The 70,348-nt window shown below is 49.7% G+C and overlaps 2 protein-coding genes across 2 annotated transcripts in view; one reads left to right on the forward strand and one right to left on the reverse strand.

The window, feature by feature from the left end:
- The window catches only part of LOC309416357 (serine/threonine-protein kinase PAK 3-like), a gene marked incomplete at its 5' end in the record, with an annotated part of 20,813 nt that extends 1,591 nt beyond the window's left edge, over positions 1-19,222 (forward strand). The window contains 11 exons of the mRNA XM_082015918.1: positions 5,184-5,221; positions 5,902-6,079; positions 7,081-7,237; positions 9,952-10,015; positions 11,619-11,667; positions 13,900-14,012; positions 14,863-14,980; positions 15,832-15,931; positions 16,369-16,565; positions 16,908-17,045; positions 18,007-19,222. Coding sequence (XP_081872044.1) covers positions 5,184-5,221; positions 5,902-6,079; positions 7,081-7,237; positions 9,952-10,015; positions 11,619-11,667; positions 13,900-14,012; positions 14,863-14,980; positions 15,832-15,931; positions 16,369-16,565; positions 16,908-17,045; positions 18,007-18,096 — 1,242 coding nt within the window. The remainder of the gene's footprint in view (positions 1-5,183; positions 5,222-5,901; positions 6,080-7,080; positions 7,238-9,951; positions 10,016-11,618; positions 11,668-13,899; positions 14,013-14,862; positions 14,981-15,831; positions 15,932-16,368; positions 16,566-16,907; positions 17,046-18,006) is intronic.
- Positions 19,223-48,194: 28,972 nt separating this feature from the next.
- Positions 48,195-50,100, reverse strand: LOC309416356 (olfactory receptor 10AG1-like; the record flags this gene model as incomplete). Its single annotated transcript, XM_082015917.1, is given in 4 exon segments — positions 48,195-48,364; positions 48,368-49,015; positions 49,018-49,138; positions 50,063-50,100. Coding segments are annotated over 4 exon segments (972 nt in total). The 3' UTR covers positions 48,195-48,199.
- Positions 50,101-70,348: the final 20,248 nt, after the last annotated feature.

Below are 70,348 nucleotides of genomic sequence, written 5' to 3' on the forward strand. Positions count from 1 at the left end.
GGCCCTGAACACGTCTAGTTCTGAGTCCTTGCAGCACAGTAGATTCATTGTTTCAGTCATCTTTTAGAAAAGCAATGAAAATTTAAAATTTAAAATTTAAAATTAATTTTAATCATGGCCATGAACTTGTGTAAAACGAGCCTTTCCTTTTTGCCCATTCAGTTTCAGATGTGGACAACAAAACCCAACTTTTTAAGAGCCCTGGATGGGGCAGACAGCATCTTCTTAAGCGTTTGCATTTGCAATATGATCTCAGGGGCATCTCTGCAAGCCACCTTTCTGACACAAAGTCATTTCTTGTCACAGATCTACACACAGTCTGTAACTGAGCCTGCCCCTGCACTGGCACCAGCTAAAGAAGCCAGCAGTCTGCAATCTGAAAGCTCAAGCACTTCGTCCAGAAGCACAGACGGGCAGGAGACAAAATCCGAGAGGACAGATGAGGAGGTCCTAGAGAAACTGAGTACGTATTCTGTATTTCTTGTCTGATGAAGCAGTGTACTGTCTGCACCTCTCAGGATTGTATGTACCCAGTGTTCATCCTCAGTTGAGTGTCACCGAGTCACTTAGGACTCCCTACTCACCCTGTTGTGGTGCTTAGAGGCAGCGGGAGAGCACTCTGGCTATTCCTTCTGCCTCTGCGGGCAGCTATGACTGGGTTGGAGTTGCCTGAGCTTCCTTCCACGCTCAAGGCAAAAGCAGATGGTTTCTGCTTGAGCAGAAGGCTATGACCTAGTGAACGACCGAGTGAACTCCTTCTTGTGTGCTGATGGCCCAACTGAACAGAATATTTGGCTTGCTAAATTCTCTGCAGACTCCTGACTTCTCACCAGTCATCAGAGCCAAAATACTTTGCAGAAATCTGTTGGGCGGTTTGTGAGGGTTGTTTTTGTATGTTTGGTTTTGGTTTTGCTTTTGGTTTTGCTTTGTTTTTCCCCCAGTAGACAACTACAGTACTGAGCGGATTCCTTCAGCCTCAGGATTCCTCCTGCCCCAGATATTCAGCTGGTGTCAATTTTCTGATTGTTGTTACTACTACAAATTCTTCTAATATCAGAGTTTGTTTTTATAAGAATTGTACGTCTCTGTCAGAGAGAACTCCTTTGAAAGAACATCAGTTGACACCATGGAGAGACAGGAAGAGGTGTTTTCAATGTGTCCCAAGAGAGAAAAAAAACGCCAGCCTTCTATAACAATCCTTATTTTATTTCTTAGCTTTATGCTTGCAAAGATGTATCGGAGAGACACATCTATGTGGCATGATCAGGTAAAAGTGCACTGCAGGCATTTCTCAGGAGCCAGCTTCCAGCACCTCCACTGTATAGTCCTCAGATAGATGACACGTTGTCATAGCTAATTTCCAGCCAGCTAATGCTATTAGAATCCTAGCCGTTGGCCCCACGCCCCTGCGCAGGTCATACTCTAGGAAAACACATCAAGCCCTTTGTGATTCTGCAGTACAACCAGATGAATCTGCTTGTTGCACGCGGTAGCTGCCAGTGCTGTGTTCTCAGATAATGAGCTGCTGGGTGCGTAAGAGAGCCCAGTTTCCTCTGTGTCTGCCATTAACTGTGAGGACAAAGAGTGGATTGATCTACACCTGCTTGTGTTTGATCTCAAAGCCAATAACGTTCTGTCTTTTAATGGTGGCAGCTGCGTGTAAAGGGGTGCAGTCTGGCTGTGGCTTCTTCACGGTGGTCGTCACTGCTCGTTCTTGTGCTGTACCAAGCGTTTTGTCATACCTGCCCTGCCACTGATGGCTGGTGTGAGTGCAGAGGCTGAAGGCTTCCTTAGTGGAAGCTGCTTGTGTAGAGTTTTCTGCGCCCTTGGCAGGTTGTCAGGACTATAAAGACCTGAATCTCAGTGCCACTGGGGAGCACACAAGGGCTAAGTTCAGTAGCTTTAGCTGAGGGCACAATGAAATAAATTCCAGAGCCGATAGTTACGGGCAGGTGTGTCAGCTGATAAAGGGAGGAATTCTGGCTCCTTCAACTGAGGCTAAATGTTTGAGGCAGGCTTGCGCCAGGAGATCTGCAGGTACCCTGCACACGTGAACATAAGGATGCGTGTCGTTGATTCAAGCTTTGTATATGCCAGATTAGGACGGAGCCCTTGAGTTATCGTGGGTTATATCTTTGAAATGTTACACACTTTCGTGCTTTTGCGTTCTTAAGAATTTGCTGCCAAATGAGCAAGGTCTGGAAGATCTGCCTTGGGCAAATCGTGATGTGGGCAATGACAATCTTCTTATGCTTTCGTGAAGCTATCTGAAAACAGGGGTGGTCATTTTTTGTTACAGTCCTGAGCTAATTATATTTAAGCATGTGTGGTGGTTGGTTTTTGCTGTTTTGTTTTGTTTAATTTTGTTTTAACACTTACAAATTTTCCACCTTGGCTACTTTCCCCCACAACTGATTTTATGCTACTGTTAGGAAGGTGTCCCCTGCCCTCTTTTCTCTTAAATTGCTTTCATGATTCTTTTGAGCTTGAAATAACTGGAGGGGTTTTTTAGAGCCACTTTCAGGACAGGTTTTACTAAGGAGTAAAGCCTGTAATACTGAGATAAGATCAAACAAAATTGTGTCTATAAGGAAATCATGAGTATGTTCTGCTGTAATGGTTAAAGAGAAGTGTCCCAGTTCTGCTTTCTCACCCACTTAATTTAGGACTTAATGAAGGGAAGTGCTTGAAGACATCGGAAGAGCTGATATGCTTATCTTTTGTCCAGAGCAGGGAGTGCTTGTCTCAGCAGGAGCTGCGAACCAGTCACTTTGCTGATTTTCGTGCTGGCCTATTGATGGACATTGGCTTAAGCAGAGGAAACCAGCCACAAACAACTAACTTGTGAAAGCAGATACTCGAGTTTTGAGGAAAACCTCCAGAACTCTGAACTGCAAAATCAGTGGCAAATTTGGAGAATTCTTTTTGAAAATATTTGTTCTGCAGTCTTTTCCTTGATTCTTTTCTAAACAGGAACTTCCATGAAGTTCTGATAGCCGTTCGGATAGGTCCACAGTTCCACTAGCAAGCTGAAAATAGCCCCTAGCCAGACACCGACAACATGGTGTTTTTCCTGCTGCCCAGCCCAGCCCAGGGTTACGGCAGTGGTTGGTTTAGTACTGCAGAGTCCCCTGGGGATGGCTGTCTGGGGTCTGGTGAAGCTCGGCAGTGTGAGCGGGAGGTGCTTTCTCATCTCACATCCCTTCTTCCAGTCCCTTACAAGGGAGTCCCGGAGTCCTCTGGGCGTATTCTTCTGGACTGCAGGGTTCTTTTGTAGTGGAGACCCAGTATAGAGAAGCCGAAGGAAAGCTTTGTCTTAGGTTGTAGGTTTGAGTGAGATGAAACTACAAAAAGTTAACCAGGTCCTGAAAGCGTTCAGTCCTTGGCTCGGCTCTGGACAACCCGGTTCCTCTAACTCTTGCAGGCTGGCACAGCAGGGCAGGACCACGTCAGGCTACGTGAGACTGTGTCGGCATCCTGGGCCCCAGCCACGGGGTGCCGTCCTTCAGGAACAGGCTGCTCCGGCACGGGCCTCCCACGGGGTCACAGCCTCCTTCAGGCATCCCCCTGCCCCAGGGTGGGGTCCTCCTTCGGCCGCAGGTGGAGATCTGCTCCAGCATGGAGCTCTGTGGGCTGCAGGGGCACAGCCGGCCTCACTGTGGTCTTCACCAGGAGCTGCAGGGGAACCTCTGCTCCGGCGCCTGGAGCCCCTCCTGCCCCTCCTCCTTCTGCACTGACCTTGGTGTCTGCAGAGCTGTTTTCACGCGTTCTCACTCCTCTCTCCGGCTTCAAATGCCGTGTGCCGGCTTTCCCCTTCTGAAATACGTTATCCCAGAGGCGCTGCCCCCGTCGCTGACTGCCGGGGCCTTGGCCAGCGGCGGGTCCATCTTGGAGCCGGCGGGCACGGGCTCCATCGGACACAGGGGAAGCTTCTAGCAGCTTCTCAGAGAAGCCACCCCTGCAGCCCTGCCACCACAACCTTGCCACGCAAACCCCATGCAGAGGACGAGGTTGCTGTGCATAAACTCCCAAACCAACCCAGAACGGCTGCCATTGTGATGTAAGAGGCACGGTGTCACAGAGGACGAGAAGGCAGGCATAAGTGTCCCGAGCGATCTCCATAGCAGGCTCACTCCAGGAAGACCCCCATGGTGTAGGCATTCCCGCCCAAGAGCCTGCAGATGTGATGGGGATGTCCTTTTTCCTCCTGGTTGCCTAGAGCCTGCAAAGTTGTGGCGCTCTGTTGCAAAAATGAGAGAGCAAGTCTGTGCTGCAGTTCGTGGTTTCTTTTCTTTGGCTTTTTCTCTAGTTTATTTGCCAGACAGGCCCTGGCTGGTGACACATCTAGCAAGTAAGTGGAGGTTTTTACTCCCAGCTGGCTTCTCTTTCGATGTGTTCTTTGGCTGCTCCTTCATAACTGAGTTGGTGTTTAAACAAAAATGCCATTAAGACACCATTACCTTGGTAAAGCTCCTGTCAACAGCTTCAGCTAATAAGGGGGTGTCTGCATCCCACAGGGTGTGGACAGCATTTGGGGTTTAACCAGCAGTGGTTCAGTCCCCCACGCATGATAGTCTGTGGCAGTGGAGTCTGCAATCTCCTCAGTTTGCTGGTTCAACCAGTGCAACTTCTAAAGTGCAGACTGGGAGAGCTTCTCAGAAGTCCTAGAAGCTGTGAAGTTAATCTCCAGAATTTGCTAACGTTTCTTTTCTTTTGAGGGAAAGCGTCTCTTTTTCTTTTAACCTCCATAATGACTGTCTAACCTGACACTTAATGTTTGCTAAAAATGCAGTTACTTTTGTGCTGAAATGCAAAATTCAAAACAGTTCGTGTACGCTCCTGAACTCAGGAGCTGTAACTGTGCTATGTCAGACTGGCACTGCCATGGCTAAGGGGGGTTTGGGAAGTTTTATGGGGGGAACAGAACCTTTGGGCAACTTGCATTTTCTTGACCAAGTTTCTACTTGTTTCATTTACTGGGCAAACAGGGCAAAAAATAGACACAAGAAAGAGTAGACTAAGAGTCACCTCGTATATTGTGCTGTTATCCTGCTTGCTATGTAAAATAGCTGTTGCTGCTGGAGGGATGCTGTGTATCTCTTTGGGTTTCCTTGTTCCGTGGGTTTCCCCACAACAGGCAGTTTCATAACAGCATCTGATTAACTGTCCTTTGCACATTGCAGGTAAAATCGCCCGTGGATACGTCCAAGCCCGTCCTTCGGTGAGTGTGAACATAAGCTTTCGCTTTCATAGCATTTAGGAATGGTGGAGCAAGCTGTGAGGTTTGCCTTTTGTGACCAAGTGCCAGCCTTGTAGGCTGACAGAAAGTCAACTGTAGAGTCTTTGCAGCAGCAGCAAAGGGATCACTGGCTGTTTTCTAACTTTCTGTTTAAGCACTTTTAAACAGATGCTAGACAGGGAAGTTGAGCACGGTGGAAACAGGCAATATGATTAGCCCATGGGTAAAATAGGAAAGAAACAAATAGCCATCTCTCCAAAAGCGGATTCCCAGCAAGACAACGAAGCGGGCTTTGCCCTTTGAAGGGTGTTAATTAACGTAGCCAGTAGACACTTGTTAGCGTAATTAACTGTTACCATTTCTGTAGATAAAATGCCAAAGCAATTAACCAGCACCTGGATGTGACTTGCAGCGATATATCCAAGCATGGCATTTTGTGAGATTAGACTTTGGCTAAGCATGGCCATGGTTTAGTTGTTTTCAGCAAGAATGAAAAATGCCAAGACAGCTTAACAAAACAGCAGGGTCATTTGTAACCTTTCAATGGTGTTGTGCCACCTGTAACTTAGCACTGGGGCCTGTAGGACTACAGGCAGGTCCAGATTGGTTCCTGATGATGTCTGAGCAGGCCCAAGTTGTGTGTAATTATCAAAGCTCCCAAGTGCCAAAGTGGTGACTGTCGCTCATGCTCCTGTGTGTCCACAGAGCACAAAACCAGCATGTGAACCCCTGCCAGCTCCGCCTGTTTCTGAGGAAGAGGATGAAGGTGATGAAGAAGAGGAAGGTGGCAATGAACCTGCACCCTGGCTTATCGCACCCTGGCCTGAACGTACAACATCAGTAAGTCCCAGCTTTGGCTAGTGCTGTATTTGGGGGAATTCAGAGCTGCATGTTTCCGATCAGGCAGCACTTGCTGGTGAAGACTCTGCGGGCTGGAATCCTACCATGACAGTGCTCCACCCAGGCCACTGACACCAGGACAATCGGATTTGAACTTTCCCATTTAGTCATGAGTTTCCCGTGATTCTGATAGGGACCGTGAATTTATCTGAGTATCAGATACGAGGTAGCGTTGTGTCTTTTAATGCTCCTGCTGTAGCAGTGAGCAGCTTTGAGCAAAGTGTCCGTGTAGGCTCTCTGTCGTCAGTGGAGAGAGCGGTCATCAGACGCAGTTCACACCCTTGCAGGATACTTGCAGGAGAAACTGTCCCCTGGAGGTCCCTGTCCCTCTGCACAGCCTGTCCAAGTAGCTAAGTGAACAGCTTAGACCATCCCCTTCTCTTGTACATGCCTGAAGTTTGGTGAGAAGCGTCCTTTGCAGCTCGACATTGTGCAGAGAAGGTAGGTCTCTGAAGGAGTGGAACGCAGTTCCTAATGGCCACTCCCCAAAGCTTGAAATCCTCAGGAGAAGTCAGATCAAGGGTTAGGATGAGAAAAGAGAAATGCTCCCTGCTTCTCTTCAGCACTTACGTACCAACTAAAGCGTCCTTGTTTTACCTGTGAAAACACAGGAGCACCAAGGAGCAAGGCTCTGGGGCCCTGAACACGTCTAGTTCTGAGTCCTTGCAGCACAGTAGATTCATTGTTTCAGTCATCTTTTAGAAAAGCAATGAAAATTTAAAATTTAAAATTTAAAATTAATTTTAATCATGGCCATGAACTTGTGTAAAACGAGCCTTTCCTTTTTGCCCATTCAGTTTCAGATGTGGACAACAAAACCCAACTTTTTAAGAGCCCTGGATGGGGCAGACAGCATCTTCTTAAGCGTTTGCATTTGCAATATGATCTCAGGGGCATCTCTGCAAGCCACCTTTCTGACACAAAGTCATTTCTTGTCACAGATCTACACACAGTCTGTAACTGAGCCTGCCCCTGCACTGGCACCAGCTAAAGAAGCCAGCAGTCTGCAATCTGAAAGCTCAAGCACTTCGTCCAGAAGCACAGACGGGCAGGAGACAAAATCCGAGAGGACAGATGAGGAGGTCCTAGAGAAACTGAGTACGTATTCTGTATTTCTTGTCTGATGAAGCAGTGTACTGTCTGCACCTCTCAGGATTGTATGTACCCAGTGTTCATCCTCAGTTGAGTGTCACCGAGTCACTTAGGACTCCCTACTCACCCTGTTGTGGTGCTTAGAGGCAGCGGGAGAGCACTCTGGCTATTCCTTCTGCCTCTGCGGGCAGCTATGACTGGGTTGGAGTTGCCTGAGCTTCCTTCCACGCTCAAGGCAAAAGCAGATGGTTTCTGCTTGAGCAGAAGGCTATGACCTAGTGAACGACCGAGTGAACTCCTTCCTGTGTGCTGATGGCCCAACTGAACAGAATATTTGGCTTGCTAAATTCTCTGCAGACTCCCGACTTCTCACCAGAAATTGGAGCAAAAATACTTTGCAGAAATTTTGGGGGGGGGTTTGGTTTGGTGTTTTTTCGTTTTTGTGTTAATTTTTTTCCCCCAGTAAACAACTACAGCACTAAACGGATTCCTTCAGCCTCAGGGACCTCTCCTGCCCCAGATATTCAGCTGGTGTCATTTTTGTGATTGCTGTTAGTAGTATGACTTCTTCTAATATCAGAGTTTGTTTTTATAAGAATTCTACGTTTCTGTCAGGGAGCCTTCCTCTGAAAGAACATCAGCTGACCCCATGGAGAGTGAGGAAGAGGTGTTTCCAGTGTGCCCCAAAAGAAAAAACCCAGCCTTCTATAACAATCCTTATTTCTTAGCTTTATGCTTATAAAGACCGGAGAGACACATCTATGCGGCATGATCAGGTAAAAGTGCACTGCAAGGAAAAGGCACCCAGCCCTTTGTGATTCTGCAGTACAGCCAATTGAATCTGCTTCTTGCACGTAATAGCTGCCGGTGCTGCGTTCTCACATAATGAATTGTTGGGTTCATGAGAGAGCCCAGCTCCTAGGTAGATCCTCCGACTCTTGCAGGCCGGCACAGCAGGGCAGGACCACTTCAGACTACTCGAGACTGTGTCAGCATCCCCCGGCAGCAGGCAGGCGCTCCCGCTGCCATCAGCAGTGAGGCCTGGCTGGCGTTGCTGGAGTGCCGGGTGAGGGGAGCGAGTCCCGCGGGGCACGGGGAACCTCTTCTCCTGCAGCTCCCATTAGCCATTTTGCAAGGCCAGCAAAATAGTTTCAGCGGGGAGCGTACCAGATGGTGTTGATGCCCCGTCTTCTTGCTGTGCCGGCAGGTGGGATTCCTGGCTAGGCACGCAGGCAGATGCCCCTTTGGATGCTAAAGCCCTCTGCTGCAGAGAAATGGCCTGGGCAGGGGAGAGAGGTGTTTGTTGCTCCTTACAGCGGAGAGCACGTCACCTAGTTTTGTTTTGGATGCACAGGGGAACAAGTATGTGATTGTCGTTGTGATACAGGGGTATTGCCAGATCAGTCAACCAAAATCTGCTGTGAAACTTTGGAAGTCTTTCCTGCTGAACTGATCTTCTTGAAGTATTTCAGTGATGTACGTTCCAAGTGAAACCTTTAGGAGTCATTTGCTTTGAGCCGTCACTTCCGCTTCATTGTTGGCATTTTATCCAGGAAACTGCCGGACCAGAAAAACCTCTATATTGTTTTTTCAGTTGTTCCTTCAGATTTGTTTGAGTCCATCAGATTTTGGCTGTTTCATTTGAGACACCCAGAGTATCCAAATTACTGCTTGCTTTCCTTCCCGTTCCGAGTGCCCACACCTCTGAGTGGGCGAGAAGCCGTCGAGCAGTGCATGCCTTAATTTTAGCTGTCGGTGGCACATGAGCTGCACAGCGGCTGATGGACCCGGACTGTCCCACGCCCTGTGCCGGATGGGCCGGCCCTGCCTTCCCGCTGCTGCAGTGCAGAGCTGCCGGGAGGCGGCAGCACCCCATCTGGCCTGGCTTCTGAGCCTTTCTGCTGGAATGATCAGCATCTCGTTTGTGCAGCTGCCTGTGGAACGCTGCAGCCTGAGGAATATTGCTGTTCTTGCTCTCCAGCACGGCTGTGCTTGTTCGTGAAGATCAGCATGCGTGCAGTGTTGAGCGTGCGGGGCAAATGCGCGTCAGTGTGAGCCACATTGCTGCAAGCAGTGTGGTTCTTAGAGCGGCATAAGCAAGGTCTTCTTCAGAAAGTAGCCTGGTAAGAAATGATGAGGGTGAAGATAGTTCTTCAAGCCCCATCATTCCTGGTTATATCATGAGATGCTGTTCTTTAAAAACATTAAGGCATTCTTCCGGCAAACTGCTGAAGGGCTGAGAAGATCCCCTCCTGGAAACACTCTGCAAGAGTCTTCCTGTTTGGAAAGTGGCACCTGCTCATCAAAATTGCTTCCAGAACCCAAGGTGCATTTCACCTCTGGAAGTACTAAAACTTGTGTTGAAGGACACAGAGTGTTTATTCCTAAGGAAATCGAGGCTCTGTTGTTCCAGCTCTCGTTAGTGTTTCTAGACAACAAACACTTGCACTGGTGCTTGTTCTTTTCTGATACCTGTCTCCTGCAAATGTTTCTCCGTGTTCGTAGTTTCCTGTCAAGATAACTCTCCAAAGGACTGTAGGAAATCGGTCTTTGTGGAGGCCGTCTGTGCTACGGAGCTGCCTGTATGCCCTTGTTGTTGTTGTTGTTACCCAACTGGCTACAAATGACTCACAACCCTGGACAGTGGGGCTGCATTTCTGACCTGCTGGCAGGAGGTCTCTCCAGTTTGAATTGTGCATCTTCAATTTTGTTTCTTTCAGGGAGCATTGTGAGTGTGGGACACCCTAAGAAAAAATACACTCGACTGGAAAAACTTGGCCAAGGGTAAGTCCAGCCACAGTTACTGATACAAAAAGGTGGGCCAGGAATTTGCTGGTGAGGTGACCTTACTCTTTGTAACAAAAACCTGACTACTTGTGAGGTTTGCAGTCAGGGTAGCACGTTGCGGACCTAGAACTGATAGATGCTGCAGAGCGCCAGACGCACTCATGCTCTTTCTCTGGCAGGCTTTATCGTAGACACTTCTTGTTTGGTGGGGCACTTGTGGGAAGGTGTTTCTGCTCCATTCATTGTATAAAACCCCTTTCTGGGATTGCTGCTTGCGTTGTACCCGAAGCCTTGGTTCTCATTGTCATTTGTAAAATGTCAGTGGACACTTAGAGCTGTGCCAGGCTCTCAAAAGATACGTGTCGACTGAAGAAGGGAGAGCCAGGAGAAACATGCGTGTGAAGCAGCAGATTATTGCTGTCGCCGTGAGAATATGACATCGGCCTCACAGTCTTTTGTGTTGACAGTCCTAAGAGTGAGCTTGTACAAAGGTGCCTCAGCGACTGGTGGGAAGAGAAGTGGCTACTCTCTGGCCTAAAAGGGTCTCTCAGCTGATTTCCTCCAGCTTTTAGTGCAGCCTGAAGACAGCACGCCCTTCTTACAGAGCAGTGAGCGTGCTGCCGTCACCAGCTTGTGACTGTCGTGCCGCAGGTCACTTTGTAGCGATGGGAAAGATCCTCAGACAAAAGTCGTCCCCGGTGCCTGTTGGATTCCAATGCTTCCGACATGTTTCAGCCTGCAGGTATACAAGCAAGCCGGGGGATCAGGTGAAAAGGAGCAAAGTGATTTTGGCATTGTCAGTCAGTGGGACACTTGCCGGATGGGTGTTCCCCCTTCTCAGAATTCCCTCCCTGGCTCTCCCTTGCCTCACTGCCCATGCAGACGTGAGCTTCTGACATGATGGCCGTGTAAACCTGTGCTTAGCTCTGAAGGAAGCCCCATTAGGCTTTACAAGCCCACAGTTCCTTTAAACCCCAAGGGATTTCCTCTGATTGTGGCCTTTCTGGCCCTTCGCATCATTACAGGGGAAGAACCTCTTTTAAACGAGAGGCAGGTGGCAAACAAACCCCACATTGCCTAGTCTGCAGATGAGCGCGCCATTTGTTTCTGGTGGCTCTACAACACAGCCTGTGTCTGCCACAGGAGCAAAACACAGACTCCATGAAGAGTCCTTCACGTGTCTGTTGCACCTAACAGAAACGGCTGCTGACGGCTCTTGACACCTACAGAAGCTGTCTAGGGATCCCCTGTTTTGAGTAGTTCTCCATTTGTGTGTGAAACACGACATGCCTTAACCTGCTCTAGCTGTGACCTCGCAGGATGGCTGGAGAATAGTTTGCCTGCATGCTGGAGAAAGCTGTGTCTGGATCGTTTCCTCATGTTGGACATCCCCTTTTCTTCATGTTGGACATAAGTTTTCTCTTGGATACTCTGCGTGGCAGAGGGCTGGTGGGCTGCTGCGCTGTGCGCTGCTGGCTGAAGGAGTGGATGAACAAAAGGTGTTTTATAAACCCTACAGGCAGCAGAGATCTCCTGTCTGGGCTTGCTTTCACTCATGGGGACTAAAGCGCTCCTTTCTTTGCTGCTGTTTTGTTTCTAGGGCGTCTGGAACTGTTTACATGGCCATCGACATCGCCACAGGACAAGAGGTAAGTGTCAACAGTCCCAGCAGAGTTTGCAGGTCTTTAGTGCTCTCCCCTCTGGTGCGAAGGGTGGATGGGGCTTTTGGGTGGCCAGTAGATCTTTGCTGCCAAGGCGGTTCCTCTGAAGCACAGGCGAGTGTCAGCTGGCAAAATACATCCTCTGCTGTCTTCAGCCTTTCAGGGAAAGCTCTTTAAGGGCAACGTGGTTCTGTGCCTCCGTAACTGAACACTCACTGTGGCCATCCACTTTCCAGCAACTGTTGCACTGAGGTGTTGCTTAATGCTTGAAAAGGTGCCTGCGAATTCCTGGAGGGAGGTCCTGGTCCCCCTGGAATCAGGAAGAGCCTTGGTGCGCTCTGCGCTTGGGCCGATGCTTCCCCCATAGCTTTTCAGGCCAATTGCAAGGGAATTACTTTTCTACTTACTCTGTCTTCAGAGCAGGCTGCTGCTCTCCACAGCATTCTTGGTCCTAGCCTGGAACCATGTTACGTCAAGCCTGAGTGGGTATCGTAATGGAGAGAAACCTGCAAAGAAATCCCAGCAAGCTTTTGGGCCAGATGAAAACAATAGCATTTTTATTGCCAGCGTCACTGTGTTGGTTTAGAAATTGTCCTCGCTCTGTTCCCTAGTGTGCATGAAGTTGTGCTGCTACAGAGAGTGTTGGTCTGTCTCTACAGTTGCACTCTGTCCATTGACAGCATGAAATCTGCCTGTGCACCTGGCCATAGTTTGGTTAGCAATACACATAGTAAAATCAAAAGATCTGTCGTAATGAGAGGCATTGGGAGAACCCGAGGGGTGCTCACAGATCCCCCTAGTGCTGTGAGGAAGAGAGCGCTTCATTACGTCGCTTAATTTCGCACAGACTTTGTCCTTATTGACTACTCGAAAGAATGCCAGGAGGGAAGCGGTATCTTGCAGAGGCGGCCACACTCGCTCTGTCTTCCTTACGAAATACATGAATGCGTCAAGTAGCTGATGGAGGCTGCCGTCCTTCAGTCCCAGTTTATCCTCATCGCAGGTTCAGGCAGTAACACTCCTTAGCATTTGATCCAGCATGTGTTTCCTCTTCAAAGCATAATGCCAGACCTAATTAAAGAGAGATCACGCTTAGGCCGCGGCATTGGCTTAGTCAAACTGAAGCTGGTTCACACACACACACAGACAGATGAGAAGACGTATTTCAAGAGCAAAGATCTCTCCTAAACCAAACAGTCGTGTTTAGGTCTGGTGTCAGTGACAGCCCGTTACAGCCCATGAAGTGCTCGTGGGTAAGTGGGGGCCAGAGGGTGAGAAAGAAATCTTGAAGGAAAGCGGCATTAGCTTTGACAGTCCCTGTAGTGGACGATTTCAAGTGGCCTCTTCACATTCCTTCCCTTGTCCAAGGCAAGAGTTCTTGCATCTGTACAAACCCTGCCTGAAAATGTGGCTAGAAACCCAGGAATGAGAGCGGAGGGGTGGTCCCTTTCGTGCCATGTCAAGAGCAGGACTAGACAGCGGCACTTTATAACGGCTCTTAGGTTGAGGTCTATAAGGGATCTAAAAGCCCTAAGCCCTGCCTAGAACCCGGGCTGTATCCATAAAATGCCCTAGAATGGATTCTTTTATTTGATACCCACAAAATAATTGCCAATCTAAACTGCGTTAAGGAATGTGTCTTTCGAGTTGCAAAATCATAATTCAAGAAGTTAGGAAGTGCTAGGGATGTATTTTTTGTGTGTGTGTAACCTTAATGTTTTTTTGGTACGGCGTTTTATACGTAAAGTACGTCTCTTTTCTCTCCATTATGCAGTCAAGTCAAGAATAACAGCAGTTGCTGAAATAATGATCACAAATCCTAGAATTACTAAAGCATTAGCAGCTGTTTTTATGTATTTTCACAGTAACAAAATCACTTCCTGCTTGCAAAACGTGCATGAGCAGTAACAGTGGTCGTAAACGAAGACCATTTGAGAAGAATGTCACTCCAAAGAGTGCTGTTAGAGATGCGTGGTTGATAGTTTAAAGGCCATTTGTACAGATTTTACACGACCAAATGTATATGGCCGTGTGTCCTGTAACTAGCACCCAGGCTAGCAGAGAAAGCGGGCGTTGTAATGTAAGTTACTGAGCTCTTTGGGCTCAGAACAAGACAGTTGGGCACAGCTCTGCTATGTCGTTCCAAAAACGCTGGCTGCATGTACATTCTGATCTCGTGCAAGAGACTACTCAAGGTAATGGTTTTCCCTCTTGTTTCAGGTGGCCATAAAGCAAATTCATCTCCAACAAGAGCCCAAATTGGAACAAGTTGTTACTGAAATCCTCGTCATGAGGGAAAACAAGAACTCCAATATTGTTAACTATTTAGACAGGTGAGTAGTTCTGGTGTTATCACGTGAATGTTCATTTACATGCTGCGAGCCAAAGATTTAAAAAAACCTTTGGTCGCTGGCGGAAAATTGGCCCCTGTTTATCTACTCATAGCCAGCGTGTGGGAGGAGACTGCATTTTGTCTGCATTAATCTTTTCTGGCATATATTGTTTAAGACTGTTTTCAAAGAGCTGGACCAGCCATATCAGCCTACCTCCATGTTGCTTTGTTGTTGGCTTGATTGGTTTTGTGGTTTTTTAAGTTGATCATCTTTTCTGTGTCTTATCCTAAGTGCTGATAAATCCTCATCGAAACTATTTCCTTTCGGCTGTTCCCGCTATTTTCCGTTGCTGTGGATGTGAGGAAGGCGAGGTTCTCGTTTCCAGAAACACGTAATTTGCCACTTTTTAAATGGTTTTTCCTGTTCCGGGATGTATTTCATGTCAGGTTTTCCAAACCGTTGGCCAATTTCCGTCCTCAGTGGTACACGCCCTCCTACCATGGACAACTGTGGAAGTTGTGTTGCCTTGTTCCTGGAGCTGATCATGGAATGTACGTGTTAAGACGATGAACCAGAGGATGGGATATGTCCTGGTCCAGGATTTATCTTGGCCATTACTGAACTGCATTTTTCACTTGCTTGCCAGCTCAGACGTCTCGTTGTTCACTTATGGGCCTCTCTCACTTAGACCGCACAGATTCTACGTAGTCTATAGCCTAGAGGGAATGTCTGTTCATGTTGTCTTGTCCTCATGTAAGAACGACCTGGAGACAAAAATCAGCTGTAGCCTTTTTCCTGAGGTAATTTAGCTGTGCACATTCATCTCAGTGCCATTGCTTTCTTCTTTCAGCTACCTAGTCGGTGATGCACTCTGGGTGGTTATGGAATACCTGGCTGGCGGCTCTTTAAACCATGTTGTTGTGGAGAAATGTATGGATGAAGGACAGATAGCAGCTGTCTGTAGGGAGGTAAGGGATCCCGCCTGTGCTTCCGGTTACTGGGACAGGATGGTACTTCTAAACAGGTGGTAAGAGCACAAGAGATTTCATGATCAGAGCTTTGTTTCTGTGTTGCTTTGATGATACGGAGAAGAAAGAGCATCTTAAGTGCCAATATCGCTAATGAGTGCCTGCCAGTATCACTGCACTTATTACACTCTGTTGTTTTACTCTTCCGTGCTGTTATTGTACTCTCTCTTTTTTTTCAGTTTTACTGTTCTCAACTTTGCCTCTCTCAACGTTTGCCTTGAGCACGTCTGTACTGTATTCCATGCCTGTAAAAGCAAACATGTTGGTGGCAGAATTTCAAACTAACAGCAAAGAAAAATGGAGGCTCCTTTATCACAGGCCTCGGCTCAGAAGGACAGCATTCCACCCAAAGTGGTGTTTGCTTCTGAAAAATGACTGACACGCTATTTCCCAATCTGCTGTCAAGCCTAGCAATAAAATCTTTGTCATGCAACCTCCGACCCGAAAGTGATCCATTTGGTACCAAAGGAAGGCACTTTTTGGTTTTTCTCAAAAAGTAGTTTGTCATATGGGTGGAGATAGCGCACTCCCTGCAGCAGCAGTCATTCCGTGTGTGCTTTCAGGGGATAGTCTGTGACAAGAATTGACATTTCCCTTTCAAAAGCTAATATGCCTTCGAGTAGAAAGTTATTACTCCGTGTTGAAGCAGCAAGCTCTTCCTCTTGACAGCACAATATTCTGCCATTACTCCCACTTCAACTAGAAATTTAATCTTTTAGAGCCATTTCTTTTCGTGTGTGATGAAAGCCGGTCATTAAGTTTTACCCTCATGTTTCTTTTTTACCTATGAGTGCCTGCAAGCACTGGATTGCCTTCATTCCAACCAAGTGATCCACAGAGACATCAAAAGCGACAATATTCTCCTCGGCATGGATGGATCTGTCAAACTGAGTAGGTATTCTTGGTCAGGTGCAGCGTTCCCAGGATGTGGTGTGGGGCTGCTTTTGACTGACTGCCCGTTATCCAAAAGTGATGCCCGTGGTAGTGCAGTGACCACGGCTGCAAGTGAAGAGCACAGTGCCAATGTCCAGAGAGGTACAGAAAGGAAAAAGGTGTAGAGAGTGGGTTTGGTTTGTGCGTGTCCCTTCTAGAAGGGACAATAATAAAGCATAATCTAAAGCTTCAAGTAAATAGAAGCCAGTACATGAAACTCGAGGGGGATGTTAAGTGGCCAATTCAGTATTTCCCTGGCTAGAGCACTGACTAAACAGAGCACGGCCGCTTTTCCAGAGAGATTCAACAACGCCTTCTGAGGCATCTGGTAGGGTTTTCTTTTGCTTGGTTTCCTAAGTCAAGCTGTCTGTAACAATACTTGTTTTTCTCCTCAGCTGATTTTGGCTTGTGTGCTCAGATTACCCCTGAGCAGAGTCAACGGAGCTCGATGGTCGGGTCTCCCTACTGGGTGGCACCAGAAGTGGTGTCAGGAAACGCGTACGGCCCCAAAGTGGACATCTGGTCGCTTGGGATCACGGCAATCGAAATGGCAGAAGGAGAACCTCCTTACTATAACACAACTCCTGCCAGGGTAAGGTGCAAATAAAACCAGGTACTACCGTCTTTCTAGCACTGATACTTGTAGTAAACTAATGTATTTTGATGTTTTGAAGTTTGCAGTTTTGTCCCAATTCCTTACAATGAAATGACCAGTTCTTCCACCAAAGGAGCGTGTCATAGTGGAGGAATGTCTACCAAGATAACACCTCATGACTGAGAGCTGAAACAAAGCCCAATGCTGCACAGTTAATTCCTGATAGGATGCAGGAATTCAGGAGGAAATGAATGTTGCTCTATGCGTATACGTACGCATGTATACAGTACGGTGCAGGTGGAAGGAAACAGGTGGAGTCTTGTGTTCCCTTTTTTCTAGGCACTGCTTCAGATAGCTACGAACGGCACACCAGAGCTGCAGAACCCCGAGCGACTGTCCGCGGTGTTTCGTGACTTTCTGAGCTGCTGCCTGGAGGTCGACGTGGATAGGCGAGGGTCTGCGAAGGAACTTCTGCAGGTAAAATGGGAAGGGGCTGCAAGTGAAACAGCTGTACTGTGTAATGCTTTTCTCATCAGCTAAACTCGAAGGCATGAGATGGAACCCCCTCATATTGGTCTCCAGTCTTGGTGCTTTTCAAAGGAAAAATAAGTGAAATCATAGAAAGGTTTGAGTTGGAAGGGATCTTTAAAGGTTGTCTAGTCCAAGCCCCCTGCAGTGAGCAGGGACATCTTCAACTCGAGCAGGTTGATCAGAAGCCCGTCCAGCCTGACCTGGAATGTTCCCAGGGATGGGGCATCTACCACCTCTCTGGGCAACCTGGGCCAGTGTTTCACTACCTCACTGCAAAAAATGTCTTCCTTAGATCCAGCCTGAATCTGCCCTCTTGCAGTTTAGAACCGTTACGCCTTGTCCTGTTGCAAGAGGCCCTGCTAAAAAGTCTGTCCCCATCTTTCTTAGAAGCCCCCTTTAAGTACTCGAAGGCTGCAAAAAGGTCTCCGCGGAGCCTCCTCTTCTCCAGGCTGAACAAGCCCAACTCTCTGGGCCTGTCCTCTATAGGAGAGGGGTTCCATCCCTCTGATCGTTTTCGTGGCCCTGTTTTGAATTTTGGTGGTATATTCGGTTGTACATAGTGGCAAATGGGATGGTAGCCACTGCTTTCACTGCAACCCAGATCTGAGTCCTCTGTCACCTGTCTCCCTGCTCTTGTCTTGGTGCTGAAAACCTGTAGCTCTGTGGTTTCCCAGAGTGCTGGCAGGGCAAAAATCCCAGCGCGCTGATGACACCTTGATAAAGGGATTAATAGGATTTTGGGCCAAGTTTGCCTGTGATAGCAAGGTACTGGGCACGAAGACGCAGGTGCAGATGGTCCCCTCAGTCCTATTTCTGCATATTCCCCATAACCAGAGAAATACTGCTTGAGCCTGTGAGTACCTGAGTTTGGAAAGTCATGGTTCATTTCTTTTTTCCCTTTGGACAGCATCCATTTTTAAAGCTAGCCAAGCCTCTCTCCAGCCTGACGCCTCTGATTGCTGCAGCAAAGGAAGTGATTAAGAACAGCAGCCGCTAGCGCTTCAGGCTGGCTTTCACCCATGCCAGCTCAGAGCAGGACTGAGAACAAAATAAAACCTCAACGCTTGTGCTGCGGGACAGATGGATGGATGAAGAAACAGCGGTCACAGTCCTGGTGGTAGGAGGGAGAACAAGCCAGTCCCTCAAGGAGTAAAAAATTATCATTTCTCTACTTCCTGCTTTCTGGCTCCTGCATTTATTTTTAAGACGAAACGGGGCTTAAGACAGAGACCTACCAACCAAAAATGCTTGCCTGCCTCAGCCATTTCCAAGGTAAAGCAAATTCAGCTGGAAGGTTCCCTTCCTTCTCACCCAGTGAATAAGATGTACATTCACTTTTAAATTGTCAGTGGTTTCTGTGAAGGTGGAAGGTCCCTTTGATGATTCTTTTTTGTATGGTTTGGCATTGGAGAAGGGTCTCCTTCATTCACAAACTCCAGCCTGCACTGCCTTTTGACTACCGCCCAGGCGCGGGTATTTGCCCAGCCACGGTACTTTGAGATGAGGAAGACAGCGAAGTTGCACTTGCAACCCAGAACGAATCACGAGTGGGGCAGACAAAACCTCCTGTTGAGATACAGGCTTTCACCTGTGAACGTCTAGTGGTTTGGTTCTTGGCATTTTGGTTTGTATAAGTGATTGTAATGTGTGTGGCTGGATGAGAGTCTGACTAAAATGAAAAAGCAGAAAGATCAGTCGGTGCGCTCCGAAGGGGCTCGTCTGATGCAAAGCTGTCAGAGCAGCGTGAGGCGAGAGCGGGCCCAGCCTTGCCTGGTGCTGAGCCCCAGCAGAGCCCTTGCAGAGCACAGAGCAGCCTCAGCATCTGCAGGCGCGGGCTGGAAGAAGGCACTTGTAGCGGCGAGCGGCAGCAGACGGGCACTGGGTGCTTGCCTCTTCCTGGGACCGGACTCATCATCCCGTATCAGAGCCCAGCTGGCAGCGGGCTGCTCCCGAGGTGAATCGTAGCCATGCTGGGAAAGGCACAGACCGGTGGGATTAGCCACCTTGAGTCTGTGCAGTAGAGAAGGGCAAAACAGAGCTGAGTGTTGTCCCTTCGGAGGACGCCTACTCTCCTGCTCGTCTTGTAGCTGCTGGTTAAGGTCAGTAGCATCTGCGCCACTCTCGGCAGAGGGGGAGGGAGCGGGGCTGCTCCGCCGGCTCGTGGGCAGGTGAGTGTCCTTACGCACGCGAGTTCTGCCACGGAAACCGAGGCCGACACGAGTGAGTGACAACTCGCGCAGTTTAGCTATGCAGGAGCCGGTGCAGCAGACAGCTCTGGAGGAAAGCGCGTTAAAACCTGGAGTTCTGCACTGAGCGAGCACAAACGTGTGAAATGCAGAAGCATTTAGAGGCGTGAAGCCAGCCTGCTGACCGACCCTCGCTCGCCCTGTCCGTCCCAGTGTCTTTGGCTGAGGCAAGAGACGGAGGCAATGCTCATGGCCGGCAGCAGTGAGCACAGCTGCGGGAGGTGCGCCCAGGGAGAGGAAGTCCTCCGCGCAGTGACAGGGCTCCGGGAGGAGGTGACTAGGTTGAGGAGCATCAGGGAGGGTGAGCAAGAGAGAGACTCCTGGAAGCACGCCCTGCCTTCCCTGGGACAGGCCCACCAGGCAGACAGGACGCATCATACGGGGGATTCCCGGTCCTCTCTCCAACTGGCTGAACACGGTGACTCCAGTAGGCCCTCGGGAAGTCCAAAGGGGCACTTCTGCTGATGCCTCTCCTTACTTTTCCAAGAATCAAAAACTCTACCATTTTCCGATTGCTATGCCCAAGATGGCCTCCAACCGTCACATGACCCACAAGTCCTTCCCTGGTCACAAACAACAGGTCCAGCGGGGCGCCGTCCGAACTTGGCTCACTTGCTAACTGTGTCAGGATCTTCTGTTGCACACACTCCAGGAACATCCTGGACTGTCTTCTCTGTGCTCTATTATCTTTCCAGCAGACATCTGGTGAGTAAAGTCCCTCACGAGAACAGGGGCTAGCGATCGTGAGACTTCTCCCAGCTGCTTATAGAATATTTCGTCTGCCTCTTCATCCTGGTTGGGTGGTCTATAGCCCACTCCTTCCACACTATCTGCCTTGTTGGCCTTCATCCTGGTTGGGTGGTCTATAGCCCACTCCTTCCACACTATCTGCCTTGTTGGTCTTCCCCCTGATTTTTACCCATAAACACCCAACCTCAACGTCACCATCACTAATCTCTAGACCGTCAACACACTCCCTAACATACAGGGCTACTTCAGCTCCTCTCCTTCCTTGCCTATTCCTTGTGAGGAGCTTATAGCCATCCGTTGCAGCACCTCAGTTGTGTGAGTCATCCCACCATGATTCCATGATGGCAACTCTGCTGCACAATGGCTTCCAGCTCCTCCTGTTTGTTGCCCGTGCTGCATGCTTTGGTGCAGATGCACTTCAGCTGGCTATTGATCCCACCAGCTTTTTGGCGTCACCATTCTCAGGCGCTTCTGTGGTTCCTAACACATCAATAACCCTTGCGTCTTGGCTGTCACACAGCTCTCCATCCTCCCTACCTCCACCGAGCTGGCAGACTGCAGCACCTCGCTAGCACCATCCCTCAAACATGGGCATGCCGCCCCCAGGCTTATCTCTAGCCAGCCTGGTTTTATCCCTTTCCCCCTTCAAATCTAGTTTAAGGCTGTTTCACTGAGCCCTGCTAAGTCCTGTGCAAGGATCCTTTTCCCCCTTTCAGACACGTGTACCCCGTCTGTCACCAGCAGGTCTGGTGTCGTGTGGTCATGATCAGAAACCCCCAATTCTGCCGGTGGCACCAGGCTCAAACTGCTGGCTCTTCCTCTTTCTTCCCTCATCGTTCTGCAGCTGGAAGGACCGAGGAGAACACTACCTGTGCTCCCGGTCCCTTAACCAGTCGTCCCAAGGCCCTGAAGTCTCTCTCGATTGCCTGTGGACTTCTTCCTGCAACTTTGTCACCGCCTACGTGAAAAATCAATAATGGAGAATAATGTGAGGGCCGTACCAGGGTGGGAAGCTTATTCTTCACACCTTTAACTGGGGCCCCAGGGAGACAGCAGACTTCCCTCAGAAGGGGGTCCGGTCTGCATACGGGGCCTTCTGTGCCCTTCAGAAGGGAGTCTCCTCTGGCGATGGTCTGTCTTTTTCTTTTTGTGGAAGCGGTACCAGTTCAAGCAGATGGGTTTATGGCAATAACCATCAATGGCCGTTGGCTTCTTTGACGGAACTTCCCGAAAATGCAAGAAGAGACACTCAGACACCCTGAGCTGTCCCCTCCCTTCCCTGGGCCTGGGCACGGGCAGCCAAGCGCCGCACGGCAAAGCCCGCTGCGTCTTCCCCAGGCTGTCTTGGCCTGGCTGGTTGCTGCCAGGAGGGGACAGCGGGTGATGAGAGCCGGGGGGTGACAGGAGGGACACCGGGCGGTGACAGGCCCGGGGGGTGACAGGGGGGACACCGGGCAGTGACAGGCCCGGGGGGTGACAGGCGGGACACCGGGCAGTGACAGGTCCAGGGGGTGGCAGGACACCGGGCGGTAACAGGCCCAGGGGAGTGACAGGAGGGACACCGGGCGGTGACAGGCCCGGGAGGTGGCAGGACACCAGGCGGTGACAGGCCCGGGGGGTGACAGGACATGGCTTTTTGTCACAAGGCCAGGTGAGGCGCAGGGGGGTGCAGCGTTCCGCTGGGCACGCGCAGTGATGCGATCAGGGCAGCCCCGGCGCTTGGCGTCCGGTAAACCCCCCAAGGGAACGCTGAGGCAGAGGTGCCCGAGTGCCCACAGCGAGTGGCTGGGCCTGGGAGCGCTGCGTGAGAGAGGGAGCAGAGGCCGAGCCGGGGCCGCGGGGGCCTCTCCCCGTCGTCCACCCGCCCATCGCTGAGGGCCGCCGGCCAGAGTTGTCGCGGGGGTGAGCTCAGCCCGTGCTGCTTGCCCCGGCCCCCTCGGTCTGCCGTGGTAGACGCCGTCGTGGAGCAGGCCCCGACCATGTCGTGCGTCCACTACAAGTTCTCCTCCAAGCTGAGCTATGACACGGTCACCTTCACCGGCCTCCACATCTCCCTGTGCGACCTCAAGCGCCAGATCATGGGCTGGGAGAAGCTGAAGGCGGCCACCTGTGACCTGCAGGTCACCAATGCCCAGACCAAAGAAGGTGCGTGGGGGCGGCGGGCGCGGGGGCTTGGGGACTGCCCGGCTGGCAGTGTCGCAGACCACCCCGCAACGGCCACGGCCTGCGGGAGCCGCGCTCTGCTCTTTGTGGCCCAACCCCACGTAGCCCGAGTCAGCCTGGGGCCCATCCGGCCGGCATGCGGGGGCACTGGCGGGGCAAGCGGTGCGGGGGCTTACGCGGGGTGGGAAGCCATAATGTGATTCGGCCACGATCGGTACCTGTGGCTTGTGTTGGCGGCCTCACAGAGCTGTTCTTTTATAGATGCTCTTCTGACAGCTACCTCCAGATCTGTGCTTTGGACGTGGCGCAGGCATAGAGGAATGTGTGGTTTATGTGTGATGTACAGGGCTTACCAAAGTTTTGGTTTCCTGGAATTCTTCTAGGCCAAATGATAAGGAAATATGGGAGGATACCTTATAACAGTAACCTCTCCTGATGTCTTGGAAATCGGGTGGAGAAAGCAGAAGGGGGTGGAAATAGAGCAGGTGGCTACTTTGAAGAAATAACTTGTGTTTGGTGACTTAATTTTGCCTTCACCTTGGTTTACCCCACTGCACTGGAAAACTGGTTTGGTGGCTGTGGCAGAAACTGCTCACTAGCAACACTTTGGATCAGGAGCGTGTCTGTGAGTTACCATCTATGCAGACCCTTTAATGGCATCTCGCCCATGAGTGTTCTCGGTATCTAAATGGCACCTTGGAAGTTCTTGTTAATATCGCTTCTGTTCTACACCAAAGACATTGTCGTTCAGGTGCTATTGAGCATCATTTCACCATTTGTCTCCAAGTGTGGTTTTTTCCCTGGTACTAAGTGTTAACCGTATCGGGGCAGTACTGAGCTTTTACGGCAGAATATTTATGGTGACTATATGTAAGGAATGTTCTTAGAGAACTAATAAATTCTTTTCAACCTAAAAAATGGTGCTTGATTCTCAGAGGTGATCATGGTTTTGTGGTAAACAAGCATATCACGAGAGGTGCTGCCACTTGTAGCCTTCTGCAGAACTTCCACAGTCCCCAGTTCGGCACAGGCGTAGCAAACTCCTGCCTTTTTGTGCCTAACCCAGAGACCCCAGGTCTCTGAAACGTCAGTCCAGTGGTTTGTGATCTGGAGCAGAACAATACTCTGTATGACTCCGTCCCGCAGGCAGAATCCTTTGGGCTTCTAGAACTGCGGCTGCTGTGACCTGCCAGTTGTTTGTCTGGGCCTCCGTACGGTTTGAGCTCCTTCTCCACGAACAAGTGCAGCGCAGGCCTTTCTTGACAGGCGTCTGTGTACTGGTTGGATTTGCCTTTTGAGAAGAGCTCTAGGCGCTGGTTTCAGGATGTGACTTGTGTAAGAGCTTCTGGTTTTGTCATGAGCAGTCCTTTCTCCTACAGTTTGAAACTGCTCTCAAGTCCCGAGGAAGCTTGCTCTTTGCTTCCCGGTGCGGGGAAGGTCAGGAGCTAGTTTTGGCTAAATGGTTTCTGAGTTTTCTGAAGAAGCCTCCTGTCATCTGGAAATAGAAGGAAAATTTTCATTTCATGGTTGACATAATGTCTTGTGGTAGGCATGTTTTGGTCTATGAGAGGTTCCTGCCCGTAAGAATAATCTACCGAACAATGGAGCCTAAATCGTGAGAGAGCCCTGTTTTGTGTATGATCACTGGGCAAAACCACCCTGACAGAGCTTGACTAGGTAGACAGCATCTTTGGTTTTCAGACCATCGTTCTGATTCGGTCTGCAAAGGTCAGGGCTTTTAACATGTAAAAGTGTAGGCAGATTGCAGGGAATGGCTGCTGGTAGTGCTTTAGAGGATTTAGTCATAGCCAGCTTGTGGTAAGTCCAGTATCAAAACCATTCTCATGGAGACATCTTTGCGTGTTAAACTCACTCAGTCCAGGACTCTTCCAGTCCTCTACTGTCTGGCTACCTAGGGAATGCTATTCTACAGCTACCATGAAGCTCAAGTGCTAAACTTTCTAATGGTGCTTGTTGATGACATCCATACTCAGATGATGGGATCTGAGAAGGGAGAGGGCAGAGATGCTTTGCTGTTTTGTAAATCCAAGAATTTACCCATTAAGGAAGAAAAGAACCTTATGTTTACAACGTCAAACATTTGAAACTTAGAAAATACCAGAAATAAAGGTTGCTTGTGTCATCTAAGTTTGGCCCTTCTTTGCTATGAAGGATATGATCTTGAATTACATTACTGCACACAAACTTTTTACCACAGGGCCCCATTTTGTCCAGTGCCCAGAATGGACAATGCCTATGGAACAAGTATCTCTCTAACAGTTTCAATCTTCATCGTTCAATGTATGGTGAAAGACCTTATTTACTGAACATCACAGCCATTTTGAGATTAAAAGAAAAATAAAAAAGCCTTTTTGAAATTTGCTTATTCCTTTGTTATTCCTTATTTTCAGGTTGTGGAGCATTTGTCTACATGAACAAAATAGAGCTCCACACACCCATCCAAGATGACAGGGGATATTACCTACGCTAATGATGCAAGAAACATGCAGATTCAGATAAAAAGATATCACCTAATCTTAAATGTCCAATTTGTTATGATAAAGACCTATCTTTAAGAACATTTTTGCATTACAAATATATTTGCTAGTTATTCCCAGTTATTACAATTGTTAGGGCAATTGTAATACGGTAACAGTTCCGTAATTAGGCCTCAAAAGCTCAGCCAGCCACCTAGAAAGAGTGGAACATACATTTAATTATTACCTAAAGCACTAGTTCAAGCAGCGATTTTTGCATTTTCTAACACTGAAATGTTTGACTTCTCAACCTTACTCATAACCCTATTAATAGGAAGCAAAATGTGCATGCAAGTACAGTAAAACACACAAGTATGATTTTTACGGGTACAGTGAACTGCCTTGCTCACAGCTAGGCTATGCTGGGATAGGGCTCGAAAATACCTAACCAAAGATAGCTGACTAGAAGTTGCCGATACAGCTAAAATATCCTATGCCATGCTAAAAGGACAAATATAGCCGTCACAGGTTCTTTATATTGACCCTGCTCACTCTCTTTTAGCCATCTAATTCCTATTTTCAAGATAGGAAATGGATAGGGATGGAAACACAGAGATTCAGAAGACTTTGCTTTTTGCAACCTAAGCCAGACCAGAAGGCTTGTCATGGTACCTGTGCCATATTTAGCTGCAGTTTTCATGTCTTTGAGAGAAGAGGCATTTGGCTGCCAGTTTGTAGTACTGTTTTGATGATTAAACATCCTTTGTAAGTGTGGAAAATAACTGGGCATGGACAAGCAAATGCTTCAGGCAAGGGCAAAGTAGAGATGGGGGCAGTCCGTAATATTTCTGTCAGGATCAAAAGCTGAAGGACGTTTCCACTCAAAGAGCTGAGTCTGTTGGGAGCTCCAGTCTCCCAAATGCCAAAACCCCGTGTCATAAGCATCGGTCAGCCCTGACGTTTCTTTCTGCCACTCTCTAACACAGTTTATCTGGGCTTTTTCTTTGGCTGGTTTTTAATCTCTGGTAGGTGTACAAGTTCCATCAAACTGCTTGCAAAGCTGCTGCTTGCCCACCTTCTGCTGGGGGTCAAGCCAAAAGGATGAAGCCTTGTGCTTGTACCAAGCCCAAAGCAGAGTTAACACCCTTAGAAGGTCCCCCTGTCAGCCCTGAGCCAGTGCGCAGTTATCTAAGCTGCGATGAGATGGAAGAGCCTGGAAAACAATTCCTCGAGAGGAGGCGATGGAAGAAGGTACAGTGTGTGTGGCCCTGGGTGTTCACTGACGCCCTCAGTTGCGTACCTGGGTCACTGCTGTACTTGCCCGGGGACTAAGCCCCAGTTCAGAGCAGAAATTCTTGTTACTAATCCTGGGTGCCAGAGCGCTGCTCCTGCTCTCTCCTCCCTGGTGCGACCTGAGCACACAAGTGCCCTGCCTGCTCCTGCCTTGCTGCGAGGGGAACTCGGGCGTGAGAAGGACAGACAGACTCATATAGTTACAGGCTCTCTTGAGGGAGGAGTCCTGGTTTTGCTTTGCTAATCGCTTCTGTAGCATTTCCTGGACCATGACCAGAAGTGTGAATAGAGAGGCCAATTAGGCCATGAACTAAGTTTCCAATTAAGGGTTTCCTTCTTACCGTAAAACACCCTTCCATTTTCTCACAGGTAACAGCCTGAAAGATAGAAGCTGAAGCAGCGTGTGCCTCTTGTGAAAATAAGTAAGAAGCGGTGGTTGCATTCAGTTGATCCTTACTTGCTTCCTGTGTAGGAAAACGGTACATTAATTTTTGTGTGCATATGCAGGGCCTTGATAAATGTTACTGTGTGAGCACCATGTATGTGAATGGCAGGCTTTCTGTACATTTGTGACTGATCTTTCTTGTTTCTTTTAGCGAGGAAAATCGTGATATGAGTCCCCAGGAACTGAAGAAATGCAAAGAACTGATGAAGAAAGAGGTGCAGGTTAGTTCTGGTTTTATATTTCCTTGGCTGTGCTCTAGCCAATTGCCTTGTCTTAAGCAAATGAAATGAGCTGAGTACTGGGTATTTTCCATCCCTGCACAGTTCTGTCTTGCGACAGACTTTAGCAGCCGTAGGAATGGACTCTGGGCCTGTCCTGTGCTGAGGTCAGAACAGGTATTCAGAAAACAAATCTGTGCTTTTCCAAAGTGCTTACACGACGGAAGACAACGGATGGCTGTGGGTGGGTGGGCATAGAGAGGAATGAGGAACCGTGAGGTGGGTCCGGCCGTAGCATGAGAGTTTGCATGGCCTTGAGCAGCCCAGCAGGGATTTTCAGGCAGCACGGCCGGCTGCCAGGGTGTGTGAACGGCTCCTGCCGAGCGTGGAGATGGGCGTGGGAGAAGACAGTGCCGTTCTTATTGGTGTGTGGCAGGTGGCAGTCGGTGGAAACTGCTCTCAGGGCCTGTAATTAGGAGCTGTCGTCTTGGTACTTGGTGGGAAGTAGCAACAGGAAGGAGGCTAAGTCATGAAAGGCCATATTAACTGTATGTGTGAAGTGAGGGAAACAACTGGAGGGTGTTAAGGAGACTGTTAGTTGTGCCTAAAGCAGTGAGTGAGATGGTCCTTGTAGGAGCTCTCTGAGTGGGTCAGAAGCGGGCAAGACTGCACATAAGGACAGTGCAGGCTGTGGGCAGTAGCTGAGCCGATCAGAACTCAAATAGGAGATGACTTGGGCAATACCTGGCAAAGTCATCCTCTGGTACGTCTTGCGCAGGCTGTGTGAGGCCTGACTGCTGGCAAGGAAAGGAGTGTGCTAGGAGTCTTGCAGGAATGGGGATAGATGTGATCGCAGACTCATTTCTTCGTTTTCCATGGGCTGTCAGTACACCCCACATAACTCATCTTGCATTCCAAAAGAAGTGCCACCCTTTTGGTGAAAAGAGGGGGAAAAAAAAGGAACTTTGTGGCAGAGCTAGGACTTGGAGTGAGAACACCATGCTGAATCTTACCATTCTAGAGTATTAAAAACATTGCCTCGAAACACTTCCCCGAAGTAAGAAGGCATGACTCGCTGAAATAGCTCTTTTCCTAGGAGCTGCTTGTGACCTAAACCAGATTAGAGAGTCTTGCCTGCTGTTAGTCACTGAGGCTGATGACAAGTCACCCCACAGTTTCGACGAGGCCAGAACAAGATAGATATGTGCGCTCCTCTGTGCTGACTGTAGTTTCGGGAACATATTTTGCATAAGTTGGTTTCAGGTTTTGCTGATTGTGGGTTTGGCAGGATCTATTGTGCTGTTAACATGATGGCAATAACAAAATGCAGTGGCATGCAGGGGAGACTCAGAAGGGTAAAAGTGAGAAGGAAACTCGTGGGTTGAGATAAGAAGTTTAATAATTAAAAAGAAATTTAGAAAAAAAGGAAAAAAAAACAGGACAGAGGAAACTAAGCTCCCAGAAGAACAAGCGATGCAAAACAATTGCTTGCTACCAACCGTCTAATGCTCAGCCAGTCCCTGAGCAATGGCCCCCCCGCAAACCTACCCCCCCAGTTTTACTGCTGAGCACAATGTCATATGGTATGGAATATCCCTTCGGTCAGTTGAGGTCAGCTGTCTCAGCGGTGTCCCCTCCCAACTTTCTGTGCACCCCTAGCTTACTTGCTGGTGAGGCAGTGTGAGGAGCAGAAAAGGCCTTGATGCTGTGGAAGCACTGCTTAGCGAGTAACTAAAACCTCAGTGTGTTATCAACACTATTTTCAGCACAAATCCAAAACATAGCCCCATACAAGGTACTATGAAGAACTTTACCCCAGCCAAACACAGTAGAGTAGGGCATTTTGGATTTCATATAATTTGCAAGTTGGAGCTATGTGAGAAGTGAAGCTGACTAAACAGTACGAGACTATAAACAATACTCTCAGCTTCATTTCTTAACACAAGGTGCAACCTTGAGGGAAGGAACAAGATAGCCACAGAGGGAACACAACTGCTGAACTTTGCATGAACTATCCTAATTAACATCTAATTGGCATAGTAGAAACCCGCCCTCAGGTAGGGAAAGCCCCCTACCCACAGAAGCCCCTTCCTCACTGAGCATGTGCAGTAAAAAAGAAGGACGCTGTGACTTCAAGTGGAGACGAGGCTTGTGAGAACCAATGGGGACAAGGGTGACGGAGCCAACTGGCAAAAATATGGGTAACTGTTGCTCGAAATGTATAAATATTTCCTGTCTGTGAACTGAGGGGTGCGAGCTTTGTGGGCCCACCACCTAGCACCCAGCTCTGCGCAGATTTGGAATAAAAGCAACTATCTTGACTCTGTGTGTTTTTTGGCTCTCTGCACACGGGTTCTGGAAGAACCCGTATTTGGGACAACAGTTTTGGCACCCCAGATGGGACAGCCATAAGGCCTTGCCTGGATCATCTTGCTGACCCTGACAGCAGAGAATTGGACTGTCTGGACTGCAGCATGCACCATCCTGTTGATCGGGGACTCCTCCAGATCTCCTCTGAGGCTGGGGCAACGAATGACTCAAAAGGTGCAACACCTGAAAAGAGATCTTTGTATAAAGGTGAAAAGGGGGTGAATCCTTGGATTGGTGAGTATTAGAATTTAATTATTTTCACAGAAGCATATAAAGTCACATGCGCATAAAGTCGCCTGTGGACGCTGGCAAGGGGTGCCTTAATTGACCAGTGGGGTCAGAGGTGAAGGTGCGTAAGCATACATTCTTTACACACCGAAGCCTGGTACCAGGGGCGTGCCTTTGCTGAGTGTGAGAACAAGGTATAGGGAACAACTGGCAAAATGGGATCAAAGCAATCCACAATTCCTCCCTGTAGCCCTTAGCAGTGTATTTTGAAAAAACTGGAATTATTTGGAATAAGTTTGGAGGTGATCTGATGACTGAAGAAAAACCAAAAAGATATGGTAATCTATGGTGGCTAAATTACAAATTGGAAAATGGGTTTTCACAATTTAATATCATATTGCAGTTCATGTTGTTTTGTCGTCAGCTTGGGAAAATGACATGAAGTTTGTATGTATCAACATGTTTTTATGCCTCTGCACCAGAAATCCTGACATTCAGAAAAAATGTAAACTAACAACAGACCTAGCGATGTATACAGTTTCTGATTAAAAAAAAGCGCTGTTGTAGCATAGGCTGTGATAATAAAAAATTGCAGAGGGAGAAGAACAGGAGATTGTATAATGGTTAGTCCCAATGGCCCCACCTTTATACAAAAATAGTGTGGGACAATCACCAGTTGATTCTAACTCACAATTGGGCAATGAGAATTTCAGCCCCATTTCCAGTCGGAGTAGAGGGCACACTTAGCCAGTTATTCAGGCTCCCTTGGGACAAGCGGTGGGACTGGAAGGATTGCCAGTTTTTGTACATGTTCCGTTCACTATCTCCAACCGGTTAAATTGGACACAATCTGTTGGTTTGTACAGAGAAAATGGAGGAATGCACCAGCTTTTAGAGACTAAAATGCCGACTCACGGTCCTAGTTGGGGAAGATGTAGAAGCCTTATTGAATACTTTCTTTACAGCAGAGGGAAAAAGAATGATAATAAACAAGCCAGGGAAGAAGGTAAGAAAAGAAATAGACAGGAGGGCCCTGAGGATTATTTGCCTACTAGAAAAGATACACAGTGGGATCCTAAAGGGGAGGGGAGCGGGGGGGGAAGCCCAGCTGAAGCAATGCCAACAACTAATATTACATGGAGTCTGGCACGGAGTACCGAAACACATCTCCAAACTGTATGAGCTTGTTGTGGTTTAACCACTTTTTTTGCCTTTTTTAAGGCAACTCAATACCACACAGCTGTTTTCTCACCCCCCCTTCCCCGGTGGGATGCGGGAGAGATCGGGGGAAAAAAAAAAGATATAAAGATATACAGAACAAGTGATGCCCAGTGCAATTGTTCCCCACCCTCCAACTGATGCCCAGCCCCCTCCAGAGCAGCAGCCCTCCCTGGCCAACTCCCCCAGTTTGTGTACTGAGCATGGGGTTGTATGGAGGAATGTCCCTTTGGCCAGCCTGGGTCAGCTGTCCTGGCTGTGTCCCCTCCCAGCCCCCCATGCACCCCCAGCCTTCTCGCTGGCAGGCCAGCGTGAGAAGCTGGGCAGTCCTTGACTGCTTAAGCAACAACTAAAAACGTCAGTACTTTCTCAACATTGTTTTCATCCCAAACCCAAAACAGCACTATACCAGCTACTAGGAAGAAAATTAACTCTGTCCCAGCTGAAACCAGGACAGAGGTGAGAGAGGGCCCGGATGAAAACCCATCAGCCTTTTATGAGAGATTATGTGACGTAGCTAGAAAATGGACAGACTTGAATCCGGAAGATGAGACAAAGCAGAGGATGTTCAATTTGCTGTCCACTGGGCAGTTGACTCAGGATATAAGGAGAAAGTTACAGAAAGTTGAGGGAACTGGAGGAAATATTAAATATTAAATACCTCCAGCAGATCCCCTGGTTCCAGTTAAGCTGGTGAATGAGACCATAGATTTTTAATAGATAGTGGAGCCACTCATTCAGTAGTAACTAGTTTTAAAGGGCCCCTAGGCAAAACTGCAATACCAGTTGTTGGGACAATGGGAAAGAGGACATTCAGGCCAGTTTTACAACCTATGGAATGTGCAATTGGAAATACCAAACTAACTCATGAGTTTCTATATATGCCAGAATGCCCTCTTCCACTGCTAGGATGGGACTTGTTATGTAGATTGAATGCACAAGTAACTTTTTCTAAAAACTGTGTATAACTTCACGTCCCACCCAAAACAGCATGGAAAGCACAAGTCTACCTACTTGTAGATAGAAAAAATCCTGGAAAAGCCTGGAAACAACATCCCAGGCTGTTGTGTTAAGAGGCAGAGCAATTTGGCAGAAACTAAACCCCCCTGCTTTCCAGTCGATCCTCAGATATCAGAGGGACTGGAGGCGGCTGAGCTTAGGTTCTGAATGATGCCCAAAGTTAGCGTTAGTAGTCCAGTCGTGCCCAACACCGTCGTTGGACTATCACGGGTCCGGATGCACTACTAACATCACATTACCTACTCAACTGGGCCCCTCCTGAACTCACACGGCCGCACTCAGAGGTACGGTCGCATTCAGGGACAACACACGCGGCTGAGTCGATTAATAGTGCGATCTATTGAAGCAACAGATGCACAAGTTCTTTTGGATTGCCGGTGATAAATTCACTGTCTGCAAAGCACGTGTAATAAATTAAATACGGCTGGGTTACACACGTGTGGGGTAATAAAACAACTCTATATAGAGATTCCTAAAGTTCCCGGGGATTCACTCGGGATAGCCGAGTGTTTGAATCTTACCCAAAGGCGTCCCAATGGGGGGGAAAAGAGGCTCAGCCCATCGGCGGATCCTAAAAGTCAGGAGTGATGGTATCTTCCCTGACATCCAGCTCTTTTCACACTATTTTATAGTGTTTTACTTTGCAGGTGGAGCTTGAGTGACTCTAGTCATACATACCTTTATCAAGATTGGTTCAGAATTCTCTCGCTTCGTGTTTAAAGGTACAGACTAGGAAAAATTCAGTGCGCAAGCTCATTGAGGGGTGGTCGCACCTTGGGAGGTGGGTAACTTTTGAGAGGGGTGTGCGTTTTAGTAGTATAATGATACTATAATAAGCAAAGTTCGCTCCAAGTACAGCATTTCGTCAGAAACATGACAGACCGTTGGCTCAGGGTAGTAAATATGCAGCTTATCGGTTCCATTGTACCATCAGCTCACAGAGCCTGGCCGCGGTGTCTCCACTCCGCTCCACCCTCCGTACAGTTCCTCCTAGAGTCAACACACCAAGTTCCCCTGGTGTGGTAACATCTAAGGTTAGAGGCCTAGGGAACTTCCGTGGAATGGATCCCTTGCATACCAGCCGCACTACTCCCTGGATGCTTCTTCCGTGCTGTACCTTTCGTTAAAATATGGATATAAGTTAGATTTCTAGGTCACCTCCAGCAATTATTCCACACAGGCCCGATACTGAATGTGGTAATTCCTTTGGCATGGGCCTCAAAGAAACCAGGTAAAGCAAAAAACGAACTCTAAACGCTGAAGACAACCCAGAAGTACTCACTTGAGAAATGGAAGAGACCAGAAATGTAGGACACCTACTAAACAACAGGTTAGGGTAAGAGTTAGGGGTTAGGCTTAGGGGTTAGGGTGTTAGTGTTAGGGGTTAGGGTGTTAGTGTTAGGGGTTAGGGACTTACGGTTAGGATTAGGGGTTAGGGTTTAGGGTGGCCATCCTCTCAGTGGCGATCCCCAGGCCAGCTGAGCCACCTGTGGGGTGGGCAGGGCCTGCGTTAACCCCCCTTGCTACCCTCCTGATGCGCAAATGACCGCAGGCCAAGCAAAGTGAACACACGCTCTTTTAGGGTGAGAGGGTTAGGGTAAGGGTTAATGTTAGGACCATGGTTAAGTTAAGATTAGGGTGTAGGGCTAGGGCTAATGTTAGGGTTAGCGGTTAGGGTTAGGATTAGGTTTAGGGTTAGTGTTGGAGTTAGGTATTATGGTTTGGTTTTGGGTTAGCGTTAGGGCTAGTTTGGGTTAGGGTTAGGATTAGTGGTTAGGGGTAAAGAGTGTTATGGTTAGGGTTAGATTTAGGGTTAGGATTAGTCTTTAGGGTTTAGTGGTTAGAGTTAGGGTTAGTCATTAGGGTTAGTGTTAGTGCACCAGAAGGCTGCGCTGCCGGTCAATGGGATCTGGACAGACTGGAGAGTTGGGCAGAGGAGAACCTCATGAACTTTAACAAGGACAAGTATAGACTTCTGCACCTGGGGAGGAACAACTCCATGCACCAGTACAGGTTAGGGATTGACCTGCTGGGATGCAGCTCCAGGGAGAAGGACCTTGGAGTCCTGGTGAACAAAAAGTTATCCATGGGACAGCAGTGTTCCCTGGTGGCCAGAAGGGCCAATGGTATCCTGGGATGCATTAAGAAGAGTGGGACAAGCAGGTCAAGAGAGGTTATCCTCCCCCTCTGCTCTGCACTGGTGAGGCCTCATCTGGATTATTGTGTCCCATTTTGGGCTTCCCAGTTCAAGAGAGACAGGGAATTTTTGGAGAGAGTCCAACGGAGGGCTACGAGGATGATTAAGGGACTGGAACACCTCTCATATGAGGAAAGGTTGAGAGACCTGGGGCTGTCTAGTCTGGAGAAGAGAAGGCTGAGAGGGGACCTTATCAATGTCTATAAACATCTGCAGGGTGGCTGTCAGGAGGATGGAGCCAGTCTCTTTTCAGTAGTGGCCAGTGACAGGACGAGGGGCAGTAGGCACAAACTGCAGCACAGGAAGTTCCACCTCAACATGAGGAAAACCTTTACTGTGAGGGTGATGGAGCACTGGAACAGGTTGTCCAGAGAGGTTGTGGAGTCTCCTTCTCTGGAGACTTTCCAAACCCGACTGGATGCGTTCCTGTGCAACCTGCCCTAGGTGATCCTGCCTTGGCAGGGGGGTTGGACCAGATGATCTTCAGAGGTCCCTTCCAACCCCTACCATTCTGTGATTCTGTGATTCTGTGATTCTGTGATTCTGTGATTAGGTTTAGTGTTAGGGCTGGAGTTAGGTGTTACGGTTTGGTTTTGGGTTAGTGTTAGGGCTAGGGGTTAGTGTTAGGGTTAGGCCCATTAGGGTTGTGGATAGAGTTTTAGGATTAGGGTTATGGTTAAGTTTAGGGTTAAGGTTCAGGTTAGGATTTGCATTAGGGTTAGGGTTAGCATTAGGGTTAGGGTTTGGGTTAGGTTTAAGGTTAGTGTTAGGGGCTTATGACAAGGATTAGGGTTAGGGTTAGGGTTTTATGGTAAGAGCTAGGGTTGGGGTTTGCGTTTTGGAGTTAGGGTTGTGGTTAAGGTTAGGTTTAGGGTTATTGCTTATGGTTAGGTGTAGGTTTAATGCTAACTGTTATGGTTAGGGTTAAGGTATATGGTTAGTGTTAGTATTAGGTTTAGGTTTAGGTTTAAAGTGCATTAGGGTTAAGCTTAAAGTTAAGGTTAGGTTTTGGTTTAGCTTTTCAAGGTGAGTGTTAGGGATAGGGTTAGTCATTATGGTTAGGGGTAGGGTTTAGAGTCAGCGTTACGTATAGGGGTTAGAGGTAGGGTTAGTTGTTACAGTTAGTGTTAGAGTTAGGGTTAGGTTAGGGTTAGGATTAGGGATAGGGTTAGGGTTATTGTTAGGGGTTACGGTTTGGTTTTGGGTTAGTGTTAGGCGTTAGGGTATAGGTTAGGGTTTTAGCATTAGGGTTAAGATTAGGGTTTAGTTTTAGGGTTATGGTGTGGGTTAGGCTAAGAGTTACAGTTAATGCTAGGCTTAGGGGTTAGAGGTAGGGTTAGGAGTAAGGGCTTAGGATTTAGGGTTAGTGACATGCTTTGCGGATAGGGGTTAGTGTTAAAGTGTTATGGTTAGAGTTAGGTGTTCAGGTTAGTGTTATTTGTCACATTAGGGCCATTAGGGTCACGGTTAGGGTTGAGGTTAGGGTTGAGTATTAGGGTTAGGCTTTAGTGTTAAATTTAGGGTTAGGGTTATGGTCAGTGATACAGTTAGGGTTAGTATTAGGTTTTAGGTTTGGGGCTAAGGACAGTGTTAGGGGCTAGCGTTACGGTTTAGGATTAGGTTTAGGGTTAGTGTTTGGTTTAGATTCTAGTTAGGATTTGTTTCTAGATTTAGGGTTAGTGTTTCAATTGGTGTTAATCATTAGTCTTAGGGTTAGAGTTAGTTGTTACCATTATGGTTAGGGTTAGAGTTAGATGAATGGAATAGTGCACAAGCTCTCATGCACACACACGCACACACGACACAGCAGGCAGGAAACACAGGAAAAGTTGACCTCACCACTTTCTACCAGTAGCCTGTGGCCACCTGAGTCTGTAATGGAGCAGCGCTGGCAATGCTCCGTTCCCAGGCATTTTCTTCCCCCATTTCGTTAGAGATGCTCAGGAATTCAGGGCTACAAAAAGAAGTTTGTATTTCATTTGTTGCCTAATGAAATATGTTAGTCATCGCTTCGGTACCTAGAAGGCAGACCTCTCATCGGATCGTAGAATGGTTTGGGTTGGATAGGGCCTTGAAAGGTCATGTAGTCCAACCTCGCTCTGCCGTGGGCAGGGACGTCTTCCGCCACAGATCAGGTTGCCTAAAGCCCCATCCAACCCAAGCGATGGAGCAGCCACAACTGCTCTAGGCAACCTGTTCCAGCTGGACATAGAGCCGGTGACGGCAGCGCTTTGGATGCAGCCACCCGGCTAATTCCTTATCCATCAACTAGTCCGTCCATCAAATCCATACCTGTCTAACTGAAAGAGAAGGATGTTGGGTGGGACCGTGTCAAAGGCCTCACAGAAGTCGAGGGAGGTGACAACGACTGCCCCTCCCTTATCCACCAAGGGAGTCAGTCACTCCATCGTAGAAGGCCGTCAGGTCAGTCAGGCTCCATCTGCCCTTTGGCAAGCCATGGTGCCTGTCTCCAGTCACCTCCCTGTCATCCAGCTATGCCTCGGCAGAGCTCCCAGGAGGATCTGTTCCAAGCTCTTACCGGGCACAGAGGTGAGGCTGAGGGCTCCACCAGGGCGTATGGCTTAAGCAGGTCTCCAGCCCGCGCTGGGCTACAGCATCACTCACGCTCTTTGTGTGTCTTTTTCTGTGTGGCCGAATGCGTCCCTTATGCTTTACAAAACAGAATAGCTTCAACCAATGCCATATAAGTCAGGCACTTCCCTCAGGTAGTCTCCTAGGAGGTGGGTCTTGACCACTTTTCAGCATTCGCGCCTTCTCGGCCCTGTTTGGTAAAAGTAAAGACTGGAACAGCAAACGGAGCCTTGCAAGTATTCCTTCAGTGTGTTCTCCTAAGGGAAACGGCTAAGCTAAGCGCTTCACTTACAGGTGTGCCAGGTCCAGAAGGACAGTGTCACTGGCCACTACTGAAAAGAGACTGGCTCCATCCTCCTGACAGCTGTCCAGTGTGCCAGCCTTGTCCTCTCAGGCACACATCTCGCCACGCCAGGTCACCAGAGCGTGACTGCTGCCGAGAAAGATCGCCGCGCTTGGCTGCTCCTGTGGACCCTGTTCCTGCTCACATCCCCATTCCCAATGCCCCTCTCACTGGATTCGGTTTCTAGAGGGCACAGTAGTCCCAAGCGCTGCCATTCGGAGGTGAAAGCGTATGCCGACGGAGCAGCGCCGTCGCTCATTTTGCAGTGGGTCTCACGGTAGGCTTGGGAGCTGAGTGTTTTATACTTTCCGTGAGGAGAAAGGCCTACACGTTTCTGCCTCGCTTTTGCCTCCGAAACTGATCTCCTATATAGGACGCCTTGCGACAGGTTCAGAAACGAGCCAGAAGGCGTAGGAAGTGCAGCTCTGGCGGGACACTGCAGAAGCATCTTCCAGGCTACGCGTTGTCTTTCTCACTCCAACTCTACTACCCCAGTTTGCCGGGAAACCGGCTTCTTTGCCCAAACAAGGGAGAGAGGAAACCCGTTTTCTTAACACGATGGCCCCGTTGATGGGGACTGTCAGTGGCAATGTTTGTAACGCCTCGGTTTCCTCGTCTCTCTCGCACCGCAGGTGGCGCTGCGGAGAATAACACGCAGGCGACCTGAGCCTCTCATCGAGCAGCACTGCAGATGCTCTCTTCTCAGGCATTTTTCTCCCCTGAGGCCTCTACATCCTCATTGAATGTGCTCAGCACGTGTGGAAACCTTCCAGCCTTCGGGATCACAAGGGCGCTTTCATAAAGGCAGCCTCGAGTTAAAATCTCGAGAAAGCCCCAGACCGCTCTGTTCTTTCTTGCACGCTCCCATGTTCTGCAGAAATCAGAAGCACCGCTTAGGATTGGGTTGAGCAATTTTATTGTTTCCCACGTAAATTTCAAGTTTGATGGTTAGCATTCTTTTGACAATGCTTGTCTGCAGCCTTCGATGATAAATTGCAGGCTGTGATTGCAAGCTCAGTCACAAGCACTGAACGCCTCTGTCCGTCAGCCACGCACCTGAAACACCTGGCAAAGAGCTAGGAAACATTTCCCGGCGATGCCGCAAACGTTGCTTGCTCTTTAGTCCTGCTCTCCAGAGTTCTCCTTGGATGGCTTTGGCTTCTTGACTTTCTTGCATTTCTTTTTCAGCTTTGCATCACCAGAAAGCTTGTTTCTGTCTTTTGCTTTCGGGCGCACTTTCACCCCCCTCGGCACAGGAATGTTTCCTCTTTCTGGCCGTTGGTTTTTCATTTGCCTGGCCAGAGCCCGCAAACTCTGGGTGAACCGGCACTGGTGGGAGCGCACGGTGTCCGCTGCCATACCAGCTGGCGGTGACTGCCCTGCTGCGTTTCCGCACTGCAAGCGCACCTCCGCTTGGGAGGCGGACTGTCAGGTTGGCTTCTCTGCAGCTTCTCCCACCCCTCAGTGCCAGAGGCTGCTCTCTTCCTGCCGCAGTGCTGACGGGGACTTCCTGCAGAGTCACATGTGTTCCTCTTCCCTTGGATCCTCTGCACATTTTCTTCACCTTCTTGATTTCGCAGTCCCACGGTGCCTCCAGGAAACAGACCGTTCAGCACTTGCTCCGGCTCCGCCATGGCCATGCTCTTTGTATCCTGGCATTCAACGCCTGCTCGGGGGGTCAAATCAGGGCACCTGGAGAAACAACAGTGGTCTTAGTTTAGGGTTGTTCTTGCAACCTCCTTGTGGCTTCAGGCCCAGGCTGTTGTGTGCCGGCAGCACTTGATAGGACATGCAGAAGACTGAACCAGCACTAGACGCTGGAAATTACATCATGGTCTTCCAGCCGTGTCTGGCCCTTTCGGAGCAGTAACTCATCTTTACACCCTCTCGGACATCCATTTCGGCCCTTTTCACAGCTAGCCACTCTCAGACAGCAGACAGCTAGCAATTTACACAAGCGCAACAGTTTAGTACCAAGCAAGGAGGGAGAAGAAAGCACCTGGCGAACTGCAGAACAGACACAACTCGGTTGGACAGTCATTCTCTCCAAGGACAGCAAGCAAAACCCACCGGAGGAAGCAACAACAACAACAACAAGGCGACGACTAGCAGGAGGACAGGGCGTGTGTTCTGAACACCCCTTCATACTTGTTATTACCTGACATAGAACAGTAGATATGCACGCTGGCAGAGAACTGTCTCGATGTCACAAAGAGCTACAGAGTCATCATTCATCTTGTACCAACGTCCATCGCTGGCCTGCAAAGAAAGGCAACGCTATCCTTAGATGAACTGCAGGGTTTGGGAACAAAACCACAGACGGGACACCCCTGAAGGACACAATACACCAACATCAATCGGAGCAAGCACCTCCTGAGACGCTCTCCCCGAGAACAGTGCTTACCAGGAGCATTTGCATCCCAGTTTCTCTTCACCAGCACCGATTTTCACACTGATGGAAACAAAGTTAACTTTTACCTTCACGAAGCAGTAGTAGTGTCCTTCCTGACAGCTGAAACCTTCGTGTACCAGCACGGCGTACAAGGAATAGCGCAGGGGTTCTCCAGCTGCTTGAGACATGTACGCGCCGAGGTCCAAATGTTCTGGGTACTGCACAGCCTAAAGAGAGACCAAGAAGACTCCAAAATTATCTTGAGCATCTTTAGGGAAAAGCCTGAGACAACCGGGTCACCAAACACAGGCTAGAGGCTGTGTATATAAATATATGTGTGTATATATATATATATATATATGTATCTTCTTGGTTCATTGAAAATGGCTTTTGCCGTTTCATCATTTAAGTGGCAGAAAACTGTTCTTGGCCAAGCCAGCTCTTTACGAGCACAGTAGGTGCTTTTCTTCCCATTGGAGGTGCTTTCCTCATACCATGAGGGAAGGAGCAAGGCCCAGCTGTTGCACTGTTTTTTCTTAGACGTCTGCACTCGACAGCCATCGTGCGCAGACGCGAACAACCTCCAAACAAGGGAAGGTTCTCCTTCGGGAAATGTCTCCCTCCAAGCAGACAAAGTTGCAGTGCACTTGCGTACCTACCTTGGTAACCTTTCTGCCGGAGAAAGCATCAAATCTCTTCAAGCACACTGTCAGGACATTGGAGGAACGATGTATCGTGAGCCTCTTGGACGCAGCAGCCAGCCGTTCACACCTTGAAAACAAGCACGCACCCAAGAGTTGCAAGGCATCTTCTCTCCACTCCACACCCCATCCAACAAAAAAGCGTAACTCAAAGCAAGTTTTCATGGCTCACGCATGCCTACGCTACTCGAGTGATGTTTACTTGCGTGATACCAGTGGCCTTTTTGTGAACCCATGCACTGCTCATCAGGCTTGCTGGCACAGACACCATAGCGGGGCGTAAGAGGACAGCCCTACAGCACAACGAGGCAAGGACAGAGAATATAGCAATGCTGGAAGAGCTGGCAGAAGGCGGCTCAGTCCTCAGCACTAGAAGCTGCATCGGATGCCCATCAAAGTTCATTGATCAACGCTGAAAATCCCAAAGAAGCAAACAGCCCTTCTCCAGGACAAAGGCATTCCACAGCCCCCGTCTTCGTGGACGGAGGTATCCTGGACAGAGACGCAACCATCCAAAACCCTTGGAAATGAAACCCTTTGTTGCCGGTTTGTTATGTGGTCCCCAGAAAGGCAGCGCATACAGGGTGAGCAGGGCAATTCCGCTGCTGTCACAGGGAAAGACAGAGCAATACTGACGTACGTCGCTTTACATCGTCAAGACAAATACTGTTGATAGGTAGGAAGTGGAAAGAATTAAGCAGCCTCTTCTTCCAAGCCCGATGTCCAAGTGCCGGGCTGGGAATTCTATGGCCACAGTGAATGCCCAGGGACGCGTTAAAAGACAGGTGCTTTATAAAACTGCGTGAGCCTTAGGTACACTGCTCGGAGGTGGTGATCGCTGAGGAGAAAAATTCCTGGTCAAAGAGAGAAGGAAAACACCAACGAGGAAAGACTGGGAGCGACAGGATGGTTTACCCAAAGTGAAGAAGATGCCGTACATGTGCAGGGACTTTCTCTTCCAGCCCACTGGAAAGACAGAAACTTGCTCCTTCAGTATGACTCTGCTGGTCACACGCCACAGAGCACACTCAGGAGCAGGCATTTCAGCTGTGAGGTGCTTAGCACGCTTGTCTCCTTCTTCCGCAGCGACCACCTCTCTGCCATGCGCGTTTCAAAGGCAGGACATGTTCCTTGGGAGTCTCCATGGGCAAACAAGAACCTGGCATTCATTTTTTCTAATACCCCCCTGGACCTAGCAACTCCTCGTTAACGTTGACTTTCCCAGTGGTAACAAGCAGATATTCGGGCTTTATATATTCAGACGCATCAGACACGAGTGCTGGCTCCCAACCAAGGCTGGCAGCGTTTGCTTCTCTGAGCGTACGGCTGCGTTCAGGCTTGTTTTGCCCAACTGTCGTATGCAAATGTTTGCATTGCGGACCCCTTAAGTCCATTCACTCTCACTGCAGGCAGCTTTGGTCGAGAGTGGCTCACTTCGGAGAGCAGCAGCCTACAGTCTTTACAGCAGTATCAGTGGTATGGGGAAGAAGAAACCAAACCAAACCAAACCAGCCGTCTCAGGACTGTAGCTGTAAATTAAATGAAAACATAACTTTTTGTCCCAGACGTGCGATACCATAACGGTGTCGACAGTTAATAGTCTTACTTGCTACATTTATAGCCATTCTCGCCCTCCAGCATCTCAGGTTTGACAAAGTCGTCCAGAGCGCCAGTGACAGATGAGGCTGCCTGGATGAGGAAGAAAGGACAGTACTAAGCTCCTGGAAATTCCAAATGCCAAGAAATAGCTACCCGTGTGGTACCAGCATTATCCCAAGAAGCAGCTACGCCTGTGCGGTACCCGCGTTGCCTGTGGGACGCATGGCCAAAGCTAACAAAAGCAATCAACCCCATGCGTCGAGCAATCAGACGTGCATTGAGGCAGCCCAAAGCAGAGAGGTATGACAGCGTGGCTGTACATCTATCATGGCTGTAGATGCGGCCATTACCATTTGCCCAGCTGCAACCCAGCACCCTGCAGAGGGAGACCATTTTAGAGGGCTTGCACAGAAGGAGCACAGAAGTCCCCTTCCCTTCCCACCCACCACCAAGCTCTTGCGTGGTAACAGCCCTGAGTTTTCAGTCAACAGAGCTTACTGGAGACCAACCAGGCCCCCTGCAGGGGCCTTGAAACCTTTTGCACCACAAGTTCAAAACATCTTACCTTGATATCCAAAGGAATATCAAGGAATGCCTCGTAGGTGTCGGAAACGGCTTTGCAGCTGAAGCACGTTACTGGAAGGCAAAGAGGAACCCTCATCAGGATGGCAGGGAGACTAACTCTGCCCGTTCAAATGACCGACACACACGCTCCTTTAGCCACACTGCACATACTGTTGCATACTAGCAGCTCTTTGCCACAAACCGAAGATGAGCCACAGATCATTGCAAGGAGAGCAGTAGCTTTTGAAAGTACCTCTGGATCTTAGAAATCCTCCAAAGACCTGATGAATGACTGTGGTAGCTTGAGAAGATGTGTCCCAGCTGCAAACAGACGGTAATCGGAGCTCAGAAGATGGGAGGCAGAGTTAGCTCTTCAAAGAGTCTTCCTTGTTAGGGAAGCCCTGGGCCGAGGCTTTCACTGGCGGTCGTAAAGAAAGGAGTCAAAACGGCTAGAGGGCGGTTTCAGTGGCCATGTGCTTATGCTTACTTGCTGCTTCCACTCAAGCAAGCTCTCCGCATGGCATCCAGGGCGTAGCAGAAGAATTCATGCGCATCTTCCTGTGTGCCAAGCTGGAAATGTTCTCCTATTCCTAACAAAGAACCAGGTTTTCACATTGATCTCAGAGAAAAGGGAAAGAAATCTTACCCTCCGGAAAGGTCGCCTCCCGAACGTTAGCCTGGCATAAACAGTTACGCACAGGGTTCTTCAAGAAATCCCCAAATGCCTCAAAATCAAACTATCTGAAATGACTCACGTGGAAGCTCGCTGACGACAGGCACAGGTGTGATGGCACTGCCTGAGCAAGACAGGACCTCCTCCATGTGCACTTCCATTGTACACATCATGCAGAAGCCTTGCTCTGCACCTGGAGAGGGAAGGCAGCAAGCAAGCAAGCCTCTCAGTCAGGTAAAATGTACGCAGCTATGGAAAACGATCACGGAAAAAAGAACCAAACCACCCCACGTTTAAGTTACAGGTACAATCTCCACGCTCCGTTCTACATCCTCACCTCCTCCGATGCCAGGGGCTCAACAGCCCTGTGGCAGTTTATTGCACAGAATCGCACAGAAGAAGTGTATCTATCTGTCACGTCTGTATTAAGACAGACAGTCTGCGTGAAAACAGACCGACGTGCCAGACTGGGCAGCACAGAGGTGTCTTTGTCAGAATGAACACCTATGGATATGGCAAGAGGCTTCCAGGCTTATGAGAGCCAAGAATTAGAATCAAATCCAAAGAAGACAGCTTAGCGGCATTCCAGCAGCAGCAGGAAATCCAAATGCCAAAGGCTTTTGGCATTTGGCTAAAGGCATTCCTTTCAAATGCACTTCATTAGTCACAAGGAAGCAAGAAATGTGTGGCCGAATGTGTCCCTTATGCTTCAACCAATGCCATATAAGCCAGGAGAATCACTTGTTTTCTCCCCTGTTTAGGCAGCACACCAGGAAGGTGACAAGGTATTATTCCCAGCTCGGGGGGAATGCCTGCAGATGAGTGAATTTAGGTATTTCATCCTGGGTCTTTAGTCCTGGGCTAGAAAGACATGCAGCTCTCTTTTGGCTATGCCCATCTCTGCTCTCAAGCAAAGCCTTTGCACACACTGGGTCTTGGACACTTGGTACCAGGTTTCCTCATGGCAAGCCAGAGCTTGCCTGGTTCCACAGCTGGGATGCTTCAGCCCAAATGTGCAGCAATGCCCTCAGCCAGGATGAGCTGGAGCCATTACTGCTGGAGACAGAGCTGTGAATGTGATGGAATCAATTGCCAAGGCGTGTGGCAGAGCTCAGTACAGCCAGTGTTCGAGAACAGCATCCTCCAAGCACAGCAGTGGTCCAGGTCCAAGTTCAGTCTAAACCTGTAAGTCAATGCAAGGGCACCATAATCAATGTTTACTACTTCAGGAACACTTGAAGAAGAAACAAAGATGCTGTGTGGACACCGATGGATTTAGGAAGAGCAGTTGTTGATAGACCTGAGATTCCCCATGTTTTCTTCTCCTGCGTCTTCCCCAGCAAGGTCTCCCAGGCCTCTGTGACTCAGGGCAGGACTCTCAAGGAGGACAACCAGCAGTTGATGGGGATCACTTAGGGGTCACTTGAGCAAACGCAATCCTTACCAGCCTCTGGGACCAGAGGGGCGACATCCCAGGGAGCTGAGAGCGCAGGCTGATGTCACAGTGAGGCCACTCTACATCATCTTTAAAAGGCCATGGAGACTGGGAGAACTCTCTGATGGATGGCACCACCCACCCATTGCAGGCACTTTTCAAAAATGGCCAATAAATGAGCAGGGGAACTAAGAGGCTGTGGCCCCGAGCGTGTCCACTTGCATCCCATTGCTGTGTGTCTGGAACAGAAGGTGACGGGATTTACCCAGGGGGGATTGTGCCTGGCCATCCCCTTTGCTTTCTGTGATGACAGGGCAGGAGTGCTGGATGTAGGGAAAGCAGCGGTGGGCTTTTACCTGGAAGTCAGCAAGGCCTTCGACATCATCCTGCACAACATTCTTGTGCCCAAGTTAGGATATTATGGCCTGCATGGTGGATAAGTAGATGGGTAAATAACCAGGTGGTCTCAGAGGGACGTGGACAATCTGTGGTACTCTGCCTGGAGGCATCTAGCTAGTAGGGTCCTGCGGGGGTCTATATGGCAACTTGCCCTGTTTAATGTGTTTTTTTATGACCTGGAGGAGGTGAGAGGATGATTTCTCATAGCATTTGTAGATGACACCACACTGAGGAGAGCAGACACCAAAGTGGCGGGCAGGGCCAAAGGACGTAGACAGGCTGTGATATCCAATAAGGACAAATCCAAAGTCCTTCCCCCAAACTGAACTAAGCGCCTGCAATGACAGAGGCCAGGGGCTGTGTGGCTGGGTAGCAGCTCTGTGATGGTCCTTGGGCTTCATTAGGCAAAACATGAGCCATCAGCAAAGGCGGCCAGCAGCATCCTGGGCTGTATGAGAAAGAGCACAGAGGGTGGAAGTGATTATCCCCCTCTGCTCAGCACATTTGAGAACAGATCCACAATACTTCCCAGGTTTTGACACCCCACAACGCCAGGGAGACACTGGAAAACTGAAGCCAGTTCAGTGGAGGGCCACCACCGTGTTCAGGGCTGGAGCACTTGCAATGCGTGAAGGTTAAAGAGCTGGGCTTGTTCAGCCTGGACAAAGGAAGATCTTGGGGGAACACACAGCAGCACGGCACTGTTCCCGGGACAGACTGTGTCAGGGTCACGTTCATGGTACAAGGCACAAGGACAAGAGGCAATGGGCTGAAACAAGAGACGGTCAGGCTACATACAGGGAGAAACTTTTCCAACGTGACGATAACCAAGCGTTTCCCAGGGAGTATGTGCCGGTTCTATTCCAGAACACAGCCAGTTCTATCCCAGAATGTGACCACATGTGTTTGGATAAAGCCCTCATAGTCTTGTCTGTCCCTGCTTTGTGCAGGAGGTGAGCTGAGACACCTCCCAAGGTCCCTTCCAACCTGAATGATGCTGCACTTCCTTCCCCTTTCTGTTTCCAGATTAGGGAGAGCTCTCAGGTTCTCCCTGACCACAGCAGTAATTCACATCAGGTGCAGGGCTGCTTCACAGGTGCCCCCAAACAGCCTTGACCACTTTTCCATTTCCCCCTGCCCAGGCTGTTCTCTGTTACCCTGCAAAAGAAGAGCCTACCACGTTAATCCTTTCCCCACTGGCCCTGCCTTTCTTGGTTTGTACCCTCCTATGGTACTTCCGAGATGGTTGCTGTAGGGTTTTTCACCAGGGGTTGCATCTCAGTTAAACACATCATTCTCTTTCCTTACCTGCATGGCCTGCAATTCCCCCTATTGCTTCCTTGCTGGAGGCACTGGCCCACAAATCTTAAATGCGGACGTGTTGGTATTTCAGTCCAGATGGACTTTCACACCCTTGTGGCTTTGGCCAAGAGGAACCTCTTGAAGTTTTGCAAGGTGATGGAGCAAGGTCTTCACCGAGGGCAGGATAAATCCTATGCACAAGGACACGCTGTGACATGACCGGCTGAGGGGTGTCCTGAGGAGAAGGGCATGGGAGTTATGATGGATGCCACATGAGCCAGTGAGTTTCCCATTTTGAAAGGTGGACGGAGAAATTGGAGGAAGTCTAGAGGAAGTCTGTCATGATGGGCTTAGGGGCCTAAAGCAGATGAGCTGTGTGGAGAGGCGGAGGGAACTGGGCCTTTTCAGTCTGCTGAAGGGGAGGCACAGGGCAGCCGGAAAGCAGCTGAATCTTGGCAGAGGCAACAGCCACGGGCTTCCTGCTGGGACCTTCACGCTGGGCCTTCAGAAAAACTGAACAGAGGGTGGTGCCGCACTGCAGCAGGACACCCAGAGACTCTCTGTGACCTCCACCTTTAGAGGTTTTCAGCTTTCAGCCAACCTGACCCTGGGACTGGCGATACCCCACCCTTTGCTGAGAGGCTGGACCAGAGATCCCAGCACTCCCTTTCCCAACAGCCCTTATTATGTGAAGAGTAGCGCTACTCCCAAAACATCCTTGAGAGATGCTTTATTTTCCTCATTTCCAAAGCTCAGCCTCCTCAGATCGTCAAAGGGCTACCTCAAATCTCTGCAACCCAAATCTCTCCAACCTTCTCTCATCAAAAGTCTTTTACTCCAGGACACTTCTCACCTGCACTTCAATACACTGCCCAGTCTCTAGTTTTTCAGCTGGGAGAAGTCAGGGTGCTTCCTGGTAAAGCCTTCCCTACAAAAGTCTTTCCTATGTGCTGGTCCCCCTGCTATCACCTCATGCTGCGTACCGCTCCATCCTCCTTCCGCAAAGCTCCATTGGATGTTTACCTGCTTCTATCCTCCTCACTCACCTTCACAATCTTTTTGTACTCTATGCACATCAAATATTGTCTCGGGAAACACATTTATCCCCCACAGCATCAGCCATTTCCAACTGCAGGCTGAGGTGTTTCCCCTCTTGGAGCGGACACTGTGCAAAGCTGCTCCGTATGTGGAAACACGCTTCAGTGCTCCATATGCACTGGGGCTAAAAAACACCCACTGGCCTGGCTGTGCAAAGAGGCGCTTTCAGAGTGCAAAGCAGATTCAGTACCTAAAGGCTTGTGCTGATTTGGGCTGGGATAAAGTTAATTTTCTCCATAGTCGCTACTGCGGGGCTATATTTTGGATTTGTGCTGAAAGCAGTGTTGATAACAGAGGGATGTTTTAGCTACTGCTGAGCAGTGCTTGCACAGCGTCATGGCCTTTTCTGCTCCTCACACTGCCCCACCAGCGAGGAGCCTGGGGGTGCACACGAAGCTGGGAGGGGACACAGCTGGGACAGCTGAACCCAGCTGACCAAAGGGATATCCCAGACCATCTGACGTCATGCTCAGCAATAAAATCTGGCGGAAAAAAAAGGAAGGGGAGGACGTTGGGAGTGATGGCACTGGTCTTTCCAAGTAATGTTAGGCATGATGGAGCCTTGCTTCCCTGGCGATGGCTGAACACCTGCCTGCTGATGGGCAGTAGTGAATGAATTCCTTGTTTTGCTCTGCTTGCCTGCGTGGCTTTTGCTTTACCTATTAAACTGCCTTTATCTCAACCCACGGGTCTTCTCACATTTATTCTTCTGATATTCTCCCCCATCCCACTGTCAGAGAGTGAGAGAGCGGCTGTGTGGTGCTTACTTGCCAGCTGGGGTTAAACCATGGAAAACAGAAACCCCACAGGTCTCTGGGACCTTATTCCAGTGCTGGACTGTCCCCCTGGTGATTTTTTTTTTTTCTTTTAATTTTTATTATTGATGTCAAGTTACTCAAACATTACACAACTCGGTGCAAGATGTCATAGCAGGAGACAATGACCTTTGTGTCCTTTCACTTTTTAAGCTGATTCCACACAGAGACACTGTAGATAGTCCACGGGGTCTAGCAAGTGATTTCTCAAACCCGAGGGTAGTCATCTCTACATCAGTGGTGTCACCCTCTTGGCCTCCTTGACTCCTGACCACACTTTGACTATTTCCCTTTAACATGACGTTGGTCAGACACAGCTTGAAGTCGCTATTTGCATTAAACTACTCAGGAGCACTGAAGATGCTCTGGAGTACAAAGACGTCATGGTGGGGCGTGACATAACAGGAGCGCATCTGGACACCTCTTCCCTTCCTGAGGAGGATGAACGCCAGGCTGGACGTGTGGTTTTGTTTGAACAAATACGGGATGCCTTTGTTCAGGCAACCACGTACCCCAGTGGGACTGTTGGTACACTTGGGACTATTTTACATACCCTGTAGTATCACTTTGTCCATAGGAGTCTCTTCAAGGCAATTCTCACTTCCTTATTCCTCAGGCTATAGATGACAGGGTTAAACATGGGGGGCACAACTGTGTAAAACAGGGCAAGGTATTTGTCGGTGTCTACAGAATCCCTCAAGCGTTGCTTTAAGTAGACAACTGTGGCCTAGCCATAGAAGAGCATCACCACCCCGAGGTGTGAAGAGCAGGTGGAAAAGGCTTTGTGTCTTCCCAGAGCTGAAGGTATTTTCAGAATTGCCATGATAATTTTCATGTAAAAAATAACTATTAAGGAGAAGGGAAGGATTGCAAATACCGGGATGATTGTGGACAGCGTCACTTGGTTCCAGAAAGTGTCTGCACAGGCCACTTCCAGCAGAGGGGGCACATCACAGAAAAAGTGATGAATGTCATGGGATGCACAGAAGGGCAAAGTGAACACCTGGTAGGCCTGTCCTACTTGCACAGGTACGACAGCCGCCCACAACCCCAGCACCAGTCTGATGCAGAGACCCCTGCTCACGGTGAAGGTATGGTGCAGGGGGTTACATATGGCTATGTAGCGGTCGCAGGCCATGGCAGCCAGGAGAAGGCATTCCATGCTGCCCAGCAAAACCAGGAAATACAGCTGGGCAGCACAGCCAAGGAAGGAGATCCTGCCATCTTCTGTCAGGAAACCCACCAGCATTTCTGGCAGAGTGACTGATGTGTAGCAGATCTCCAGGAGGGACAAGTTCCCCAGGAAGAAATACATGCGGCTGTGGAGGCTTGAGTCCACCACCGTGATGAGTGCAATCAAGCTGTTCCCTGTGAGGACCGGACCACGAGGTAGATGACCAGGAACACTGTGAAGCACAAGCCCTGCAGGCTGGAGTGGTCAGAAAATCCCAGAAGAATGAATCCAGATGCAGCAGTGTGATTCTCCAATAGGGCACTGTCCCTATACAGAGCAATGCAAACAACAGGCTCTTAGACGCTGCTGATGGCCTGCCCACCATCACACACACTTCAAGCCTAGCAAAAGGCTACAAACACCAGCATACACGTGATTGCAGGAGTAGGTGAGCTTGACCAAGATATGCACGAATGCTTGGAAATCTCACATGGGTTCCTTGCTGCAGGGAGATTTATAAAGAGAAGAAAGGACAGACTCCTTGAGCTTGGGTGACTGGGGTTTGTCATGTGGATAAAGAAACTACCCGGTTTTAAACTGCAAGAGGGTAGATTCAGGCTGGATCTAAGGAAGACATTTTTTGCCATGAGGTGGTGAAACACTGGCACAGGTTGCCCAGAGAGGTGGTAAGATGCCCCATCCCTGGGAACATTCCAGGTCAGGATGGATGGGGCTCTGATCAACCTGCTTTAGTTGAAGAGGTCCCTGCTCACTGCAGGGGGTTTGGACTAGATGACCTTTAAAGATCCCATCCAACTCAAACCGTTCTATGATTCTATGATTCAAAGAGATGGAGATGGAAAAATCCACGCTGGCCTGCTGACAGAGAGAGACTGTAGGAGTAGGAAAGAGGGGCAAGAGGGAAAGTAAAGGGAGAGGTAGGATGACAGAGAATGAGAGAGACTTGGAGAAAAGAGAAAGGGGAGGCTGAGAGCAGAGCATGGTAACAGAGAAGGGAAAGGGAAGCGGGAAAAAAAAATTACGCAGAGGGGGCAGGGAGGGACTGGGACACAGAAGAGGGGTGATGTGACCCCAGGGACCCAGCACTCACCAGAGCTCCTGCTCTCTGCCCTGCCAGGCAAATTGTACAGAGTTCAGGCACCTCTCTCTGTCTGCCCCTTCCTCCCATCCTCTGCTGTAGCTCCACTCACTTGACTGTCCTCCACCAAAGAGAACACGTTGGTGCCTTACAGCTCGTACGACGTGAGGCTGCCTGCATGCACAGCCATGCACACACACCCACTACATGGCCGTACTGTGCTTTTCCTCACTTATGCAGACCCCGCGGTGCACGTTGGAGGTCTGGTCTGCTGAGGACTACTGAGAGGGACCCTTCCTCACCTGGAGAGGCCGGCTGGCTCTTGTCTGCATCTGGAGGCAGTAGCTGCTGGGATCCCCTTCATTTCATTCTCCAGCTGCTTCCCCTTCTGCTGGGCTCTTCAGCTTCAGCTGCGGTAGCTCCTCTCCAGAGGCAGGAAGTGGCACGTCGCCAGGAGAGCAAGGCCAGAGACAGCCCACGCAAACCCGAGCCAGATGCAGGCTGAGAGGCCCCGGCCCTCAGGGCAGCCCCACAGCCGCTGGAGCAGAGACTGTGCCTCCAAGGCCAAGATGGCCACCCAGCAGCCCTGGGCCCAGGACTACAGCTCCCGGCATGCCCTGGGGCACGCCCTCCTGCTGCCTGCCCCTGCACCCCGCCCCCCGGCCAGGCCCTGCCCCCTGCATCCCCATGGCTGCCTGCCCAGGGCTGTTCAGGCCCAGGCCCAGGCCCAGGCCTAGACCCAGACCCAGGCCCAGGGGGAGCTGGGCAGAGGAGGAGAGGGGCACAGAGCGGCAGAGAGGGCTGGGGCAGGGCAGTGGGGTGTCTGGAAAGGGACGGGAGACGGACTGAGGGACGAGGAGAATGGGGGGGAGCTGGGCAGGCAGTGGAGGAAGGAGAACCGGTGGTGAGGAGGAGGCGGCACAGGGATGGAGCGGGAAAGAGCTGGAGGGGAAGGGGACAGGGAGGTGTGGGAGGAAAAGAGTGGTAAGCAGCAGGACAGAGGGCCAGCGAGAGAAGAAGAAGGGCAGGAAGGAGGACAGAGGGACGGACTGACAGAGGCCGAGTGAGGCAGCGGGACAGGGGACAGAGAGAGCAAAGGCAGCAGGAGAGCGGAGTGCGAGAGAAATGGGCCAGGGAGCAGGAGAGAGGGACAGCGGGGGAAGGGTGAGAGGGAAAAGGAAGGGGAGAGAGAAAGGGGGAGGCCGGGACAGAGAGCAGGACAGAGAGCAAGGGGAGGACGGGAAAGAATGCAGAGAGACTGAGAAACAGAGGGATGTGGATGAGGACAAGGGGATGGAGAAGGGCAGAACAGCGGTGGCCTCCAGGATTTGTCCTCTTTTTACGCCTGCTGGTTAAAGACTCGTGCGTCGAGCGATGTGTCAGGACCACTTCATGGCCAGTGGCGCTGCTTTCTGGATGCCCTGGTGGCGATGGGCAGAGGGCCAGGTTGCCAAGTCCCGGGGCCGGGTACGTGTGTGGGAGTTCAGGGTCACCCCTGCCTGGTTTTTCCCAGTGAAGCCCCAGCTGGTGGCGTCGCCGTGCTGCAGCCCCGGGGCCGAGGCTGAAGGAGCCGGGCATTTCTGCGGGCGCTGCGCCCTGCCGGGCCCTGCTGCCGGCTGCCCTGGGCTTCGCCCCGTTGCCTCCAGCTCTGCTTTCAGCCAGCACCGGGGGCACCGCAGATTGGCTTGCCCGCTCCCCACAGCCGTCCTGACCCACGTCTACCACTCGTATGTGGTGTCCATGTCACATGGCTGATTTGGGGGTGGCAGGTCTCTCTCGTGGCACCCTGGGAATGAGGGCAAAGCAAACCCATCCCTCCCCTTCGATCTTTGCCCACAGGCTGAGCAAGTGGAGACGTACCCTGTGCTGGAGAGTGCCCTGCGGGGAGGAGACAGCTGATTGCAGGGCAATGCTGAGACCCGCCTGACAGCAAAGGTGCCTGGTGGGCACAGAGTGGCCCAGGTGAGCTGGTTCTCTTGGAGACCATGAAAGCAGCTTTCCTCCACCCCTGGTTTTGGTGAGGTATGGAGTGGCACAGAGATGTCTCTCAGGGATGCAAGAGGGCTTCCCAGTGCCCCTGTGAGAGATCCTGCTCCCAGAACGCGCCTCCCCATAGCGCAAAGGCCATATCCAGCCACCTGGCGCTCGGTACGTCTGCCCTGAGGAGTGTCTCAAGGAGGACGGAGTCATCTGCCTGGTGGCTCTGACACAGCAAAGATGAGCTGAAGCCCCGTGGCTGTGGCTGGCCGGTTCAACGTCTACGAGAGCCTCAGCCTTTCTCCCTGGGAGTGTTTAAGCCGGGTGCTTTATCAGGGTGTGAGGGATGATGTGAAGATGGAAGCTGGTGACATCCCTGGGGCTGTGGTCCTGCTCCCACTTCCAAGTTGTGATGTCTGAAATCCGGGGCCACCTGAAGGCCCTGGCAGAGATTTCCAGGGAGTTTGTGTTCAGGGTTTTGACATCCTAGAGCTACAATGTGCAAGGATTAGGGGATGCTAGGGCTACCGTTTGCTAGGGTTATGGGGTGGCAGGGTTTCGGGGTGCCAGAGTTTAAGCGAGGTGGGATTAAAGCATGTTACTGTTATGGACAGAATGTGCATTTGTTGCCCTGGGTTCCTGGGGTTAGGTTATTTCTACCTTGGTTGTGTTCTGTGTAGCCTTTTTTTGTGGAGAGTCCTTTTTTAGCTCGTGTGTCTTTATAGTGGTTAGACAGGCACCTGTGGTTTGCGTACGATGTTTCTTCTGGTTGATTTTTGGGTGCTCTGGTGGGTTGTGTTGTTTTCTGTCTTGTAAACATCTTTTCTGGTGTAATATGTCTACAGCAGGTTGGGCAGTTTCACTGCTGGTGTGGTCCGACTCATTTCTGGTGAGTCGTAGGTAGGCAGGCGTGGAGGAGTTGCAGTTCTTGGAGAATGACTTCCAGAGGACTAACGGGCACTTCTGGGGAGGGGTGAGAGGACTTCTGGCCCACAGGTAATGACGACCAGAGGATTAAGTGTGCTTCTGAATTTGTGTGGACTTCCACACTCACGGTCATTTCTCCTGCCTTGAGGAAGAGGCATGGGAAGGCACCAGCCACACGGAAGGACAAGGGTTTCCCCAAGGGTACCTGGCTTTTTGGCTTTTGCTTTTGAGTCAGAAACCTGCAAAGAGGTGACTATCGTTAAGTTTAGTGACAGTTTGTAAAATCCTGGCCTGAGTATCGCGTGACTTGAAACATTGCTGAAAAAATGGTGGAGGTTAACTGGCTGGATGGCCGAGCCCAGAGAGTTGTGGTGAACGGCGTTAAATCCGGCTGGCGGCCAGTCACAAGCGGTGTTCCCCAGGGCTCGGTTCTGGGGCCGGTCTTATTCAATATCTTTATTGATGATCTGGATGAGGGAATTGAGTGCTCCCTCAGTAAGTTTGCAGATGACACCAAGTTGAGTGGGAGTGTTGATCTGCTGGAGGGTAGGAGGGCTCTGCAGAGGGATCTGGACAGGCTGGATCTATGGGCAGAGGCCAACTGTGTGAGGTTTAATAAGGCCAAGTGCAGGGTCCTGCACTTTGGCCACAACAACCCCATGCAACGCTACAGGCTTGGGGAGGAGTGGCTGGAGAGCAGCCCGGCAGAAAGGGACCTGGGGGTGCTGGCTGACAGCCGGCTGCACATGAGCCAGCAGTGTGCCCAGGTGGCCAAGAAGGCCAACAGCGTCCTGGCCTGTATCAGGAATAGTGTGGCCAGCAGGAGTAGGGAAGTGATTGTGCCCCTGTACTCGGCACTGGTGAGGCCGCATCTTGAATCCTGTGTTCAGTTTTGGGCCCCTCACTACAAGAAGGATGTTGAGGTGCTGGAGCGTGCCAGAGAAGGGCAACGAAGCTGGTGAGGGGTCTGGAGCACAAGTCTTATGAGGAGCGGCTGAGGGAACTGGGGTTGTTTAGTCTGGAGAAGAGGAGGCTGAGAGGAGACCTTATCGCTCTCTACAACTACCTGAAAGGGGGTTGTGGCGACAAGGGTGTTGGTCTCTTCTCCCAAGTAACTAGTGATAGGACAAGAGGAAATGGCCTCAAGTTGTGCCAGGGGAGGTTTAGATTGGATATTAGGAAAAATTTCTTCACTGAGAGGGTGGTCAGGCATTGGAACAGGCTGCCCAGGGAGGTGGTGGAGTCGCCATCTCTGGAAGTGTTCAAAAAACGTGTGGATGTGGCGCTTCAGGACATGGTTTAGGGGACATGGTGGCGCTGGATTATTGGTTGGACTTGATGATCTTAAAGGTCCTTTCCAACCTAGTGATTCTGTGATTCTGTGATTCTGTTTGTCTGTGAGTTCTGGAGGTTTGGGGCTTGAACATCTGCTCGTGGTGGTGACCTAATGCAGTCCTTAGGTCCTAATTCAAGGCACAGCGTGTGCTTAGGGCACGGTTCATCGTTCATGACAGTGGTTGTGAATCCCTATTTCAAAGAGATTTCTTGATCATTTTGGCTTTGGGGGGGGCAGTTGCTTTTCAGATCTGATTCGATCATCCTTGATTTTGCATCTTCACATGGCTGGCAAAGAGCTCGTAGGAGGAGCAGCAGAAAGGTCCGTGCTGCCATTTCCACGTTGGTGGCTTGTACTTGAGGTGTCATGGTTCTCTTCCATCTGCAGTTTCTTTGCAGGCATCTGTTTAAGCCACTTGTCTGTTTTGTGAGGGGCAGTGGGCTTATCAGAAGACCTTTTCATCCTCAGTAGTGCCTCAGAGGTTTACCCGTCATCTTTGGTGGGTTTGTTTGCTTTTTATTGTCTGTGCTTGATTTAAAAAGCTTATTGTAGCTCTTTGGATTTCTGTCATTAAAGGAAGTCTCTGGGCTTTCTGCCCAGGATTGAGGTGTCCAGAAAGGACTGTCCTTGTTCTGGGGAGGCAGGGTAAAAACCGTGTGGCCATCACAGGAAATGTGGAGCGGCCCAGGTACAAGGCACAGGGAGGTGGTGTTCACTACCACATGGGCTCAGCTTTGCTACCAATTACTTTTCTGCAGGTCATGCCAGGAGCCTGCTCCAGCGTGGGCCTCCCACGGGGTCACAGCCTCCTTCAGGCATCCCCCTGCCCCAGGGTGGGGTCTTCCTTCGGCCGCAGGTGGAGATCTGCTCCAGCATGGAGCTCCGTGGGCTGCAGGGGCACAGCCGGCCTCACTGTGGTCTTCACCAGGAGCTGCAGGGGAACCTCTGCTCCGGCGCCTGGAGCCCCTCCTGCCCCTCCTCCTTCTGCACTGACCTTGGTGTCTGCAGAGCTGTTTTCACACGTTCTCACTCCTCTCTCCGGCTTCAAATGCCGTGTGCCGGCTTTCCCCTTCTGAAATACGTTATCCCAGAGGCGCTGCCCCCGTCGCTGACTGCCGGGGCCTTGGCCAGCAGCGGGTCCGTCTTGGAGCCAGCGGGCACGGGCTCCATCGGACACAGGGGAAGCTTCTAGCAGCTTCTCAGAGAAGCCACCCCTGCACACCACAACCTTGCCACGCAAACCCCATGCAGAGGACGAGGTTGCTGTGCATAAACTCCCAAACCAACCCAGAACGGCTGCCATTGTGATGTAAGAGGCACGGTGTCACAGAGGACGAGAAGGCAGGCATAAGTGTCCCGAGCGATCTCCATAGCAGGCTCACTCCAGGAAGACCCCCATGGTGTAGGCATTCCCGCCCAAGAGCCTGCAGATGTGATGGGGATGTCCTTTTTCCTCCTGGTTGCCTAGAGCCTGCAAAGTTGTGGCGCTCTGTTGCAAAAATGAGAGAGCAAGTCTGTGCTGCAGTTCGTGGTTTCTTTTCTTTGGCTTTTTCTCTAGTTTATTTGCCAGACAGGCCCTGGCTGGTGACACATCTAGCAAGTAAGTGGAGGTTTTTACTCCCAGCTGGCTTCTCTTTCGATGTGTTCTTTGGCTGCTCCTTCATAACTGAGTTGGTGTTTAAACAAAAATGCCATTAAGACACCATTACCTTGGTAAAGCTCCTGTCAACAGCTTCAGCTAATAAGGGGGTGTCTGCATCCCACAGGGTGTGGACAGCATTTGGGGTTTAACCAGCAGTGGTTCAGTCCCCCACGCATGATAGTCTGTGGCAGTGGAGTCTGCAATCTCCTCAGTTTGCTGGTTCAACCAGTGCAACTTCTAAAGTGCAGACTGGGAGAGCTTCTCAGAAGTCCTAGAAGCTGTGAAGTTAATCTCCAGAATTTGCTAACGTTTCTTTTCTTTTGAGGGAAAGCGTCTCTTTTTCTTTTAACCTCCATAATGACTGTCTAACCTGACACTTAATGTTTGCTAAAAATGCAGTTACTTTTGTGCTGAAATGCAAAATTCAAAACAGTTCGTGTACGCTCCTGAACTCAGGAGCTGTAACTGTGCTATGTCAGACTGGCACTGCCATGGCTAAGGGGGGTTTTGGGAAGTTTTATGGGGGGAACAGAACCTTTGGGCAACTTGCATTTTCTTGACCAAGTTTCTACTTGTTTCATTTACTGGGCAAACAGGGCAAAAAATAGACACAAGAAAGAGTAGACTAAGAGTCACCTCGTATATTGTGCTGTTATCCTGCTTGCTATGTAAAATAGCTGTTGCTGCTGGAGGGATGCTGTGTATCTCTTTGGGTTTCCTTGTTCCGTGGGTTTCCCCACAACAGGCAGTTTCATAACAGCATCTGATTAACTGTCCTTTGCACATTGCAGGTAAAATCGCCCGTGGATACGTCCAAGCCCGTCCTTCGGTGAGTGTGAACGTAAGCTTTCGCTTTCATAGCATTTAGGAATGGTGGAGCAAGCTGTGAGGTTTGCCTTTTGTGACCAAGTGCCAGCCTTGTAGGCTGACAGAAAGTCAACTGTAGAGTCTTTGCAGCAGCAGCAAAGGGATCACTGGCTGTTTTCTAACTTTCTGTTTAAGCACTTTTAAACAGATGCTAGACAGGGAAGTTGAGCACGGTGGAAACAGGCAATATGATTAGCCCATGGGTAAAATAGGAAAGAAACAAATAGCCATCTCTCCAAAAGCGGATTCCCAGCAAGACAACGAAGCGGGCTTTGCCCTTTGAAGGGTGTTAATTAACGTAGCCAGTAGACACTTGTTAGCGTAATTAACTGTTACCATTTCTGTAGATAAAATGCCAAAGCAATTAACCAGCACCTGGATGTGACTTGTAGCGATATATCCAAGCATGGCATTTTGTGAGATTAGACTTTGGCTAAGCATGGCCATGGTTTAGTTGTTTTCAGCAAGAATGAAAAATGCCAAGACAGCTTAACAAAACAGCAGGGTCATTTGTAACCTTTCAATGGTGTTGTGCCACCTGTAACTTAGCACTGGGGCCTGTAGGACTACAGGCAGGTCCAGATTGGTTCCTGATGATGTCTGAGCAGGCCCAAGTTGTGTGTAATTATCAAAGCTCCCAAGTGCCAAAGTGGTGACTGTCGCTCATGCTCCTGTGTGTCCACAGAGCACAAAACCAGCATGTGAACCCCTGCCAGCTCCGCCTGTTTCTGAGGAAGAGGATGAAGGTGATGAAGAAGAGGAAGGTGGCAATGAACCTGCACCCTGGCTTATCGCACCCTGGCCTGAACGTACAACATCAGTAAGTCCCAGCTTTGGCTAGTGCTGTATTTGGGGGAATTCAGAGCTGCATGTTTCCGATCAGGCAGCACTTGCTGGTGAAGACTCTGCGGGCTGGGATCCTACCATGACAGTGCTCCACCCAGGCCACTGACACCAGGACAATAGGATTTGAACTTTCCCATTTAGTCATGAGTTTCCCGTGATTCTGATAGGGACCGTGAATTTATCTGAGTATCAGATACGAGGTAGTGTTGTGTCTTTTAATGCTCCTGCTGTAGCAGTGAGCAGCTTTGAGCAAAGTGTCTGTGTAGGCTCTCTGTCGTCAGTGGAGAGAGCGGTCATCAGACGCAGTTCACACCCTTGCAGGATACTTGCAGGAGAAACTGTCCCCTGGAGGTCCCTGTCCCTCTGCACAGCCTGTCCAAGTAGCTAAGTGAACAGCTTAGACCATCCCCTTCTCTTGTACATGCCTGAAGTTTGGTGAGAAGCGTCCTTTGCAGCTCGACATTGTGCAGAGAAGGTAGGTCTCTGAAGGAGTGGAACGCAGTTCCTAATGGCCACTCCCCAAAGCTTGAAATCCTCAGGAGAAGTCAGATCAAGGGTTAGGATGAGAAAAGAGAAATGCTCCCTGCTTCTCTTCAGCACTTACGTACCAACTAAAGCGTCCTTGTTTTACCTGTGAAAACACAGGAGCACCAAGGAGCAAGGCTCTGGGGCCCTGAACACGTCTAGTTCTGAGTCCTTGCAGCACAGTAGATTCATTGTTTCAGTCATCTTTTAGAAAAGCAATGAAAATTTAAAATTTAAAATTTAAAATTAATTTTAATCATGGCCATGAACTTGTGTAAAACGAGCCTTTCCTTTTTGCCCATTCAGTTTCAGATGTGGACAACAAAACCCAACTTTTTAAGAGCCCTGGATGGGGCAGACAGCATCTTCTTAAGCGTTTGCATTTGCAATATGATCTCAGGGGCATCTCTGCAAGCCACCTTTCTGACACAAAGTCATTTCTTGTCACAGATCTACACACAGTCTGTAACTGAGCCTGCCCCTGCACTGGCACCAGCTAAAGAAGCCAGCAGTCTGCAATCTGAAAGCTCAAGCACTTCGTCCAGAAGCACAGACGGGCAGGAGACAAAATCCGAGAGGACAGATGAGGAGGTCCTAGAGAAACTGAGTACGTATTCTGTATTTCTTGTCTGATGAAGCAGTGTACTGTCTGCACCTCTCAGGATTGTATGTACCCAGTGTTCATCCTCAGTTGAGTGTCACCGAGTCACTTAGGACTCCCTACTCACCCTGTTGTGGTGCTTAGAGGCAGCGGGAGAGCACTCTGGCTATTCCTTCTGCCTCTGCGGGCAGCTATGACTGGGTTGGAGTTGCCTGAGCTTCCTTCCACGCTCAAGGCAAAAGCAGATGGTTTCTGCTTGAGCAGAAGGCTATGACCTAGTGAACGACCGAGTGAACTCCTTCTTGTGTGCTGATGGCCCAACTGAACAGAATATTTGGCTTGCTAAATTCTCTGCAGACTCCTGACTTCTCACCAGTCATCAGAGCCAAAATACTTTGCAGAAATCTGTTGGGCGGTTTGTGAGGGTTGTTTTTGTATGTTTGGTTTTGGTTTTGCTTTTGGTTTTGCTTTGTTTTTCCCCCAGTAGACAACTACAGTACTGAGCGGATTCCTTCAGCCTCAGGATTCCTCCTGCCCCAGATATTCAGCTGGTGTCAATTTTCTGATTGTTGTTACTACTACAAATTCTTCTAATATCAGAGTTTGTTTTTATAAGAATTGTACGTCTCTGTCAGAGAGAACTCCTTTGAAAGAACATCAGTTGACACCATGGAGAGACAGGAAGAGGTGTTTTCAATGTGTCCCAAGAGAGAAAAAAAACGCCAGCCTTCTATAACAATCCTTATTTTATTTCTTAGCTTTATGCTTGCAAAGATGTATCGGAGAGACACATCTATGTGGCATGATCAGGTAAAAGTGCACTGCAGGCATTTCTCAGGAGCCAGCTTCCAGCACCTCCACTGTATAGTCCTCAGATAGATGACACGTTGTCATAGCTAATTTCCAGCCAGCTAATGCTATTAGAATCCTAGCCGTTGGCCCCACGCCCCTGCGCAGGTCATACTCTAGGAAAACACATCAAGCCCTTTGTGATTCTGCAGTACAACCAGATGAATCTGCTTGTTGCACGCGGTAGCTGCCAGTGCTGTGTTCTCAGATAATGAGCTGCTGGGTGCGTAAGAGAGCCCAGTTTCCTCTGTGTCTGCCATTAACTGTGAGGACAAAGAGTGGATTGATCTACACCTGCTTGTGTTTGATCTCAAAGCCAATAACGTTCTGTCTTTTAATGGTGGCAGCTGCGTGTAAAGGGGTGCAGTCTGGCTGTGGCTTCTTCACGGTGGTCGTCACTGCTCGTTCTTGTGCTGTACCAAGCGTTTTGTCATACCTGCCCTGCCACTGATGGCTGGTGTGAGTGCAGAGGCTGAAGGCTTCCTTAGTGGAAGCTGCTTGTGTAGAGTTTTCTGCGCCCTTGGCAGGTTGTCAGGACTATAAAGACCTGAATCTCAGTGCCACTGGGGAGCACACAAGGGCTAAGTTCAGTAGCTTTAGCTGAGGGCACAATGAAATAAATTCCAGAGCCGATAGTTACGGGCAGGTGTGTCAGCTGATAAAGGGAGGAATTCTGGCTCCTTCAACTGAGGCTAAATGTTTGAGGCAGGCTTGCGCCAGGAGATCTGCAGGTACCCTGCACACGTGAACATAAGGATGCGTGTCGTTGATTCAAGCTTTGTATATGCCAGATTAGGACGGAGCCCTTGAGTTATCGTGGGTTATATCTTTGAAATGTTACACACTTTCGTGCTTTTGCGTTCTTAAGAATTTGCTGCCAAATGAGCAAGGTCTGGAAGATCTGCCTTGGGCAAATCGTGATGTGGGCAATGACAATCTTCTTATGCTTTCATGAAGCTATCTGAAAACAGGGGTGGTCATTTTTTGTTACAGTCCTGAGCTAATTATATTTAAGCATGTGTGGTGGTTGGTTTTTGCTGTTTTGTTTTGTTTAATTTTGTTTTAACACTTACAAATTTTCCACCTTGGCTACTTTCCCCCACAACTGATTTTATGCTACTGTTAGGAAGGTGTCCCCTGCCCTCTTTTCTCTTAAATTGCTTTCATGATTCTTTTGAGCTTGAAATAACTGGAGGGGTTTTTTAGAGCCACTTTCAGGACAGGTTTTACTAAGGAGTAAAGCCTGTAATACTGAGATAAGATCAAACAAAATTGTGTCTATAAGGAAATCATGAGTATGTTCTGCTGTAATGGTTAAAGAGAAGTGTCCCAGTTCTGCTTTCTCACCCACTTAATTTAGGACTTAATGAAGGGAAGTGCTTGAAGACATCGGAAGAGCTGATATGCTTATCTTTTGTCCAGAGCAGGGAGTGCTTGTCTCAGCAGGAGCTGCGAACCAGTCACTTTGCTGATTTTCGTGCTGGCCTATTGATGGACATTGGCTTAAGCAGAGGAAACCAGCCACAAACAACTAACTTGTGAAAGCAGATACTCGAGTTTTGAGGAAAACCTCCAGAACTCTGAACTGCAAAATCAGTGGCAAATTTGGAGAATTCTTTTTGAAAATATTTGTTCTGCAGTCTTTTCCTTCATTCTTTTCTAAACAGGAACTTCCATGAAGTTCTGATAGCCGTTCGGATAGGTCCACAGTTCCACTAGCAAGCTGAAAATAGCCCCTAGCCAGACACCGACAACATGGTGTTTTTCCTGCTGCCCAGCCCAGCCCAGGGTTACGGCAGTGGTTGGTTTAGTACTGCAGAGTCCCCTGGGGATGGCTGTCTGGGGTCTGGTGAAGCTCGGCAGTGTGAGCGGGAGGTGCTTTCTCATCTCACATCCCTTCTTCCAGTCCCTTACAAGGGAGTCCCGGAGTCCTCTGGGCGTATTCTTCTGGACTGCAGGGTTCTTTTGTAGTGGAGACCCAGTATAGAGAAGCCGAAGGAAAGCTTTGTCTTAGGTTGTAGGTTTGAGTGAGATGAAACTACAAAAAGTTAACCAGGTCCTGAAAGCGTTCAGTCCTTGGCTCGGCTCTGGACAACCCGGTTCCTCTAACTCTTGCAGGCTGGCACAGCAGGGCAGGACCACGTCAGGCTACGTGAGACTGTGTCGGCATCCTGGGCCCCAGCCACGGGGTGCCGTCCTTCAGGAACAGGCTGCTCCGGCACGGGCCTCCCACGGGGTCACAGCCTCCTTCAGGCATCCCCCTGCCCCAGGGTGGGGTCCTCCTTCGGCCGCAGGTGGAGATCTGCTCCAGCATGGAGCTCTGTGGGCTGCAGGGGCACAGCCGGCCTCACTGTGGTCTTCACCAGGAGCTGCAGGGGAACCTCTGCTCCGGCGCCTGGAGCCCCTCCTGCCCCTCCTCCTTCTGCACTGACCTTGGTGTCTGCAGAGCTGTTTTCACGCGTTCTCACTCCTCTCTCCGGCTTCAAATGCCGTGTGCCGGCTTTCCCCTTCTGAAATACGTTATCCCAGAGGCGCTGCCCCCGTCGCTGACTGCCGGGGCCTTGGCCAGCGGCGGGTCCATCTTGGAGCCGGCGGGCACGGGCTCCATCGGACACAGGGGAAGCTTCTAGCAGCTTCTCAGAGAAGCCACCCCTGCAGCCCTGCCACCACAACCTTGCCACGCAAACCCCATGCAGAGGACGAGGTTGCTGTGCATAAACTCCCAAACCAACCCAGAACGGCTGCCATTGTGATGTAAGAGGCACGGTGTCACAGAGGACGAGAAGGCAGGCATAAGTGTCCCGAGCGATCTCCATAGCAGGCTCACTCCAGGAAGACCCCCATGGTGTAGGCATTCCCGCCCAAGAGCCTGCAGATGTGATGGGGATGTCCTTTTTCCTCCTGGTTGCCTAGAGCCTGCAAAGTTGTGGCGCTCTGTTGCAAAAATGAGAGAGCAAGTCTGTGCTGCAGTTCGTGGTTTCTTTTCTTTGGCTTTTTCTCTAGTTTATTTGCCAGACAGGCCCTGGCTGGTGACACATCTAGCAAGTAAGTGGAGGTTTTTACTCCCAGCTGGCTTCTCTTTCGATGTGTTCTTTGGCTGCTCCTTCATAACTGAGTTGGTGTTTAAACAAAAATGCCATTAAGACACCATTACCTTGGTAAAGCTCCTGTCAACAGCTTCAGCTAATAAGGGGGTGTCTGCATCCCACAGGGTGTGGACAGCATTTGGGGTTTAACCAGCAGTGGTTCAGTCCCCCACGCATGATAGTCTGTGGCAGTGGAGTCTGCAATCTCCTCAGTTTGCTGGTTCAACCAGTGCAACTTCTAAAGTGCAGACTGGGAGAGCTTCTCAGAAGTCCTAGAAGCTGTGAAGTTAATCTCCAGAATTTGCTAACGTTTCTTTTCTTTTGAGGGAAAGCGTCTCTTTTTCTTTTAACCTCCATAATGACTGTCTAACCTGACACTTAATGTTTGCTAAAAATGCAGTTACTTTTGTGCTGAAATGCAAAATTCAAAACAGTTCGTGTACGCTCCTGAACTCAGGAGCTGTAACTGTGCTATGTCAGACTGGCACTGCCATGGCTAAGGGGGGTTTGGGAAGTTTTATGGGGGGAACAGAACCTTTGGGCAACTTGCATTTTCTTGACCAAGTTTCTACTTGTTTCATTTACTGGGCAAACAGGGCAAAAAATAGACACAAGAAAGAGTAGACTAAGAGTCACCTCGTATATTGTGCTGTTATCCTGCTTGCTATGTAAAATAGCTGTTGCTGCTGGAGGGATGCTGTGTATCTCTTTGGGTTTCCTTGTTCCGTGGGTTTCCCCACAACAGGCAGTTGCATAACAGCATCTGATTAACTGTCCTTTGCACATTGCAGGTAAAATCGCCCGTGGATACGTCCAAGCCCGTCCTTCGGTGAGTGTGAACGTAAGCTTTCGCTTTCATAGCATTTAGGAATGGTGGAGCAAGCTGTGAGGTTTGCCTTTTGTGACCAAGTGCCAGCCTTGTAGGCTGACAGAAAGTCAACTGTAGAGTCTTTGCAGCAGCAGCAAAGGGATCACTGGCTGTTTTCTAACTTTCTGTTTAAGCACTTTTAAACAGATGCTAGACAGGGAAGTTGAGCACGGTGGAAACAGGCAATATGATTAGCCCATGGGTAAAATAGGAAAGAAACAAATAGCCATCTCTCCAAAAGCGGATTCCCAGCAAGACAACGAAGCGGGCTTTGCCCTTTGAAGGGTGTTAATTAACGTAGCCAGTAGACACTTGTTAGCGTAATTAACTGTTACCATTTCTGTAGATAAAATGCCAAAGCAATTAACCAGCACCTGGATGTGACTTGCAGCGATATATCCAAGCATGGCATTTTGTGAGATTAGACTTTGGCTAAGCATGGCCATGGTTTAGTTGTTTTCAGCAAGAATGAAAAATGCCAAGACAGCTTAACAAAACAGCAGGGTCATTTGTAACCTTTCAATGGTGTTGTGCCACCTGTAACTTAGCACTGGGGCCTGTAGGACTACAGGCAGGTCCAGATTGGTTCCTGATGATGTCTGAGCAGGCCCAAGTTGTGTGTAATTATCAAAGCTCCCAAGTGCCAAAGTGGTGACTGTCGCTCATGCTCCTGTGTGTCCACAGAGCACAAAACCAGCATGTGAACCCCTGCCAGCTCCGCCTGTTTCTGAGGAAGAGGATGAAGGTGATGAAGAAGAGGAAGGTGGCAATGAACCTGCACCCTGGCTTATCGCACCCTGGCCTGAACGTACAACATCAGTAAGTCCCAGCTTTGGCTAGTGCTGTATTTGGGGGAATTCAGAGCTGCATGTTTCCGATCAGGCAGCACTTGCTGGTGAAGACTCTGCGGGCTGGAATCCTACCATGACAGTGCTCCACCCAGGCCACTGACACCAGGACAATCGGATTTGAACTTTCCCATTTAGTCATGAGTTTCCCGTGATTCTGATAGGGACCGTGAATTTATCTGAGTATCAGATACGAGGTAGCGTTGTGTCTTTTAATGCTCCTGCTGTAGCAGTGAGCAGCTTTGAGCAAAGTGTCCGTGTAGGCTCTCTGTCGTCAGTGGAGAGAGCGGTCATCAGACGCAGTTCACACCCTTGCAGGATACTTGCAGGAGAAACTGTCCCCTGGAGGTCCCTGTCCCTCTGCACAGCCTGTCCAAGTAGCTAAGTGAACAGCTTAGACCATCCCCTTCTCTTGTACATGCCTGAAGTTTGGTGAGAAGCGTCCTTTGCAGCTCGACATTGTGCAGAGAAGGTAGGTCTCTGAAGGAGTGGAACGCAGTTCCTAATGGCCACTCCCCAAAGCTTGAAATCCTCAGGAGAAGTCAGATCAAGGGTTAGGATGAGAAAAGAGAAATGCTCCCTGCTTCTCTTCAGCACTTACGTACCAACTAAAGCGTCCTTGTTTTACCTGTGAAAACACAGGAGCACCAAGGAGCAAGGCTCTGGGGCCCTGAACACGTCTAGTTCTGAGTCCTTGCAGCACAGTAGATTCATTGTTTCAGTCATCTTTTAGAAAAGCAATGAAAATTTAAAATTTAAAATTTAAAATTAATTTTAATCATGGCCATGAACTTGTGTAAAACGAGCCTTTCCTTTTTGCCCATTCAGTTTCAGATGTGGACAACAAAACCCAACTTTTTAAGAGCCCTGGATGGGGCAGACAGCATCTTCTTAAGCGTTTGCATTTGCAATATGATCTCAGGGGCATCTCTGCAAGCCACCTTTCTGACACAAAGTCATTTCTTGTCACAGATCTACACACAGTCTGTAACTGAGCCTGCCCCTGCACTGGCACCAGCTAAAGAAGCCAGCAGTCTGCAATCTGAAAGCTCAAGCACTTCGTCCAGAAGCACAGACGGGCAGGAGACAAAATCCGAGAGGACAGATGAGGAGGTCCTAGAGAAACTGAGTACGTATTCTGTATTTCTTGTCTGATGAAGCAGTGTACTGTCTGCACCTCTCAGGATTGTATGTACCCAGTGTTCATCCTCAGTTGAGTGTCACCGAGTCACTTAGGACTCCCTACTCACCCTGTTGTGGTGCTTAGAGGCAGCGGGAGAGCACTCTGGCTATTCCTTCTGCCTCTGCGGGCAGCTATGACTGGGTTGGAGTTGCCTGAGCTTCCTTCCACGCTCAAGGCAAAAGCAGATGGTTTCTGCTTGAGCAGAAGGCTATGACCTAGTGAACGACCGAGTGAACTCCTTCCTGTGTGCTGATGGCCCAACTGAACAGAATATTTGGCTTGCTAAATTCTCTGCAGACTCCCGACTTCTCACCAGAAATTGGAGAAAAAACACTTTGCAGAAATTTGGGGGGGGGTTTTGGTTTGGTGTTTTTTCGTTTTTGTGTTAATTTTTTTCCCCCAGTAGACAACTACAGCACTAAACGGATTCCTTCAGCCTCAGGGACCTCTCCTGCCCCAGATATTCAGCTGGTGTCATTTTTGTGATTGCTGTTAGTAGTATGACTTCTTCTAATATCAGAGTTTGTTTTTATAAGAATTCTACGTTTCTGTCAGGGAGCCTTCCTCTGAAAGAACATCAGCTGACCCCATGGAGAGTGAGGAAGAGGTGTTTCCAGTGTGCCCCAAAAGAAAAAACCCAGCCTTCTATAACAATCCTTATTTCTTAGCTTTAGCTTATAAAGACCGGAGAGACACATCTATGCGGCATGATCAGGTAAAAGTGCACTGCAAGGAAAAGGCACCCAGCCCTTTGTGATTCTGCAGTACAGCCAATTGAATCTGCTTCTTGCACGTAATAGCTGCCGGTGCTGCGTTCTCACATAATGAATTGTTGGGTTCATGAGAGAGCCCAGCTCCTAGGTAGATCCTCCGACTCTTGCAGGCTGGCACAGCAGGGCAGGACCACTTCAGACTACTCGAGACTGTGTCAGCATCCCCCGGCAGCAGGCAGGCGCTCCCGCTGCCATCAGCAGTGAGGCCTGGCTGGCGTTGCTGGAGTGCCGGGTGAGGGGAGCGAGTCCCGCGGGGCACGGGGAACCTCTTCTCCTGCAGCTCCCATTAGCCATTTTGCAAGGCCAGCAAAATAGTTTCAGCGGGGAGCGTACCAGATGGTGTTGATGCCCCGTCTTCTTGCTGTGCCGGCAGGTGGGATTCCTGGCTAGGCACGCAGGCAGATGCCCCTTTGGATGCTAAAGCCCTCTGCTGCAGAGAAATGGCCTGGGCAGGGGAGAGAGGTGTTTGTTGCTCCTTACAGCGGAGAGCACGTCACCTAGTTTTGTTTTGGATGCACAGGGGAACAAGTATGTGATTGTCGTTGTGATACAGGGGTATTGCCAGATCAGTCAACCAAAATCTGCTGTGAAACTTTGGAAGTCTTTCCTGCTGAACTGATCTTCTTGAAGTATTTCAGTGATGTACGTTCCAAGTGAAACCTTTAGGAGTCATTTGCTTTGAGCCGTCACTTCTGCTTCATTGTTGGCATTTTATCCAGGAAACTGCCGGACCAGAAAAACCTCTATATTGTTTTTTCAGTTGTTCCTTCAGATTTGTTTGAGTCCATCAGATTTTGGCTGTTTCATTTGAGACACCCAGAGTATCCAAATTACTGCTTGCTTTCCTTCCCGTTCCGAATGCCCACACCTCTGAGTGGGCGAGAAGCCGTCGAGCAGTGCATGCCTTAATTTTAGCTGTCGGTGGCACATGAGCTGCACAGCGGCTGATGGACCCGGACTGTCCCACGCCCTGTGCCGGATGGGCCGGCCCTGCCTTCCCGCTGCTGCAGTGCAGAGCTGCCGGGAGGCGGCAGCACCCCATCTGGCCTGGCTTCTGAGCCTTTCTGCTGGAATGATCAGCATCTCGTTTGTGCAGCTGCCTGTGGAACGCTGCAGCCTGAGGAATATTGCTGTTCTTGCTCTCCAGCACGGCTGTGCTTGTTCGTGAAGATCAGCATGCGTGCAGTGTTGAGCGTGCGGGGCAAATGCGCGTCAGTGTGAGCCACACTGCTTGCAGCAATGTGGTTCTTAGAGCGGCATAAGCAAGGTCTTCTTCAGAAAGTAGCCTGGTAAGAAATGATGAGGGTGAAGATAGTTCTTCAAGCCCCATCATTCCTGGTTATATCATGAGATGCTGTTCTTTAAAAACATTAAGGCATTCTTCCGGCAAACTGCTGAAGGGCTGAGAAGATCCCCTCCTGGAAACACTCTGCAAGAGTCTTCCTGTTTGGAAAGTGGCACCTGCTCATCAAAATTGCTTCCAGAACCCAAGGTGCATTTCACCTCTGGAAGTACTAAAACTTGTGTTGAAGGACACGGAGTGTTTATTCCTAAGGAAATCGAGGCTCTGTTGTTCCAGCTCTCGTTAGTGTTTCTAGACAACAAACACTTGCACTGGTGCTTGTTCTTTTCTGATACCTGTCTCCTGCAAATGTTTCTCCGTGTTCGTAGTTTCCTGTCAAGATAACTCTCCAAAGGACTGTAGGAAATCGGTCTTTGTGGAGGCCGTCTGTGCTACGGAGCTGCCTGTATGCCCTTGTTGTTGTTGTTGTTACCCAACTGGCTACAAATGACTCACAACCCTGGACAGTGGGGCTGCATTTCTGACCTGCTGGCAGGAGGTCTCTCCAGTTTGAATTGTGCATCTTCAATTTTGTTTCTTTCAGGGAGCATTGTGAGCGTGGGACATCCTAAGAAAAAATATACTCGACTGGAAAAACTTGGCCAAGGGTAAGTCCAGCCACAGTTACTGATACAAAAAGGTGGGCCAGGAATTTGCTGGTGAGGTGACCTTACTCTTTGTAACAAAAACCTGACTACTTGTGAGGTTTGCAGTCAGGGTAGCACGTTGCGGACCTAGAACTGATAGATGCTGCAGAGCGCCAGACGCACTCATGCTCTTTCTCTGGCAGGCTTTATCGTAGACACTTCTTGTTTGGTGGGGCACTTGTGGGAAGGTGTTTCTGCTCCATTCATTGTATAAAACCCCTTTCTGGGATTGCTGCTTGCGTTGTAGCCGAAGCCTTGGTTCTCATTGTCATTTGCAAAATGTCAGTGGACACTTAGAGCTGTGCCAGGCTCTCAAAAGATACGTGTCGACTGAAGAAGGGAGAGCCAGGAGAAACATGCGTGTGAAGCAGCAGATTATTGCTGTCGCCATGAGAATATGACCATCGGCCTCACAGTCTTTTGTGTTGACAGTCCTAAGAGTGAGCTTGTACAAAGGTGCCTCAGCGACTGGTGGGAAGAGAAGTGGCTACTCTCTGGCCTAAAAGGGTCTCTCAGCTGATTTCCTCCAGCTTTTAGTGCAGCCTGAAGACAGCACGCCCTTCTTACAGAGCAGTGAGCGTGCTGCCGTCACCAGCTCGTGACTGTCGTGCCGCAGGTCACTTTGTAGCGATGGGAAAGATCCTCAGACAAAAGTCGTCCCCGGTGCCTGTTGGATTCCAATGCTTCCGACATGTTTCAGCCTGCAGGTATACAAGCAAGCCGGGGGATCAGGTGAAAAGGAGCAAAGTGATTTTGGCATTGTCAGTCAGTGGGACACTTGCCGAATGGGTGTTCCCCCTTCTCAGAATTCCCTCCCTGGCTCTCCCTTGCCTCACTGCCCATGCAGACGTGAGCTTCTGACATGATGGCCGTGTAAACCTGTGCTTAGCTCTGAAGGAAGCCCCATTAGGCTTTACAAGCCCACAGTTCCTTTAAACCCCAAGGGATTTCCTCTGATTGTGGCCTTTCTGGCCCTTCGCATCATTACAGGGGAAGAACCTCTTTTAAACGAGAGGCAGGTGGCAAACAAACCCCACATTGCCTAGTCTGCAGATGAGCGCGCCATTTGTTTCTGGTGGCTCTACAACACAGCCTGTGTCTGCCACAGGAGCAAAACACAGACTCCATGAAGAGTCCTTCACGTGTCTGTTGCACCTAACAGAAACGGCTGCTGACGGCTCTTGACACCTACAGAAGCTGTCTAGGGATCCCCTGTTTTGAGTAGTTCTCCATTTGTGTGTGAAACACGACATGCCTTAACCTGCTCTAGCTGTGACCTCGCAGGATGGCTGGAGAACAGTTTGCCTGCATGCTGGAGAAAGCTGTGTCTGGATCGTTTCCTCATGTTGGACATCCCCTTTTCTTCATGTTGGACATAAGTTTTCTCTTGGATACTCTGCGTGGCAGAGGGCTGGTGGGCTGCTGCGCTGTGCGCTGCTGGCTGAAGGAGTGGATGAACAAAAGGTGTTTTATAAACCCTACAGGCAGCAGAGATCTCCTGTCTGGGCTTGCTTTCACTCATGGGGACTAAAGCGCTCCTTTCTTTGCTGCTGTTTTGTTTCTAGGGCGTCTGGAACTGTTTACATGGCCATCGACATCGCCACAGGACAAGAGGTAAGTGTCAACAGTCCCAGCAGAGTTTGCAGGTCTTTAGTGCTCTCCCCTCTGGTGCGAAGGGTGGATGGGGCTTTTGGGTGGCCAGTAGATCTTTGCTGCCAAGGCGGTTCCTCTGAAGCACAGGCGAGTGTCAGCTGGCAAAATACATCCTCTGCTGTCTTCAGCCTTTCAGGGAAAGCTCTTTAAGGGCAACGTGGTTCTGTGCCTCCGTAACTGAACACTCACTGTGGCCATCCACTTTCCAGCAACTGTTGCACTGAGGTGTTGCTTAATGCTTGAAAAGGTGCCTGCGAATTCCTGGAGGGAGGTCCTGGTCCCCCTGGAATCAGGAAGAGCCTTGGTGCGCTCTGCGCTTGGGCCGATGCTTCCCCCATAGCTTTTCAGGCCAATTGCAAGGGAATTACTTTTCTACTTACTCTGTCTTCAGAGCAGGCTGCTGCTCTCCACAGCATTCTTGGTCCTAGCCTGGAACCATGTTACGTCAAGCCTGAGTGGGTATCGTAA

This window comes from Phaethon aethereus (assembly GCF_964289735.1).
Source record: "Phaethon aethereus genome assembly, contig: HAP1_SCAFFOLD_396, whole genome shotgun sequence".
In the NCBI taxonomy this organism is placed as follows: Eukaryota; Metazoa; Chordata; class Aves; order Phaethontiformes; family Phaethontidae; genus Phaethon; species Phaethon aethereus.